Raw genomic sequence first — 72,089 nt, forward strand, 5'->3', positions numbered from 1 at the left:
CTTTGAAGGTTGTCATTAAGCTTTGACATCATCTACTACTATGTGGAGGCATGGTGTGTCGAGGCATTATTGTTGGTTGCAAGCGTTTGGAGCTACTACACTATTACTCAACCGATTGCATGCGTGATGAAATTGTGATGCCGTTTGTGAGCATTGAGGTTGAGGAGCTCGTTTGGCATTGTCAGAGCTTGTTGGAGTGCTTTGGTTGCACATTTGTTTATAGTTGGAGCTGGGCATCTCTTTGTGATAGTGGGTCTTGGAGCTGCTTGTTGTGGTTGTGGTGGCGGCGTTGTTTGCCTTTGGAGGGATTTGGATCTTGTTGGTTGACAGAGAGTCAATCGTAGGAGATGAGTCATAGGTTGTAGAGCTCATTGATGTCTGCTATACATTGTTGTAGAAATTGACGTCTGTTGTGCATCATTGTAGAAGTTGAAGCGGGTCCGCCGTTGAGAAGGCTCTTCCCTATGGGAGGCAAATATGGGCAGATCCATAAAGCTGGGGTAGTTCCGACAGTGGCTTGTCATGGAGCTTTGTTATTGAAGAGACGCTTGTTCAAGGAGTGGTTGTTGCAGGAGGGGGATACTTGTAGTAGAGGCTATGGCCAAGAGATCTCTACCGCTGGTTGTAGGGTTGCTTATAGCGTGGAGCTTGCTCTTTTCCCTTGCAAAGAGTCGCGAGTCATTTGTGATGAAGGACGAGGTCATTATCTTGCCATTTTGCATGGACTTGTAAGCTAGAGTTGCAAGAGCATTGCTGCAAAGGTCGGTTGATGGAGCAGCTAGGCTACTAGACACTTATGTGAAGGAGAAGGCACTGTTGTCAAAGGGCTACTTGTGGGAGCCCCCTTCTAGAGTAGTAGCTACTATAGGGGTCGAAGAGTTAATGAAGCTTGTTGGAGCTGTAGTTGAATACACCTTGCCTTATCTTTCCATGAGAGCACACATTTCTCTCACCATAGATCTCTCCAAACAATAGATAGGATTCCAGATCCTAAGGGGGACCTCATAGAACTAAACAAATCATCACATAAATCTCAACACTCATGAAATTTCTCAAAGAAATCCACCAAACTTCAAAACACAATAGCAGAGCTCTAGATATCAGATCTAGGAGCTTTCTAAGGCAAAATGGAGAGCAAAAAGAGCTCTAAATGAAGAGCTATAGCAGAGGCGAAGATGCCTCACAAGGGAGGGCTTATGTCTTGATGGAGCAAGGGGTTTTGCCTTGACAAGGGCAAGGGATTATACTCTCTCAAACGAAAAACTCTCTCAATGGAAGATGTCTTGCAAGGAGGGCTTGACACTCATGAAGGGAGTGGGAGCACCATTGGCTTTGATACCATGATAAAGTGGGGAATGAGAGAGAGAGAGAGAGGAGTGCACATAAACATGAATATATACATGTGAACCCCTTAGCGTTAGAGTGAGAGTTAGGGTTTGCCCCTAATGCCCTTTAGCTATGGTGCAATTTACACCATCCTCAACAGTTATTGCTACTACTAAGGATATTAGTCTTGATATATTTGTTCGGTTCACTGATGATTTTTTGAGGTTGCCAACATGATAACGTTGTTTTCACACCATTTTGGACCAAAAATGATGATTGTGAATGGCACATTAATGCAAATGTTTTCACATCAATAAAATCCTTGGGGGGGGGACATAGTGCCCTGTCTTTTTTTTCAATGGACAAGAAGTTAGTATTGGTCTATTGTGACACTTACTATTGTCTTGAGATAATCCCCACTTATGTGGGCCATCTTAGACTAGAGAATTATCATAGTTGGGGATCCTTGTCAGAATGGCGAACTACTATGAATGAAGAAATGGAAGATTTGTACAAAAACAATACTTGGGAATCATGTGACCTTCCACTAGAAAAGAAGGCCATAGCCAACAAATGGGTTCACAAAGTGAAGTACAATCCAGATGGAATCATTGAATGATACAAAGCCAAACTAGTTGCAAAAGGATTTGCATAGCAGTATGGTCAATGAGACTTATGCTTCAATAGCAAAGATTGATTCCATAGGTTCTTGATATCACTAGTGACATTCAACAGATGGAATGTGTACTAGTTAAATGTCAAGAATGCTTTTCTCAATGGTTACCTAGACGAGGAAGTCTACATGCAACAACCAGCAAGTTATGTTGAACCAGGGAAAGAGAAGCAGGTTTGCCATCTTAAAGCAAGCACCCAAAAGTTGATATAGAAGAATCGACAAGTATTTTACTAATTTGGGATACATGAAGTCCAATGCAGATCATAATCTCTACTCCAAAGTTGCACTTTTGTATGTAGATGATCTCATTGTGATTAAAAGCAATGATAGCTTCATCAAGAATTCGAAACAAGACTCATCTGCAAAGTTCGACATAAAAGATCTTGGACTTATGCACTATTGTCTTGGAATTGAGTTCTGGTCAGACTCAGACAGCACCTTCATGAGTCAGTTAAAATATGTTGACAGTCTCGTGAAGAAGTTTCATAATATGGTAGATTGCAAGATTGTAGCCACTCCCATGGAACATAGTATGAAACTTACAAAAGATTCAGAAAAGTCGATAGTCAATGACAACTACTAGTCGGATCTCCTATATATTTGACTATCACACGGCCAGATATTTATTATGCAGTAAGTTCACTAGCACAGTTTATGGCAAATCCAAATCAATCACACTGGAATGCAACCAAAAGAGTCTTGAGATACATCAAAGGTACAAATCAGTTTGGAATAGAATACAGAGGAAGTCATCCAAGGTTGCATGGATACTGTGACAGTGACTAAGTCGGAGATCATGAGACCAGGAGATCGACACAGGGATATGAATTTTCCTTGGTCAAGGTGCTATATCATGGTTGTCAAACAAATAACCAACTATTTCTTTTTATCTTCAACAGAAGCAGAATATAGGGCACTCACTACAAGTGCATGTTAGGCTATATGGCTCAGAAGACTATTGTCAAAAATAGATTACTTTGATAAATCAAAACCAATAACAATATACTGTGATAATCAATCAGCTCAAGAATCCAATATATCACTCCAAGACCAAGCGCATTGATGTCAGAGAGCACTTCATCAAAGAAAGAGAGTTACTTGGTGACATCACATTGTAACATTGTGATAGCAAAGAGAATGTTGCAGACATCTTTACCAAACCACTTGGGAAAGAGATTTTTGCTGACAAGCTCTTGGTTTAACGTAGAGGAAGGACATTACCATTAAAGGGGTATGATGGAATGTAATGCTCAGTCCTTCTTCAATTCCCCAGAATCATGATCTTGAAGAAAGGCCTACTTCATGATGTTAATCTTGAGGGAAGGTATTAAGAAACCATCTCAACATCATGTGTTCAATATTGTGCATAGTACTAACACATAGAATGCTATAAGGAAAGGGTTAGATGCCCTAACCCTAACCCTAAAGGGGTTTGTATATATTCTACATTTTCAACTAAATCTAGTGTAGAGTTAGTCATTTGTGGTGTGCTCTCTACTTGTGCCCTCTCTTATCATCTCCACTCTTCTCCTCTCCTCTCTCCATATTTGTTCAGTAGCTTGTATCTGAGATGGGCAAGGAGTATTAGGAGATAATACCTCGTATATAACTTTAAGAACATATAGTTCTTATAGTATTTTTACTAACAGACGTAAAGTCTCAAACTAAAATATCATGGTTTTGGAATTCATAGCATGGCTTCTTGGCTCCCACGATGTGACACCTTAGATGAATGATTTAGGGATCTATTTAAATCAAATTCATTATTATAAGGCCTTTCACATCCTACTCTTTTCGAAAGAAATTTTGGAATTAGAAATCTTGAAAATAGTCAAAAAAATCATCCATAAGATATCATTTCCATTAATTTGTAGTTAACCATGGGTTTCAAAAAGCCAAACCTGGAGCGTAGACTCATTTTGGCTCCATAATAAAGAGCATGTATTTTCAAAACTTAGAAAGTTTATTTCTATAAAATCCATTGTTATATACATTATTTAGTCAAAATGATTAGTTTAGGTGAGCTGATGGCTCTAAGACAATGCATCCCGAGCCTGGATTCTAGCCCTCAATACTAGTGTTGCAAGTATTGGGAACCAGGGATGTTTTTATCGCCAGCAAAGTAATATAGTTGTATAATATATTGGCAAAGATTTTCATAGATTATTTTTAAAAGCATTGACAAATTACATATTTTAGTACAATTCCAAATTTAGGCAAAAATATTCTTGATCATTTAAAAAAATTTCACAAACATTTAAAAAATCAATAATCGCAAAATCTACCACTTTTTATCATTTCATGGGAACAATCCAAAAATACATGAAATAGCTAACATTTAGGATGCTATAGAGTACACACCATAAAATGTTCAAGGGTAATGAACATCCTTCGAATCCATTGCAAGTTTTTTTCTCAAAGTCTAGTCAATACTCTAGAAAAGTTTAGTATAACCTTTTCTTTTACAACTTGAATTTCGAAGTGCTAATGCTCTATCATATGGAAAGTTACAACACAATAAGAACAAGGATACAATCTGCAGCTAAGATTTGTATCTTCCAACTTGCTACAAATCTTATTCTTCAAGTACTTTAAAGTACAAAACACCTTTCATCCTCTACTGAGCCACACATAAAAGTCTAATGTAAATTCACAAGCTTAAAGTACTTTGAAATGTTATCTTGTAGAATGCACTATGAGAAAGCTCACTCCAAAGACAAACCATTCAACCCTACTTTGAAGAATTTTCCATTGAACTACTTTGTTGATGCATGAGTTCTCTAGAAAAGAAAGACTTTGAATAAAGCTTTTTAAAATTCAACAAACCATTGTATTTTATATTTTTCATGCCAGTCTCATCTAAATTGCTTTTTGAGAGCATCCAAGATTCTTTAGGCATGCTTTAATACTTTAGAACACCTCGTGCCCAAAAAAAGTGGGAATATGACTGTAGACTCGTTGTTTTTCATTTTCTTTTAGAAAAGCCTTGTTATTCATATACTTGTAGTCTTTCCTCTAGTTTTTCATCCAAAGTGTTTTTTGAGAGCATTCAAATGATTCGTTAAGCATGTTTTAATTCCTTCACAACTCCTTGTGTCCAAAAAAAGTGAGAATACGACCATAAACTCCTTGTTTTTCACTTTCTTTAGAAAAGCCTTGTTTTCATATACTTGTAGTCTTTTGTGTAGTTTTATTTTCCCTCATCAACCTAAAAACCTGATTTTTGCATGAAGGCAAACATATCCTTCCTCATAACGTGTTAAAAGAGAGGAACCCCATCCACGTCTATTAAAGGTTACCGATCTTTAAACAATTGCATGTCTTGAAAACTAGAGCTTGATTGTTATCATGTACTATAGTTATACTCGAATTAGTGAGTTTTATTGCTTTGATATATTCCTTGATGTAAATATTCTTGCATTGTGAGAATGTAGTTAACATATTCACTTTGTATGAGGCTATAACCTTTTAGCTATCCTTTTAGTTGTATTGTTATAGACTCTATGTATGAATTTCCCCTAGACACGGGGGTTCCAACTCATAATAGGATGCAACTGTCACCTTTATTAAAAACTCTAGTATTTCGAAGATGGCCTACTCCTTTATTGTCGGAGAGATTGAAGAAGCTCAGATTTTGCAATCGCCTAAGAAAGGCTAGTACCTTAGTATAGGACCAAGCAAGTTGTTAACATAGAGGATATCCTCATAGGGTTGTCAAGTCCAACTGCAATGTCACCTATAAGCTACTTGTATGAACTAGGCATTGCAAAACATGAGTTGTGATTTATAGCAATGAGAGGTTGAGCTCCATGCTAGGTAGTAATTTTTCGTGATACAAAAGTAATAATTTCACTACTCTATAGAGAGATGAACATAGGCCTAGGATAAGTCCAAATAGCTTCAAGTAATAGAGGCTTCTGCTAAACAATGACCAAGCTCCTGAGGCTGCTATTGTTGCATCACAAAATAAATTCCCATCATATACTTACTCGAAACATAAACACAAACTGATCTTGAAAAAAAGCTTGAACTTTGAAGCTTATGCAAAATTAGAACGGTCAATAGCACCTACCTTGGAACTTGGAAGGTGGTAGGGAGGTTTAAACTTTGAATCTAAGACTCGATGTAGCTGCTCACAATGTACATTTGAGAAGAGGGCCATTGGGGGCCTCCAAGAGAGTAGCATCCATGGGGGGGAAAAGCAAGGTTGTAGTCCATAGCAGTCTCAATTTTCAATGCAAAGAATTTTGATATCTCAAGAGCATAAATTGAGCATTAGGAACAATAATGGTAGGGTTACCAGTCACATCTTATCCCTAAGATCAAGAGCTTCAATGCTTATCCACTGTTTATGGCTTTCAAATTTTCAATTGTAAATTACAATAGATTTACATATATCTTTACATTCATATTTATAAATCAGTAGTCTATAAATCCATACACCATTGCTAAGTGATCATTTGGAGGTGTATCTTTAAACTAGTAGGTTGTGAAAGGTGAATGTTTCACAAAACCTTAAAATCAATATTGCCAAAAAGTTTAGCCCTTGAATGTAAACTGCCCTTCACTATTCTTATCAAAATTTCCCAACTTTTATTGGTGCAAAACACACTCAAGTAAATTGGCCTTCACTACTCTTATCAAAATTTCCCAATTTTAATTCGTGCAAAACACACTAAAGGGTGGATTTTCTTTTCTAGCACTACTCAAGACAAACCAAAGGGCTATCTTCCATGAGAGTCATGTATTCCAAACTATGCCTACTTGGTTGGCATGAACTTATTAGTATGGCATGATGACAATAACTCATAATCTAACTAGAACCAAAACATGTCCTTGAATTATGCATACCAAATGCAACACTATTTCATAACAAAAACATGTCCTTAAATTATGCATAACAAACACAACACTATTTCATAACAAAAACATGTGGCAGTTTGGAGGCTTCAAATTCACAGAGTGTGGACGGCTAACTTGTCCTTCAAACTAAAATTTAGTCTCCGGAGATTACTATTATGCAAAATTTTGACTAGACATCGCCTCGCCAAATGGAAGCAAATATCTCCAATTTCTTCCTTTTGCCATGCAGCTCTAAAGAACCACTTCCTATTGTTTTGGAGCTGTCCGTTCACTCGATCGCTATGGCATGGTCTCATCCCCTTGTTTGCATAGGCTCAAATCCACGTTCCACCCATGGCAAAAAGTAGCTTGGTCGGAGATCGATCTTCTTTGACCATCGCACAATATATCATTTGGTAGTTTGTTCGTGTTGCAACAATACAGATTATTTGGCAACAAAGAAATGATATTATTTTTCAGCATAAAGGGCTCCGGTTGAATTTCATTACTAGCTCTCATATACAAATACTAAATTATCGATTTAGTCCTATAAATCAAGCATAGAGCTACATTGTGGCCTGCCAGCTTACAAGCTGCACTATAATTTTAGGATGTATTTTCATTTCTTTAATCAATTTTATTTCTCATGCAAAAAAAAAAACGCTATTTCATATGCATATCCTCCCTCTGAAAATGGAAAGGTGCATTAGATTTCTTATGCTCGTCTTTTGGTTCTTGTGGCTATACAAAGGCTTGTCATTGCTCATCTTCTTTTGCATGCTCCTCTCCTACATAGTGATATATAAAAACTTGGTCATGTTCTTTACACGTGCCACTAGAGCATTATGAAGATTGAAGGGCATTAATTTATAAGGTGTTGTGTCCAATTGGTAGCATGGGCAATCTCTAATGGCCCTTCCTCATGTGTTGTGTCTTATTGTTTAGCAACACTTGTAAGCAACATAACTTCATCTTGCTTCAACACATAGTTTTTAAATATGGTTCAAATATCTTCACGAGGAAATTACTCCACCGTATATTTATTTATGCATGGTAACTATTATCTCAATCTCTCAGGTAGTCCAATATGATACCCTCCTACTCTAAACTATCATGAATGAGTTCTTATGTTGAAATTTCCTCTTTGAATAGGGAATTAAATAGATATGAAGACTAATATCTCTCCCTTTGTATGGTAGTGTATGTGTGGGTCCACTACTCATTTATGATAAGAGTATGGGACTATTACTAAGTTTGTGTGGGACTATAACTAATTGATGAATACTATGTGGACATGTCATTGAAACCCCTTGCAAGAAGAGTACCAAATCCCTCCCCATGGCATATTTACGTGTGCTTGCTTGTGCACGTGCATGCATGCATGCATGTGCACGCGCATGCGCGCGCACACACACACACACACATATAGAGAGAGAGATGTATGAATGTCCGTGGAGGCCTCACGGGCCTATGGGACAAAATACACAAAAAAAGAAAACTCATACAAGCCTCAATGGGCTAGAGCAAAGGGTGCGCTAGGGCCCTTGTTGAGTAGTAATCCATGCTAGCAAAAAGATAATCAAGTACAAACTGAATCAAGTTAATCCCTCAAGTACAAACTGATTCAAATCTCAGAGCTGAGACTTAGAAACTAAAGCCCAACAAAGTGATGACTCTCTAGCGAGCTGTGAAGATATCTCATATTTGCATTGATCGAGCTGTATCGCACTGTGGCGAGGGACACGATCTCCTCGATCTCTAAACTCTCCATCTCCATCTCCAACAATACTCATGGGCACCCTCATATTGTGGACATTATGATTGATAATTGCTGAGTTAAGGGATCTTGTGCTTGTAGTGGAGCTATGTGCAATGTAATGGTACCTATGATAATGAAAAGACTAAACTTTTCTTGTACTAAAGAATTAGCTACTTATACCAAGGTAATTATAGTAATTAAAGATTGTCTACTATAGGGGTAATTAAGGATCTCCCAATCACGATAAATAGCATCACCACTTTACTAAATTTCCATGTGGTAGAGGTTGAGGATATAAAGAGGAACTATCGAGTGATCTAGAGCCATCCATGGCTCAAGAAAACTGATGTCATGAGTCAATGGAGGGCTATACTATGTCCTCTATGAACTTTAAGGAGATGATCCAAGTGCAACACTTAGAGTAGACGAGAAAGTTAATGGCCTTTAGATGTACACATCCATTGTACGCCTTCACAACTTTGCGTTTTATGATGGGGTACCTTTGCCTCAGTTCATGCCATTAACACATTGGCGTGGTTCATAAAATTCGTATTTGCCACATATTTAGTAAATCTCATTGAGGTATTCCTAGCAGACTTTTGCATTCACATCTAGGAGCCTCAATTCAAAATGTTGACCCAAACAAGGCTACTTTGCCATATAGTCTTAATGGAAGGCATATGCTTTGACCCAAAGTAATTTTGAGGCTTTCCCCCTCCAATACAAAAAGGAAGTCCACTCATTTATAAATCTTGTTGATTATTATTGTTACTTCATGTTAGGATATGTTGCTATGCTATGACTGCTCTTTTTAAAGGAGGGAATGCTTGTGGCAAGACAACTATGATTGTGGGTTTAGACATATCAACAATTCACTGGCTACAATGGGTTTAAGTAGGTAAAAAAGGCACTATCATCTGCATCTAGTCTTGACGATGTCGATTGGACGAAGACATTTTTTTATGAATCCTAGTTTGGTACTCACACAATTGTAGGCATACTCCTTCAATAGGGAGAGGATTGATTCAAGTATCCCATTCACTTTGCACTACTGATAGATGCTTAAGACAGAGTCCCATTACTAAAATGACACGCAAGCATACCCTTTTAATTTGCATTTTGTGTTGAGAAGATGAAGGACCTAATGGGGTGAAGACTAAGCTAAGGAAGTACTTGAATCTCCCATTCCTTTGGGATAACTAACAAAGTGGTCGGGAATGCTATAAGAATTTGGCTTTTCCTTCAAATTTTTAAAAGACGAATGCTCAAATCGTAAAAATGCCTTGATTGACTTTGCAAAGGGCTCGAGATGAATCTCATTCTTGCCATAGCCATGGAAGATCATTGGTATGGTGGGATACTCTAGTTCTTGACTAGTTATTGCCGGGGCCAAGATAAAAAGAACAACAAAAGGACGATAGGAAATCTGCCATAACGGAGGGAGAAATGAGAGGTGCACACATGTAGCCTCTAGGAAAAGCCAGGAGAAAGAACTTGAGCATCAAACTAGAGTCCTTCGTGAAAAATTCCAGTGAAGTGCAAATACTCTTTTAAGTGCTTGCATTTCCATTATCAACGCCTATATGGCGGTTTTGAAAGCCCTCGGTCTCACCTCTGCTGCAGCTGCCATCGCCACCGCCTCCGTCACCATTTCTGCTTCCTTCTCCCCCGCATCTAACCATCCATCTTCTGCTACCCTCCTTCGCAAGCCCAATTCGCAATCAGAACCTTCCTCTGACCACCTTTCTCCTTCAGTCCCTCGTAGATCTAGTTTGCTTCGAAGTAGCAATCCGTTCCAAAGTATCGTTGGACAAGCAATGGCTTTAAATGGCACTGTCACTGAGGAGAAGCCTTCTGTCCAAGAAACGATCTCTAAGGATCAGCCTCAAGTAAGTTTGGGTTTATTGCCAGTGAATCAGTGCTAAGCGAGGGAATGCTCGTAGACAAAATGAGAACCGAAAGATTGTCTTTTTTATGAGCGCTTATGACTGTAAACTATACGATTGTACTTCATTTTATTGAATCTAATAGAAAGAGCTGGTAAGTGCAGGATCAAGAGAGCGCGCTTCCAGAAATTATGGTAAAAAACCTCGTATTTCACTAAGGCGTTTCTGTGCGGTTGTTGATACGTTACGTATCAATCGAATTGTGTGTCACTGTATTGCTATACTGTTCTCGGTACTTGCAGACGGAGTTCATGGTGGACATGAAATGTGAAGGATGTGCCTCCTCTGTCCGTAGCAAGTTGGATCCACTTGAGGGTATGCTATTAATTCTGAGGTGGCAGCTTTTATTCTCTGACAGCCTTGATCATATTCTAACGTTGTTCCTCTTAATTTGTCTTTAGGTGTCAGAAAAGTCGATGTTGACTTACGAAATCAAGTCGTACGAGTGCAAGGGTCAGCAAGTTTAAAAGCTTTGAATGCGGCTTTGGAGCAGACTGGTCGGAAAGCCAGACTAATCGGTCAAGGTTCACTTACTGGTAGGTCACGCTTCACGATCAGTCTGATTCTGTCTTCTTGGTAAATATGAAAGGCTTGCCAGGGTTTAGGGCCTGTAGTGCAAATGCTCAGAATAATAAAACAACCAGAACAAATGATTAAAAAAAACAGAAAACATTGCATTGTCATTTATTGATTTTCGTCAAATGACGCTCAAATAGGCAGACAACAGTCTTCTTTGAAAAGACAATTATCATACAACGTGTTATTATTCTTTGTTCTGTCTTGGGATTCATACTAAATCGCTTGAATGTCACGGCTCTTCCATTAGCACCCTTGTTTACATCCACTACTTTGGCAAATCAAAACTGCATTCATCATCTGAGGGTCAAATTGCAACAAAATCATTTAAGTTGTATGAAAATCTCTGGTACAAACTCTATTTTCTGTTTGCACGGTCTACAATCAGTGGGCCTCACCTGCTGAAGGGCTCTAGTCGTTTCTTGCTCTAAAGATGGCATTTTTTTCTGACATCACATCAGGTATATCAATCGACCTCATACCTTTTTATGAAGTAGCTACTTCAGAAGCTGAGGTTACAAGGCTTTACTGGTTGAAAGCAGCATTTTACAGACTAGTTCAACTATACAGGAGGACTAGGAGACCTTAATCATGTCTTTCTGCTGAACCACGCGTATGCTAGAAAAAAAGTTTGCAAACGTGAAGATGTTCAAGGAAAGGATATAGGGTCAATCCAATATGTTTTTGACCCATTCAAGGCCATGTTCACCTTGGGAGATCATTGGGAACTATGAACGTTCTAAATATGCATAAGTGGAAGATAACGCTAATCATTTGCTTCAGCACCTACTAGTGATGAATATGTTGTCCATGGGTGCAGAATTTCTAATTTCAGCAACAGTAGCAGAGTTCAAAGGCCCACAGATATATGGTGTCGTTCGTTTTGCTCAAGTCAGCATGGAACAAGCTCGTATTGAGGCTAATTTCAGTGGTTTGTCAGAAGGGCCTCATGGATGGTCAATCAATGATTATGGTGATTTAACACGAGGTGCTGCTAGTACTGGTGGAATTTACAAGCCCTCCAGTGCTGATATACCACTTAGCAAAGTATGAACTCATTCTTCATTTGCCTTGGTTCTTGACAGACCTTTTGTCAGATAACTGATGTGTTTTCTCATACTGTGTACAGCCTCTTGGTGACCTGGGAACTCTTGTTGCGAACAGTAATGGTGAGGCTGAGTACTCAGGGTCCAAGCCTATGTTGAAAGTAGCAGACTTAGTTGGAAGGGCCTTAGTAGTGTATGCAACGGAAGACAAATCTGAACCTGGGATTGCAGCAGCTGTCATTGCACGGAGTGCAGGTGTTGGAGAGAACTACAAAAAGTTGTGTACTTGCGATGGCACAGTGATTTGGGATGCCACAAACAATGATTTTGTGAAAGTTTAAGACCTCGAGAGTACCAAATCTTCATTCTTCTCATCCCACCTGTTCTTTTGCAATGTATTTTAAATGAATTCAGTAGCAAGTGAACAGTAAGATAAAAGTTGGACAAATTTTCTTTGGAATGAAAGGTAGATTTGCATCTAGTTTCATTATCCATGGCATTTGTAAGACCAAAAGAACCGCAGAAGAACATATATTCACCTTTGTATACTCTTCCATGATGTTTCAGTTTCCATACCAGTCTTACTGAACTTGGTGGAGAACTTGTCTTTCACAGTAGGACAATTGTTGTACAGTTTGCAGATACTGGGGTTTAATGATGTAAGAAACTGGAAGAGTTTAGAGTCATTCAATTCAGAACTTGCAATTGAAGCTCTTCCATGTTTTCAGGCGAAATTCTCAACTTTCCATTCGGACATCTAGGTTGTTTTGTATTGTCACTGGTGGTGTTGGAATCTCCTTAGAAGATCAATTTATTTATCATTCCTTTGTGTCTCGAGTGTGTTTTAACAGAAAGACAGAATACTAAAGTGGGCATTTTTCAAGAGTTAATGATGTGAGCTAAAAATTAAAGGGTCCTGTGACAAGCCTGCTGTGTACTACGTTTAAGTAACATGTTTGAGAAATTCAGGGTGTTCAATTAGGATGTAGTCTGCAATGACACATGAACTCTTACTTGAATTGTGTGTGTGTGTGTGTGTGTGTGTGTGTGTGTGTGTGTGTGTGAGAGAGAGAGAGAGAGAGAGAGAGAGAGAGAGAGAGAGAGGTTGATTTATTAAGGTCTATCGAAGGCCAAGAAAGCCTTTGTAACCAAAGAAATCTGAATCCAATATGAGAGTACACCTCTGGGGGAATCGGAGTGCCCACCCTCATCAAAGACAACTGATAGTGAGATGAAAACTGGACCAACATGAACAAGAAGCAGCTTGGAGTGTTGAGAGACGCTCATGTCATATCTTGTCTTGATCATGAGTGTCTAGACTAAGCTCCTCATGGAGCGACTAGGGTCCCATAATGAGCCCTGGTGTCTCTGGAACATGTCCAAGGTCTGTTGCTGATGTCCTCAGTGTGTCAACATTGCCTAAGCATTCCGCACTCCACATCATACCAACTATTCTGAGTTATAGACTCTTGAAGTGACTTTCTTGTGTTTCTGAGTCTGCATGGAAAGGAGTGTTGTGCTACAATGTGGATTACATTAGTGAGGAGGAGAGCTTTGCCACATCAATGTTTGGCTGTTCATCTATGTGCTCTAAGAACGCGGAGAGATAACTATCAAACATGTGGTCTAGGGAGTGTGATCAAACCTTGTATTGGTAGTATGTGGAGGAGGTCGGCCTACAGATATCCTACACGCGTTGGTAGATTGAAGGCAAATTGTAAGTGGTTTTCTGAACATAAGGGGGTTGCATGTGAGATCAAGGTAGAGAATCCATGACATAGTCCACTACCCCCATGTGGACCACATGTCTAAAGTTGGACACCTTTATATACCTAGATGAGTCCAGCCCAAACTCATCCTCTAAAAACACAACATAGTGCAGTGTCAATCTCATGATAGATACTCATAAGGTTGAAAATGATAAACTCCATCACGCATAGCAGGGACTAGCTACTATGACATCCCCACTAACGTCGTCAGCGTCCAACAGTATAGTATAAACATATGCTCTTACACATACAAATCCACACACCCACACATACTTGAGCATCGATTTATACAAAGTCTTCGTAGTGGGTTTCTGTCGGCACTCCGAAGGTGAAGGGCAGACTCAGCCATGACAAAGGCTAGCACTAAAGGAGAAGGCTAATCAAAAGGTAGTCCAAAATCTCTTCATTCAAGCTACAACTGCTAGTGAAGACTAAACGAATTCATTTTAGTCTCTCCCAAACAAGCATCTAAATCTAGTTGATAGGGCAACGCATCACTTAAGATAGAGAGAAATATCGAAACCAGCAAGCCGCAACATGGACAAAAACTTCACAAGGTGAAATTTGCATGTCCGCTTATACATCATAAGTATATACCTAGATGAGTCCAGAAACATGCATAGCAAGGACTAGCTACTATGACATCTCCACTCACGTCATCAGTGCCCAACAGTGGGTGTAGACCATAGTATAAACATATGCTCTCAATACACACCCACACATACTTGAGCTTCCATTTATACACAGTCTTCGTACTGAGTTTCTGTCGGCACTCTGGAGATGAGGACACCTCTATAGTCTACTATATATGATGGGTGTACATATCTAGCAAATGTATTCCATGTTGCATGATGGGATTTGTGCCCCTCTAGTCTGGAGGCCTGGTGGTGCTAAGGCATCCCATTGTAAGGTCAATATCTCTATTTGTGCATCCATTGTTTGGGCATTGAAGTCCCCCATGAATAGGACTTTAACCAACTACGTGTATCTCTAAATGTCCTCATAAAGTACCACAAAAGGTGTGGTTTGTCCTCTCCTTGATGTTGTCTTGGCATAATTGGATGTTTGCAGAGAAAAGTAACAACACAGTGCAATGTACAAGTTTGTAATCTATGGTCTCTCGAATTGGATCCATGTATAGCAAGCATACTCATTTCTACCGGTGAGATGTGATCTGTGCGTCTAAGTGGGATAGGAAGAGACCACTCCTCTTGAACCCCACACCTCTCCGTCCGTGTGGGTCTCTGAGCTGTGCGGATTTCCATGTGTACCCCCTATAGTATGGTAACCTCTCTGTAAGCTCTGGTGCATCTCAATGAATACGATGAGATCTTTCCCCTCGAAAGCCCCATCAAAGTTGTATGGTGAGGATCATGTTGGAAAGGTCACCTCCCCATCTGTAAGCCCCCAAATGAGGAGAGCGTGGGGGAGGGAGACCTAGGGCAGAAGATGCCCAGAGAAGAAAGAGAGAGGGGGCTGCCACATGGGCAGCACCTCACAAGAGAAGAAGGCTGCAAAGGATGGAACTTGTGGAAGGAGCAGAAGGCGAGGACAGCAAGCCCTAGATCTGACCTGGCAGGGCGCGATGACATCAGCAGTGTACGGCACTGCACACGTGGCTGGAGAGAACTTGGCAGAGGGCAGAACCAGCAGGCCTGGTGGAGCAGCAAATGGGGCTGACAGTGGGCAGTGGCATGCCTTATATAGGCTGGGCTCCTGCCTAGATTGGAGGGCTAAAAGCCCTAGAAGTGTGGGCCAAAGGGCCCTAGTTTTGTGAGCCCTTAAAGGGCTGTTTTGGGGCAGACTGGTCGGCCCAAACAGACCAGCCAGTCGGCCCATTTAGGGCTGGCTGGTTGGTTATTTCAAGGGGCCCTTGGGGCCTATATAAGGAGAGGCTCTTGGCCTCATTTCATCATCCAGCAAGTCAGCAAACAGAGGAGCAGCAGGAGCAGCAGAAGCCTGATCTTTGGGCCTACATCCAGGAGGCAAAGCAGGGCCAGAGTTGCTGCAGACTGAGCTCACTTGGGGCTGAGCCTAGGCTGTCTACTAGGGCAGCAAGGTGCTGAGATCTTTGGACGGAAAGTCTACTTACACTCGAGGTGGAGCACGCGGGCTCGAGTCTAGAGATATCCAGCAGATAGGAAAGGACCTTGTGGTAAGATCAGAGGACCACACCATTGGTGGGACTCTGGATCTATCTCTTTTGTATTGTGTCCATAGTTTTTTGGACGGAAATATATATTTTGGTGGTTTCTCTATCTGGCTGGTTCATTGTCTATTGATGAGTCTGCACATCTATTGAATGCACATAAGTAAAGAAGTTTGTGATTCCACACCCGCACCACACTGTGTGAGCTCCTGGGCATTACTATAAGTCTTCCGCTGCGTGTACCCTCTGTTGGGTAAATTCTAACAGATCACAACTCCCATCTCCCATTCTAGAAAGCAAGTGACAAAGCATTGGATTGCCATGGAGGCAAAGCTGAGAAGAAAAGCAGGGCTGCCACGTGGGCAGCATTACCAGGCTGCTATTGATGGGCTAAGTAAGCTATGTTCAGTGGGCAGAAGGGCCCACACCAAGGGCAAAAGCTTGGACCTGGACCAGCAGCAAGTCAGATATGGGTGGGATTGGACCTGCAATGGAGGTTGCAACAGTAGCTACAGACTGCGAAACACCCAAGGACCATCTGGAGCAGTGCACGAGCTGGTCGGAGCAGCGCGAAACAGAGGCGCAAGTGTCGGGGCTGCTATGCGCAGTCAGGTGCGGGCCATTTATAGGCCAGATGCAGGTCGGGGGTCTGCAGAAGATGCACAGACTGGGTCAGCCCAGTATGTGGGAAAGTTGGGTGATTTTGAAGGGCTACCAAAGGGCCGCAATGGGGGCATCCTCAATTCCATCAAGCAGGGTTCCTGGTGCCTCAACTTGGACTACCAACATTGCAAAGGGAGGTCCGGAACAACAGCAAGAGGTCTTCGCATTGGTCTCCTACACAGCAGCAAGGGAGCCTGGAGGACAGAATCACAGGAATCTTGTGTGTCGCCAGTGGCTGTCTACACAGCAGCAAGGAGGTCAAGGTTCACAGGAGCAGACTTGGCCTTATGTTGGCTGTTCACTGGAGCAGAAAGAAGGCATGTTTGCGGGGTACCATTATGGAACCACAGAAGCTCTAGGAGAGCAATGCAGGCTGGAGTGTTCTGAAGGTGCCACAAGGTGTAGAAGAACAGTTATGGGTCTCACAGGGGTCCACATCTAGTCAGACCCTGCTGATAGAAGGTGGCACACTGCACATATTTCGCATATGATTTGGTCCATCCTTGGACAATGCTGTTTCTACTTTCTTTCTCTCTGTCTTCAGCATTGTTCAATTACTGTCTGCACATCTCACGCTCTCTACCGTAATACACACTATGGAAAGACGTATGATTTGATTTTACCACTGTGATTCCTGGGCACTATCTCTTTGTTTAGCTTCAGCTGTGGGAGCTTTGGCTGTAGCAAGCAACCTCCACTCTTTTCTAACAAATTTTACCTCCGTTTTCTTGGATTCCTCCATGACTTGCCCGTGGTTAGTTCTAAGCTCCCCCAAGCATGCAGCATTCTCATCTTTCAGAAATTCCAGTGTCTTAGAGCCTATTCCCACGCGCAAAGGTTGGTTGGAAATTGGAGGCTTTGGGTTCAAACCAGGTTGCAAATTCATTTGGGTTCACACATAGGCAGTTTCCAAGCAGTTTCAGACATTTTCAGCCAGATGTTCAGACTCTGCAGCTTCAAAATCTGATGTGGCAGCACCCACTAGCATTTATTACCCCTGGTTTTCTCTTGAGCCCCTCTTTTTTTCTTGCTTGCAACCAGGATCTGAAAATCCTGCTCCAGGTGAACGTGTAGATTGCAAACTCCACATTTTGGTTTCAAAACCAAGGGACACGTGTGAAGAGGCTCTTAGCATCCACTCTACCAGGGCTTTTAGAGCTGAGGTTTGGTCCCCTACCGTCTTTTTCAGGTCCCGCAAACCTTGCTAGATTAAGTCCACTAATCCGAGAATTAGTGTCTAGGTACATGGCAGGAAACCTGTACCCTTGCATTGCTTGAGGTGAGGATGTCCAACTGTAATATACAAGTTGACAGCTCACATAAGTTGCCACCAGCCATCATCACCCCTCTCCTATTGAAACCAGTAGCAGCTTGAAACTAATGAAGGCAACCTGTGACCTATGCAGGCGAATAGGTGACTGCTTGGCTACAAACTGCCGAGCAGGCTGTGCGGTGGCCACACGAGTTGCCAGACAAGCAACCTATGTGACACTGCCAGGCAATCAACTCAAAAATCAAGCAAGCAGCCCATAATGGCTCTCGTACAAGCAAGCCACACGATCCGCCTTGCAGCCAGCTGCCTACGCTTGCACTTGCCAGACAACAATGCAGTGAAGTGTTGCAACTCAAACTTGACTCGGATGTATCATGTGAGCCCAAAATCTTGAAAAGCAGATATGATGGCCAAGTTATTCAAGCCCAAGTACAAAAGCCAAATACCACTGGTAATACAGGTCAATATGAGACAGGCTAGGATTTAGAAAACACCAAGACTCTAGGTGTATTCATTGCTTGGAGCACATCTTGGAAAATCTTCCCATCTCTTCTTGCTAGAATGGCATAACAAGTCAACACCAGACTTTCCAAGGTTTCCCACAGTGATGCTCAGCATAAAGCCTACAACGCAAAGAATGCCAGCTCAGATAAGAGTTTGAAATATCTTACAACACACAAACATGATCACGCGTATTGCCATCTCAGTCAAAAGTAATTTTGTTTCTAGTCAGGCTTTCAACCTTGCTTTTTGGGAGTCCTGTGTGTCCTGAGTGTACATTATTTAACCTCATCCTCATGCTTTTCTGCCATGTCTAGATTATATTCAGCTCTGCTGTCCCTACGTCTCATATTGCACGGTGCCTCGTGTCTAAGGGATCATTTCTGTTTAAAACCTCGATTGATCGTCTTCCTCCCTGCTGCATTTATGATTTCTCTACTGCATTCCCACCTTTTGTGCTATAGTTTGCATTCAGCCCCCTACTTTGCTTCCAAGCAACCAGAACAGATTTCACGGCTGAATTTTTGGGGCATATTCAAACTCCTATCTGAGGGAACGCATATTATGCTTGCATTCAACAACAGATTTTGGGGCATATTCAACTCTTATCTGAGCTTGCATTCAGCCCCCTACTTTGCTTCTAGGCAATCCATAACAGATTTCACGGCTAAATTTGTGGGGCATATTCAAACTCTTATCTAAGCGAACTCATATAATGCTTGCATTCAACAACAGATTTTGGGGCATATTCAACTCTTATCCGAGCTTGCATTCAGCCCCCTACTTTGCTTCCAGGCAATCCATAACAGATTTCACGGCTAAATTTGTGGGGCATATATCTGAGCGAACACATATTATGCTTGCATTCAACAACAGATTTTGGGGCTAAACTTGTGCGCAGATGATGCCATGTGGTTCTATCCACTGGGTCATGCTGAGGTTAATCTCCATATGAGAACCAATAGGTACACTTGGATGAACAAACTGAGATATATTCCAAGAAATGGCCAGACTCAAGCTTAATGAGCATGAAAATGGTTTTCCTTTTGGCTGCCCTACTAGATACTGATTCCCGGTTTAATCATTAAGGGCAATACGCCTGCTGCTAAAGGTGCTGAGGGCTGAATGGCTAATATTCCATGCTTGATGCCTTTAACTGCCATGGTGAAGACGAGCTTTCGTAGGCTGGCAGCTGCCACTTTCTCGCCAACTGCTGGATGGCTAATAACCAGCTGACTGGTAGGCCAGATCTAGTTGGCTCACCAGCCCTGGTTGGCCCAGCGGCCAGACTTTACCAGGCCAGGGATTTCCTAAGGATTACTGATGGGTGCCTAGTGTTCCCTTAAAAGCTGACTGATTAGACTATCCAGCCAGCCTCCTGGTTGCTCCGCTAACCCTGGTCGACACTGTAGGCTTTGGATGGTTTGATCTTCAACTGCAATCATTATCGGCAAAACAGAACATTGTGGAACACTCTGCCTGGCGTAAAAGGCGAACTAACCGAACATATATAGCAAACGTTTAGCTTGAGAACTGAAAGCCAGCATGATTTTTTTCGCAATCAGCAACTTGCAACAATTCAGCATGCCGAGCCCAGGGTATGAAAATGGAATAGAAACCCTCCGATAGAGGAGCGGTGTCCGGAGTCCAAACACTTTTGTAGTCCGTGCTAGACATCTTGTGGAATCGCATATTAAAAATAGTATTTCTTAATCGTCGCATTGTACAGTTCGTGAATAACGAGTCTTGTCTCGGAGGAGATACGGCTTCTCATCTGGCGTTAACCGTTCATGTTTGAAAGTTATAAATGCATCATCTTCGTGTAATGCAATCGTTCAATCTTTCCGCAACTAGATTTTCACCTCCGGCATACGCCATGGTATAGTATACCTGCTTTGCAGCATGATCACCATTATATTTGGCCTCTCCATGTCATGGAATATACCTTCTAACGATTACCCATCGTAGAACGAAGATCGCTGGAAAGCAAATCTCAGGTTAATTCTTTTCCTGAACGGTGCATTCGGAGGGAAGAGACGCTGCGAATGAGGTGGCGAATCCCTACCAGCTTTGATTTCGTATGAGGTGTCTGGCCAACGAAGAGGAAAGTGCAAGCAGCTGGAGAGAGCTAGGAAATGCTGCACACCAGGCGTACATCGCACAGCACCTCCGATTCTAGAAAAACGGTATTGAAGGATGCGCCGGCTCTGCTCGTCGTGTCTCACATGCCGTAGGCGATATCCGCCATCACCTTAGCGGATCTTCGCGCCTTGATTAAGAGCTTCTTCGCGCTTTGAATAATAAGCCGAGGTGTGTTTCTTCTCTTCAAGGATAGGGAGAAGCTTGGCAGCAAGCTGAGAAAATTTAACCACGGTCTCAAAAAATGAGGATGGATGATGCGCCAAGCAGTCAATGGCGTTCAAGGGAAAGTGTCTTCAGCGCGATGGTAATGCAAACGACAACCAGTGCGATGAAGGTAGTACAGAGTTGCAGTACCATGGGAAGTACAATTTCACCGATTCAGTGCAGTACAGGTGTAGTACCGTAGGTAGGAGCGAATTTGTGTAGTACAATGTCGTCATTTTTGAGAAAAGGTGTCGATGTGATTCGTGAACCATCATTCATCCATCTAAGTTGTGAAGCAATCTGTGATCACGGAATGACAATGTCGACATTATATCTTCTCTCGAACGACAGAATCGAAGACGATTTCTTCACTTACCTGTGTCCATTTTGCCAATTGGTGCTCCTGCTGCTCACCGAAATTTCATCACATTTCCGTTGTCGTAGCAAGAACGCAAAGCAAACCTTAAGCCATCGAACTTTAGGGCGGGTTCAGACCACGCCGGCGGACACGGGTGCTCTCAAGAAAATCCAAGACAAGTTCACACCACCCGGCAGACAATATCTATAAAAAGTAAGTGACTTTAATTGCAAGCAGTGTTGATTGGCTTAGTGGAGAAGCTCTCAGGTTTGGGTCCATCAATGTGGATTCAAGTCCCCACTCATAGTCTTTCGTGCCATTTTTTTTCCCCTCCCCACAAGATGGGCGACCTTCGCCCCACAGACAACCTCTCCTCCTTCAAATGTTCGGGCCAGCGATTGTGATTGGGTTGTGGAGCATGTCCACCGGCTTACTCTGAACCCGGCCTTACCTGCCAAGCACGTCCACCTCACATCTGCTTCTTTCTCAGACTCTACCACACCCCCTCCTTAAGCCCTTCAAACGCTTTCTCGCTCATCTGCTTGCATCACTTTACAACCTTCAAATTTCTTTCCTTTTTCCTATCTTTCTCCGGCAACTCCAACCTCGGACACCTTGAATTTGTTTCTCGCTTCAACACCTTCAAATTGCCTCCACACTCCTCTTTACGGCCTGCAACAGTGCATACGCTTTCTCCTTCCACTTCACCCCGTATTGCATATTTCTTTCCTTTGCCGTTCGTTTTCGGGCATCTCCAATTTTTATTGTCCTTCAACCATCGTTAAATCGTCTAGCCAACAGAAGTGAGTGGAATTCAACGGCAAATAGATCCCCAAAAAGTTGGGAAATTTTATTACTAATCAAACAAGGTGAATGATATTTAATCATTCAAAATGCATGCCCCAGATTTAAACAAGATGAATGATATGTATCATTCAATAGGCCTGCCCAAGAGGAGGAAGAAAGAGAGAAAAGAAGAGAGGGAGTCCGAACTCGGAGGGAGGGGCGGAGAGAGAGAGAGGAGAGGAGGGGGCTAAAAATGTGGAGAGAGAGGAGACTCTAGATTTCTACCAAGGGAGGGGCGGAGAGAGAGAGAGAGAGAGAGAGAGAAGAGGAGAGGAGGGGGCTAAAAATGTGGAGAGAGAGGAGACTCTATATTTCCACCAAGTGGCACAAATCCCTAAAAAAAATGAGCTTCTCAATGCCATCGGCGTTACTTAGGCCTCCATATATGGCAGCCCAAAAGGTGAAAAAGAAGACGAATTGGATGCGCTTGGAGGTGGTGCATTGACAAGGGGGTGGAGATTGTGGGAGATAATGAATAGAGAGCGCAAGAGAGAGAGAGAGAGAAAGAGAGAGAGAGAGAGAGAGAGAGAGAGAGAGAGAGTAAAGAAAAAGATGGAGGATTTCCAAACTTCGATCAATCATAAAAAGGCAAAGAATTTTGGAAATTGAAATCCCAATTTCTCTTCTTACAGGTCGAAATCTCCAATATTGCAAGCCAAAAAGAAGTACAATAGCCCGAAAAAGGAAGACTATCACATAACATAGCACAAAGCCAGAACGGTTGTATGATCACATAGTAGCAAGTCACAAGTTTGACAAAATGTCAATTGCAACGACAAATGAAACTCAAAAGAGCAACCATTGAAATCAACAACTCAAAGCTATTGACAACCACTGGATCAAAGCATGTCAATACAATCATCAATTGCACAAACACTTAGCACATAGAAGCGAGGGACGGGTAACACTCAACCACAACAAACTACAATGTAAAGTAGCTAACAAACAACATTACACAAAGGCAAAGCTATAGTAGCCTTAAAGTGATAGGTAGCAGTGGGCAAAAATGACCAAGCAGACTTACTTGATGCAACATAGTTGATGTATAACAACAAGCATTTTCTTCATTCTCTTGTAGAATAACCATGTGCCGTCATCGCATTCATCTTTTTCTCTTGTAGAATAACCACGCACCATCATCGCCTCCATTTCCAGAGCCGCCTCTCTTTTAAAGTTTCTCCAAAGTGCAAACCTATATCCACATGGCAGGTTACGTTCAGATACAGCGTGTAGGTCAAGATTTTGACACATGGCATCTTGCCATGTCAGAAAGCCACTCAACATGGTCAACATGCTGTCATACACATAGTCACTGTGCACAATGATAGACATAGTCATTAATGCAGTCATCTTTTGATCGAGACTAGATTTTGATCCAGGTGGGCCTCATTCTTAGCATTCTACCCTCATCTCCTCGACCTATTCTTTAGGTTTGTTCTAAAAGGCGAAGGATGACTTATAAAACAAGATGGAAAATGCACATTATGTGTTGGATCTACTAAGTTGTACTCATTGTACATACTTTTGCTAGTTGTCACTATGCTACTACATGCACATACTACTCTGAATATTTTCAAGTTTTCATTTTTTAGTTTTGGTTGCTATCATATGCACCAAACAAAATTTAAAAGAATATCACATGCACACCCTCTATTTTCACAGTGCAACTTAAGAGGGGATGTTAAGGATGGTGTAAATTGCATCTTACCATCTGGGGTATAGGTCAAATCCTAACCCTAACTCTAACCCTACTAAGGGTTCATTTCAAGTATAAATTCATGCTTATGATCAATGCAACATAGAGTATAGTTACCTATCTTGTGCACTCCACTCCCTCCCACTGTTCCTCTAACATGCTCTACTTTTTATAGTCAATGCTATTTTTTACACTACCGTTTGTTGTTGTTAAGTCATATTGCATTGCCTATTGTACTTTGCTAGTTGTTGTTTTGTTGAATGCTTGAGTTGATTGGTTCTGTCGATGCTTTTTGCTTCCTTGATGTGTCAATCGATAGCCCACATGTCTATTGATTGTTGACTTAGTGCATCTAGTCTATCATAGATGTCGCTAAGTTTGTCATTGGTTCGTTGCTTGCCTCATGTTGTGTTGTTTTGTTTGTTGCCCTTGACATTGTAGTGCCTTTTCTGCAGCGTTGTTGTTGTGTGGTCTCTTAATGTGTAGTATTATCCATCTAGCACTGTCACTAAGTTGGCAGTTGCTTTCTATTGTTACACATCTTATTTACCTCGAGGTTTGGTTGTTCTTGTAAATAAGACTATAGAGTAGGAGGTAGCATTGGCACTAGGAAATATAGCATAGGCACTGGGAAACTATGTACAGCTTGGAAAATATAAAGTAGTACATTAAAAAGGCCTCTCAAAAATATATCAGTACAAAATGGACAATGGAGGCAACCCTTGAGTCTAAGAAACAAGATGAAGTATCTTCATTGGGTCTGCCCAGATAGGACATTAGGGGAGAATTGGGGTCTCAAAAGGGCCTCCAATTAGTGTTTCCTAATTTCAAGGGATTAGAGAGTGATTTGAGGTGTACCAATGAGAGTGCTAGAAGGTGTGGGGCAACGGTATGTTGAGGTGGAGGGTGGGCAGGCCTGTAGAGAGCCCCTATTGGTTGCTCCCCTTACACTAGGGACCACCCAAACCATCCCCCCCCTCCTAACCCATGTTTGACCCTCCTACTAGGTGCACCTCCCCCACATGAGCCCAAAACTGCCTTCAATGGGATGGTAGGGCCCTTGTGGCAAATTTTTCTTCTCCCCTTCCTCTTTCTAAGACCTCTGCCCCCCACTGTTCTAGTCCAGCCTGCCAAATCACTCAGATTTGAACCAAATCCCACACATATTCCCTCTCCCCCCTCTTTCTCTGCTCCCTCCTACTCTGTGGCCTACTTGCTGCAGCTCCTCTCTCTCTCTCTCTCTCTCTCTCTCTCTCTCTCTCTCTCTCTCTCCTCTCCCTCTCCTGTGCCTCTGTTGGAGCTGCTTTGTCCCTCTTCTTCTCCCTCTCCTGTGCCTCTATTGCTGTTGCTCTGTCCCTCTCCTTCTCCCTCTCCTGTGCCTCTGTTGCTGCTGCTCTATCCCTCTCCTTCTCCCTCTCCTATGCCTCTGTTGTTGCTGCTCTGTCCCTCTCCTTCTCCCTCTTTTGTGCCTCTGTTGGAGCTGCATTGCCTTGTGTAGGAGTCCTATTCTTACTGTTGCAACCTCTGCAAGCATGGTGAGGAGAAAGGCTACAAGACCATGCAATGCTGTGTCCTCTTGTGTCTTCCACAATACCAGAATTGCATTGGATGAGTGGATCCCTTGCACCTACAGCTTCAATGACTGGATAGTGATGAAATGATCAGCCAAAGGTCCACATAAGCTTCCCAAGAGCAAGAGAGGTGACATCTTGCATGAGTGGAAGGGCCACATCTTGAAGTTCAAGTTTGGGAAGAAAGGATGGCTCGCAAAAGTGCAACATGTTTACATGGGAAAAGATATGCAGCTTCCTCCATCATTCAATCAATCTAGGATACCATCACACTGTGAGCCTTTCTATCTATGTACCTTTTTCACCTGTAAGTGTAATGAGTCCATTTGGAAATTTTGTATTTGGTTTCTAAGAGCTCTTATTCATGGTGGCAGATGTCTTCCCTTTGGACCTCGAGGAGTGGGAACCAGTTGAATCATTCATAGGCAAGTTCACTGCGATTCATGAGGATTTAGGTAAGCAAATGCATGCTGGGGAGAAGTTGGCCTCCTTGCGAATGAAGAATGTGTCTTGGTATAATGCAACATACATCACTCCAACGACATCATCGAGCTATGGCCGTTTGCAAACCATTGCACCACCACAACTTCAAGACATGGATTGCAGCAATGTGGACTCGAGGACATTGCAATCGTACAAGGACAAGATTGCAAAGGATGTGGGCATGGCCATGAAGTTTACATTTGGATCCAAATGGGCAAGGTTATCTTGGTTTATGCCTCTGCACATTTTTGCTTCTTTATTTTAGAATATAAATATGCATAGAACAAAAACTATGTCCTGCAAGCGTGTATATGAAAATGCTCTTGAAGATTTACCTTAAATGGTGGTAAGATCAGCCGCCGTGTGGAGAAGTGCATGCATAGTGCCACTTTCATTCCTCCTGCAACTTTGAAGATTGCTAACAATGTGTTTGACTAGTGCAACATTTAATTTTTTGTCTATCAAATCCTAGTTATTGCTTCAAAAGATGATGGACAATTAAATTAAAAAGTTATTTCTTTTAATGTTTTCTCCTTTCAGTTGGTGGTAAATGCTTTTCAAAAAATTTGGGGATTTTATGATTAATTTTAATTTTTAGGGTTTGATATATATTAAGGGGTACCAGCCCTTTTTACATCACATTCTCACTTTCACATTTAGAGAGCCATAGAAACTCCCATCCTCAGAAGTTACTCCCTGCATCAACTGCTATTTGCCATGGATTCAGCTAGAACTGCACTCCATGACTTCATCTCACGAACTGCATTTGCAGATCATGAGGAAGAGCTATTTTTAGTGTTTGATAGAGAATGTCGATATATTTTATTTAAAAAAATCGACCCTTGGGCCTTAGATACAAGATAGTGCCTTCAAGGGCAATGGGTGGTCTAAGTCCTAAGAGTGGGATGTAAGAGAATCTAGGGCTTCAAACTTGGGTCACTTTGTAGCCGCTTCACCAGAGCCATATCCTTGTCCATGACCGTGACGCGCTTTGCATGGATGGCACACAAGTTGGCATCCTCGAACAGAGCGGTGGTCACTTGCTCTGTAGCCTTTTGTAGCGCCCCCATAGCTCTTATGCTGAAGCACACGTCATTCTTGTATCCGTGTGCGATCTCCCATACCACATGTTGGAAGGGAGCACGCGGGATCAAGTTGTTGGTGGTCTTCTGCATTTGCTTGATCTCCCTTAGGGCCCGCGCTCCTGGTTTTGCTCGGTACGGCTTCCTGACTCTTGATGGGGGCCTTACAGGTAGCCGAACACCTTCCCACAACCTCCTGTCTGCCTTGAACTTCTTCCACTACTCCTGTGTGCATTGGTCCTCCTTCGAGTCCTCCTCTCATTGACGTCTGGAGCTTAGGCCTTCTTTGGGATAGGGCTTCCTCGGAGTGTGCTTTACCCTCCTCATGGGAATAGGGGTCATCTTTGCCATGGGCTGTATCTCTGGGAGAGGGAAGATAGTGCTCTTCCTGGCAGTCTGTTGACCCTCAGGAAGCCTCTCTATATCCAGGAGGTTATTGAACACATTTTGTTCGATCGGGGGAGAGGGATCTCATGAGGAGGGAAAAGCCGAGGGGAAGGCTGAGGGGAAGGTTGAGGGGAAGATTGAGGGTCAGGCTGAGGCTAAGGCTGAGGGGAAGGCTGAGGCTAAGGGGAAGGTTGAGGAGAAGGTTGAGGGTCATGTTGAGGTTGAGGTTGAGGGGAAGGCTGAGGGGAAGGCTGGGGAGAAGGTTGAGGGAAAGGCTCATGCTCTTAGGGTTGGGGAGTGGGCTCACAGGACTTGGGAGGAGAAGAAGGCTTAGGAGACTGGGGAGTGGGCTCACAGGACTTGGGGGAGTTGGGGAGGGCTCACGAGAGTCGGGGGAGGCACCACCGGACCCATATAGGTTCGTGTTCGTGGATACCATGGAGGTGGTGGAGCTAGAGGAGGAAGAGTGGAGGTGGCATCCAGTGGGTCTCGCAGTGTTCTTCACTCTTGCCATTGAATAATGAGAGTTAGGGCTTTTTTTTACTTTTTATAAGGGCCCATCATGTTTTGACATCCCTTTTAATTACATTTAAAGTTTCATCGTGCCCCCGCCCTAACCCCTCCACCCCCCCACCCTCATCGCCCTCCCCTCCCCTTGCCCTCCCCCTACTTGCCCTGGCCACACCTGTCGCCCTCCTCCATACCCCCATCCCCCCCTCTCCCCACCCTTGCTACCACTCCACCCCTCCCCTTGCCTCGCCCCACACCCCTCCCTTCTCTTCCCCCTCCTTCACCATGTCCCCACTTTCCCAAGGTTGTGTGAGTACAAAAATTGTGGTCAAAATAAGCAAGATATTAAAGAGTGAGTACACAAATTGTGGTTAAAATAAGCACTATATTTATTTCATATTTGTATACAATTACACCATAGCTTCTGTTGGTGGTTGGACCCATCTGCTCCCTTCTCTCACTCTAGCTTGCAACCAACGTCGTGCGACTCCTTGACTCCCTATGGATGCTTTCCAAGCACTATGCCTTCTAATTTTGATACAATTTGAACTGCTTTTGCAAGTTTTGATGCCTTTGCCTTTTCAGACTTCAAAGTCCTTCCTAGTAAACATCTAAAAAATGAGTCGAACATCTCATGCAATGCATTGCTGTGAGTGACACCACCACCATGCCTTGAGTTCTTGAAGTAGGCTGCCTTGGCTCTATAGTGCGACTTCTCCATGCCTTGTGTATTCCAAATTGACAAAGGACCCCAATTTTGTACAGACCATGGTCCGTGTGCATAGAGAATATGCTGCAAACAGGATGAGAATCAAATTAGCAACAAAAACTATTTATAAAGCAAGTGCTAAATATTATGATGGTGCCAAGATTACCACGTAACGCGTAATGTGCGACTCCCCCCATGCTTTTACCATTAATTGCATAAACTCTTTCACAGCCATCCTGAACCTTTCATAATACATCTCATCGATTTGAACCTGGCGAAGCAATTTAACCAATGCATCTACCTTTGTCCATACTTTAGCTCTCAAAGTTGCTACTTGAGGATGAGAAGCCTTATTGGTCGTGCATTCACACAATACTTTCCAGTATTCCCAACCCAGACTACTTTGAGACAATGTATGTTTGTCTTTGTCGAGATTGTGGTTTGACAGGAATCTCCTTGCCTCCCTCCACCCATGGACACTTTTGCAGGAAGATTCTGTGTTGCCCTAGACATTTTCTTATCCTCCTTAAGTTTGACATGTCCTCCATGGAATCCCATCTCTAACAACAACTTCTTAGCTTCTGCAATGCACCGTGCGGATACTTCTTACGGAATTAAATTCCAAGCATAAAAAAGATGCAAATACAACTTCTTATCGGATCTCCAAGAAGCCCTTATTCGTTTGGTGCATTGGCTCCGACATCTCGTAGTATTGTATGTGTGATAACCGAGCATTGATGTCATTGTTGACTGTGAATTGAAGATCCAAGAGTCTTTGACGGGGCTAGCTTGGCAAAGGTCCCCACAGAGTATAACATCAACGCCGCCAAATGGTTGATGGTGGTTTTGTTTTATTTCTTGCATTCACACGTTTGTTGCAAGGAAAGCATTAATTCCTACCAATGAAATCTCGTCGATCAAAACTAGTTGCACATCTTGGTACTAGGCCGCGAGGATTTGTTGTTTTTTTGTTGAAAGCCCTATAAATGTGCTTGTCAACAAAGGCAAATGTAGGGCTCATGTAGGGCTACATATATCGTGCTTCTGCCAATTGTTCTCGCTTCCTTCCCAGTATATGCTAGTGACAATGCCTTTGGGAGATCGATGTCTATTGTGCTTTTATGTGAGTAGTAACATCGGAGTCCCTTTGTTGCTACTATCGCAACAAATGTTTTCCCCGCTCCTGCATTACCTGATATGAACAAGTAGAGTTGTTTGGTTGGTTCCATTCTCTTTTTGAGCATAATGTCTTAAAAAATGAGACGCTGTTGTGGATTCATCCCCCTCACAGTGGAGTAATATTTTTTATTGGACAGCGTTGTTTGTTTACATTGTTGGAGGTTGTTTTGGTATTATGGGTTCATTTGTGGATTCATTTTGCGTGCAAGATCATATTTTTCTATAGAGACATTACTGACGTTCGAAGCTTGTGCAGATGGTGTTGTTACTAGTGGTGGTTGATGTTGCAAGACACAAAATGAATTTGTTGAGGGATGCTTGTTGCTCGTCAATACTATGCTATTTGTACATGTCTTTCCAAGTTTTGAAATTCTTCGTTAGGACTGTGTTCTTCAAAATGGAAAGGCAAGTACAAACACATTTCCCTATAATGGCTTTCTGGTTCTTTTTGCTTGTTGTAGTTGTTAAATCGTGTTATTCTCCCTCGTTTTCTTTTCTTTGTTCTCCCAGCTTTGACTGTGTAGTTTGCTGTGAAGGATGCGAGGCAATGGCTTTGCAAATCCTAGTCTCTTCTAGCGTACTCTGTGATTATGTCATCAAAGAAGATGTCGGTGCTTTTTCGATGGAGTTTCTCAGAGCTGCACTCTACATTTCAAAAGTAATGTTCGTTGCTTAGGAGGGCTTGTGTTTGTGTAAATGAATTCTCTTGTTGCACTTGTGAGGGGTAGTGAAAGGCATAGGTATACAGCTTGTTGCACGCTAATGTATTGCGTATTGAGTATTACATTGCCTACCTTTCAAACACGCTCACCTATGCATGCATTTTGTTGGAAGCTTTGAATAATTGCATCCTTTATGGCATTGCTGGTCTCTTTGTCTATTTTTGTTATGTATGACATGTAGTAAGAGGACGCAACATGAGGGTTTAGGATGAATTGGATGTCGGTGTTTGCTTCCCAGAGGTCCGTTAAAGTTGCATTGAAGTTATCGGTGTAGATGTCTTTTGGGTCTCTTCTCATAAAGATTTTTGGCTGCGATACACCGCTTCTTAATGTGAGCTTGTACTCATCATTAGTCAAAGCTACTAAAATCAAGAAATGTTTGGAATGTGAAAGTTGTAATATCTTCCTCCCACATTGTTTTTGTTACTTTCTTGTAGTTTTCTCGATGGTTTTGTGTATTGGCTCGATCCGATAGTGGTGTCAAAATGCTTGTGGTTCACATAGGTGGTCTGGGGAATTTAAATCGGCATTGATTTTTTTGTTTCCTACATGTTTGCATAAATGTCTATGGGTTTGCAAATCTTCTTTGTTATGGTGTGGCTTTGTGCTATCAGTTGTGATGTACTTGTTAATAAATTCTTCAATGGAACTATTTGCATGAGGTATTATAGATAGGTACTGCATTTATCCAAATCAGGCCGTGGTCATGCTAGCTAAATTTGTTTTGAAATTCAATGGCGAAGAAAAAATCCTCCACCATGCCCAAAATAGTATCATCTTGTCGCAGTAATGTTTTCAAGGCTTTGAACTTGCACACACTGCACATAGTATTGAGCCGTTGTTATAGGATTTGATTTGACGAGTTCTTGAATAGTGCATTGAGCTTCGCCCTCAGTTTGGTTTACACCATCTTTTCTAAGCTCACGAAGGCATGCGACCAATGGCTTCCATCTTTTCTCAGTCGCAAACAACGTGACGAAGAATGTCGGGGGGCCAAGTTGTCTCACCATCGCAAATACATTTCGTTTTAATCGTTGCTTATAATCAGCTGATGTTCGCAAGCAAACGAAGTCCCAAAATCCAATTTTTGATTGTAGTAGTTTTTCAACTTTGGTGTCTAAAGTCATTGTCTTAGCTACGAGAGTTGTTCCTCATAGTTGGCCTTTTATCATGCGCACCCAAGTTGATGATAGTACTTGGCATACCAATATTTTCATTGTTTTGAAAAAAAAATCTCTAAAGATAATGCAAACCTCTGGTCTTCATTCCTTACTTCCCAGTTCACTATGTCTTGGTAGCTGGATTGATTCGGAAGTTGGTATGCACAACCATGGCCATAAAATAAGGTTGGGAATGCCAACTCTTCACATTGTTTGTCTTTAAAAAGACTAAGGGGAGAAAAACCCACTGAAGGCGCAACAATTATGGGGTTACTCTCAAAGTCAACAACTTGTTGGCTTGCATAAAGGCCATGAACCAACGTGTATGTGTCAAGATTACTTTGTGTTTGATATTGTTTTGTCAGTCCTGGTGTTTGGTGTGGGTCTTGCTCATTGTGAGAAGTCCACCAATGTGTTGGAGCCATTCATGGTTTATCTTGACATTGTTCTTCAAGTAAAGAGGTGTGTTCAGTAGTTCGTGCAAGGCACACATTGTTTCAAAGTGGGGCAAACCAAACCATTGATGTAAGTATGGTTGTAAATATTGCATTCATCTTTTAATTACAACCATCATAGTTGCACTATTATTGATAAATCTTGGGAGTAATTGTTGTGCGATGTCAAGGTCTACAAAAACAGTGATCACGCTACCATGGAGCCCAAGTTGCCCTTCATATGTTAACTGTCTGATTTGTGCAAAGGGAATTCTTATAGAAACAAGATGTTCTTCGATTCTATTAAGGGCGAATGTGTTTTCTAAGGTTCTGGACATCTTCATGTGTGTCTTGGAGAACCTCGGTATTTTGTTGGCTTGAATTTGGGCATGGCACAACAAGCAAACGTAGTTCCTGTCTTTTGCTCAGTGTGCAATCATGTTTGCATCTACCATGAGGAGCAGGGGGTCTGTGTCAATTTTCTTCAATTTTGATTTGAAAGTGAGGCACCTACAGGAAGAGCAAGCACAGTTTGGTGTCTCTTTGACTTTTGATAGGTACGTTCTTCATGGCTTTGAGATGCCTCACTTTTGCTTTAAGAGGTTATCGTCACCAAAGTTCTTGTGGTGATGTATTTCTTCCATGGTATCATTATTGTGGAGGAAGTTTGTCTTTGAAAAGACTAGGGGGAGAAAAACGTACTAAAGGCGCAACAATTATGGGGTTACTCTCAAAGTCGACAACTTGCTGGCTTGCATAAAGGCCATGAACCAACGTGTATGTGTCAAGATTATTTTGTGTTTGATATTGTTCTATCGGTCCTGGTGTTTGTTGTGGGTCTTGCTCATTGTGAAGAAGTCCACTAATGTGCTGCAGCCATTCATGGTTTATCTTGACGTTGTTCTTCAGGTAAAGAGGTGTGTTCAGTAGTTCGTGCAAGGCACGCATTGTTTCAAAGTGGGACAGACCAAACCACTGATGTAAGTATGGCTATATTGCATTCGTCTTTTAATTGCAACCATCACAGTTGCGCTATCATTGATAAATCTTGGGAGTAATTGTTGTGTGATGTCAAGGTTTGCAAAAACATTGATCAGGCTACCATGGAGCCCAAGTTGCCCTTCATATGTTAACTGTCTGATTTGTGCAAAGGGAATTCTTATAGAAACAAGATGTTCTTCGATTCTATTAAGGGCGAATGTGTTTTCTAAGGTTCTAGACATCTTCATGTGTGTCTTGGAGAACCTCGGTATTTTGTTGTCTTGAATTTGGGCATGGCAAAACATAGTTCCTGTTTTTTGCTTAGTGTGCAATCATGTTTGCATGGGGTTTGCATCTACCATGAGGAGTAGGGGGTTTGTGTCAATTTTCTTCAATTTTGATTTGAAAGTGAGGCATCTTCAGGAAGAGCAAGCATAGTTTGGCGTCTCTTTGATTTTTGATAGGTACATTCTTCATGGCTTTGAGATGCCTTGCTTTTACTTTAGGCAGTTATCATCACCAAAGTTCTTGTGGTGATGTATTTCTTCTGTGGTATCATTATTGTGGAGGAAGTGTTCCGTTGTTGAAGTGAATTCATGATGAACCGGACTTGAAATGTTTGGCTGAGAGGTTGTCGAACTCATTTTATAAATCTTATTGCATACTGCCGCAACAGTGTGGTTGTCGGTTTGATGGTTGTTCTTATAAATATCGACTGTAGCTCTCACTGGCAGTTCCAAGTTTTGTTGTAGGAGTTCCATCAATTGTGCCTCGTCCTGTCTTGCCCAAATATTGTATGTCCTTTTCTTCTTTTTGGGGAGGAATGGCCAAATTGTTGCGGGACAGGTTGATTGATTTATTAGCAACATGTTTCTTTGTTTTCTCGATCGATTGTTGAGTTCCATTATTTGCACTAGTGATTAACCATCATATAATAGGACGGAGAAGGTCATGCAAGGTGTTGTGGATGGTTCTGATGTAGTTAAAAATCAATGGTGGGCATCCGGCACAATGTTGGATTGCTTATAAGAAGTCAACATTTGGCGTTACCTCCTTGCTGACATTTTCTTGCCTTTCCGTGGTTATATAGGGCATGGCCTTGTGAGTGTAGTCAAAGGTGATAGCATTGCTTTGGAGCATATCGAAGATCATGTTGTAACTGTATCCAGGATAGAGAGCCAGCAAGCAAAGGATCAAGTTAGTGTTTTGCGGGTTTGTTCTATTGAATGTTTCATTCCACAAGGCATTACAGAAATCCAAATTGATTCTTGGGTCCATTTTCAAGTGAGGAAAATATATGTATTGGATTCTAAGGTTTGTGAATGCCTTTGTGTAATGGAGGTTTCTTGCTTGTATTGACAATCTAGTGAATTTAAATGTCATATGTTTCAATGGAAAAAGTATTGAAGTTGATATGCAGAAGTGCGAAGCCAGGAATTTATATTGTCCAGGTGAAGTTATTGTGTGCAAGAACGAGTAAAGGCATTGAGAAAATGCATTGGATGCATGAGAACTTTTGAAAGCAAAGTTGTTGTTTGAACTAACTACATATGGACAATGCTCCTTCATTTTGGACAAGGAAAAGTACGGGAATAAAAACACATGTAAAAGCCAGTGTATCACACAATGTATCCATACAAGGATTTCAAAGCTGGAATTTTTTACAATGGCTGTAAATATGTTGGACTGTGCCAGTCTGTACAGTATGTCGGTGAGGGCAAGGACATACATATGGAAAGGAAGGGGCAAAGCATGAGCTGAACATAAGAGAAGCACACAGAAACGAGAAGGAAATCTGAAGAGTAGAGCAAGTATTTACAACAGGGATGATTTTTTCGCGTTAGTTTCGTTAATAAGCGAAAGTTTTATATGCTTTGTGAAAGTTTATATGCTTTTATAAAATAAAAGCTTAGTATATTCGCCACATTTTGAAACTAAAATTAAAAGAAGAGCTAGGTTTAGCCTTTAAGATTATAAAATTATAAATAAAGTCCATGAAAATTAGCCAAAGTTTTATATAATAAATAAATATATTTGGAAACTTTCGCCAACATATTATATATACAATTTAAAATTTTGGCTAGATCTATATAATTAAGCACCAAAAGAAGACTTGTGCCCTTATATCCAATGCACATTTGGCTAACTTAAGCCTATGGTAGGCCCATCATTAGCAGTATGTCTACCCCTCATCAAGTCATATAGTAGGGATATATCTCTTCATGCTTCTATCTTCAACAAGAACATGGAAGGACACTACATACATAGGTAAATAGAAACAACAAGTAGATTCTTAGCAAGAAGAATCAAATGATTAAATTGACACAAAATTAAAGAATGAAATTTTCTATAATGGCCTGGTAGAAGGTGTCTTGTTAGATATATAAAGTATTTCTTTAGTCTTAGTTTATGATCACGAAAAGTAGGTAAAAATTCAACTAAATTAATGAATAGAGCTAGAGTAGTGAATACGCAGTAAGTCACATATTTAGTTTTGTGTGTGTGTGTGTGTGTGTGAAAATCTAACTTTAATTTCATCATGTACTTCTATACATTTATATATTTAGAAATTTATCACAATGCAAAGAACTTGCCAGTCAATAGAGGCTTTAAATATAAATCTACCCCTCAAGCATTCTCATACATTTAACACACTATTCAAAATTTTTGGACTTTCTCTCTTGGTTTGGACTTTTTTTTGGAGCATATCCTCTCCACTCAACTTCACTTAGTGAGCTAAAAAATTGGGTTTTTTTAAGCATTAAATGGGTCACTTAGATACAAATATGGCCTTATTAAGCTAAAAAGTCAAGTGGTAACCTCTAATTTTAAAAAAAATGGCTCAGTGAAGCTATGATTCCCAAACTCATGTATGGTGCCCCCATCCAATAACTATAATAATAATAATAGTAGTCTCCTAACTCAAGTTCAATTTTAACACTATGAAGTGAAAATATGACACCATATGAAAAGAGTTTGTTGAATTCAACATATAAGTGGTGTATAGATACACCATTAAAAAAAAAAAAAAGAGTTTGTTGAATTCAATATATAAGTGGTGTATAGATACACCCTTTTTTTTTAAAACAAACCATACAATAAATTATCTTATTGCTGGTGTATAGATACACCATTTGTATGGAAAAAAGCATACAAAACATTATCTTATGCATCTGAATCTCGTTTAGAGTCATCAGATTCATGTAATGTATTTGAGCTTGATGGGTCAAGTCTTGCCAAATGATGTTTAATATGGACACGACTTGGATCAGGGATTGTGATACATTTTTCAACATTGTATCCATGCTTCTTTTTAAAACTTCGTGTCCTTGATTTCCAGCAATGAATAATGCTACTGACTTCCACCTCTGTTAATCCCTCATTATTTGGAACCCTTCACGTTTCTTTTGCAAGCATCCCTCATAGAGTTGTTTTATTGTATATCTTCTCGGGAGATTTTTCAATGGCTTTGGTTCATACCATAAAGCTATAAATGTTATAGGAGTTCCCTTGTCATCCCTTTCTATCTTAGCAACCTTTGCAACCCAAATTGGGCCACCTTGGTCATCCAACTCTGAACCTGGATCAGATGCCCAAACTACAACAAATAGACCCTCTTCAATCTCATTAGATGGTATAAAATCTGGTAAGGGTTTTTCTCCCTTCCTGCCATAATATTTTTGAGGTAAAAGGCATTCCTCTGCTTCCTCCATATCTACTAACATATTTATATCCAAAGGAAAACTTGGTGACCTAGCTTGTTCCAGCCAAAAAGATTCAGAGTATTCAATGCTCATTAAGTTTTCTTGTCTTTCTAAAGATTGGATAAGTGCTTCAGTTGATTTAATTGTCTCCAAATTCTTAGTTGATTGCTCAGGATATTTCTACATCATACTTTGAAGATGTTTAATGAAGGCTTTCAAGCCTTTCATTTCATCTATGTCAAGTGATTTGTTTTTTGCAAGAACAAATCTAGTTTCCTCCAATGGAATTATTCGTTGTAATAAAGCATATGACTCACTCTATAAATGATCTCCATCTACTGAGTAGTGCTTCCATTGCATCACTGGAATATTGTTATGCATGTGAAACTGAAAGTAGTGTGGATTTGTGTGTCCTATTAGGGCATCATCTCCTGTTTGTAAATGTGGCTCTATGAATGCTCTCCAATCTACCATCCTCTCTAAGATAGCCACTTCTGATTCTTCCTTGCGAGAACCTCCAATTTTTTTCCCAATTCGAAATAACATATCCTCCATTGTCAAAACATCCATTGCCTTCAACTCACCAGAGATAACACTGAAGATTTGATCTATGTCTTCATGTGTATGGCCGACAAGAAGAAAGCCAACTTCCACTTCTTCAAATATTTTCAAACCAAACAGCATAGAGCATAAAGCAAATATATATTTATTCTTGTTCTCTCTCCAACAATTATCAGCTTGTATTCGCAATGTGTTGGGCAAACATCCGTCTCTGACCTTTCTTATTGCTTTCATGATTGATGTAACAACCTGGTTACTATCATGGTCATGCAAACTATCAATCCATACATCACAAAAGATTCGGTATCCATGTACTAATACTCCACACAAGTGTGTTTTTAGTCCACGTTTGCCCTCCAATGCTGGTGGGATATGTCTATATTGTGGCAAAGTGGTTGTATTCTAGTCCATGCCATCAATGGTGATGCACATGGACTTATCGACATGTGAAATAGCTTCCTCTCTCCAAGAAGCATACAACTTTCAAGCATCTTGCACATGATGTAAATGGATTGATCACCATTTAATATATCTTCCTCGTTGCTGCTCACATTTACTATGTTCAATGGCATTTTTTAATTCATCACATGTCTTACATTTTGACATCCTTTGCTTTAATGGTGTCTTGACATGGCAAAAATCTCTACGCCAAATTTTGTACAAGGTTGATCGTGAAATCATGCTCTCGTCTCTGTCTTGTAAAGTTTTATTGACAGTTTCTAGGACGACCTTCTTTGTCATTCCCAAAGGAAGATGTTGGCATTCGACATGTGCATCTAGCATTGTTTGTTGAAGATGAGGCTGCGGTAATGCATGGTCTTCGAGAACTTGCTTTAATGTTGCGGTTGCATTTATAGTGCTTCCATGGCATTTAAGCTTGTAGGTATTTCCATGAATTGTATGAATAACTTTTTCTTTCACCTCTGCCTAGATGGTCCAGTATGTGCCATGTGATAGTCCAGTTAACCATTGATATCCTCGATTGCAAATGGGTCTCCCATTAACCATGGGTTTCAATCTAGGTTTACAGTGTCTTGTGCTCAAATCTTGATTAGTGCCTTGATGAAGAAAGCATGAAAACTCTTGAAGAAGATAGTTATGTCTATTAGGCACTGTCTTACTCTAAATACCAAGGCGTATGGCTGCACAATCATCTTTCCCAACTTTTCTAATGCAAAGTCTCTTGCAATAAACTCACATAAGCATCCTTTCCATATTCTCCTCGGATAGCATCACATGTCTCTTTGGTTCTGGAATTGATGCCATGATTCTTCGCCTCTTCACACTCACATACTTTCTTTTTGTAAATAGTGTCTTGCGTTTTCTAGTTGTAAGACCATCAAACCTCGAATCCATTTCCCTTGAATCTTCATCTTTATAATCAAATGCTGTGTGGACTTGAGAATTATTTGATACCTTATAATATCTTGGAAATGGCAATCTGGTCGACATGTTCATTGATGTCAATTTGTTGCCAATGCCTCTTGAATTTTGTGGTTGAACTGTTTCTCCTTCGTAACTCAAGATTCTCCCATCTATATTCTTTGGCATGCTAGCAACAATATTACGAACAACATGACAAGTCTTAGATTCTCTGCCCCTTTTGCCTTGTATTCAAGTGGTAACATCATGATCATTGTCACTAATATCATCAATTCTTGTTATTGCATCACTTATCCCGTCGATCTTTGCATGTATTTTTCTTTGTGGTCCCATCTTATTATTCTCAACACAAGACAAGTCTTTTATATCAATAAGCATGTTTGAGTCACTTGCAGCACAAGATAAGTCTTCTATACCAATGAGCCTGTTCGAGTCACTTGCAACACAGGACAAGTCTTCTATACCAGTGAGCTTGTTCGAGTCACTTGCAACACATGACAAGTCTTCTATACCAGTGAGCTTGTTCGAGTCACTTGCAACACAAGACAAGTCTTCTATACCAGTGAGTATATTTGAGTCACTTGCAACACAAGAAACCTTTTCTACATCAACATCTGTTACTATAATGTCCTCAATACCTGTGAGCATGCCACTATGATACTCTTGATTACTACTATGGCTTCTTATCGATTTGGATCCCATTTGTGTTATAGTCTTTTTCTTCTGATAATATTCCGTTGTGTCTTCCATGACATTGAAGGAAACTGTCTTGGGCAAACTTGATTTCAAGAAAGCTAACCCCCATTTACAAGTACTATGAACTTGTAGTTGAGACGTAGTATTATGGACATCTAATTGTGAAGTACTATCCATTGCATTTTGAATGACACCTACACTAGTCAACTTAATTATCTCCACTATACAGAGAAAACTCTGAGCATAGCCCTTAAAGTTGCCAATTGCTAAAACTTCTCCGGCGCAAGATAACATCTCTACTTTTTTCCCTTAAAAATAAGTTTTCTTGATATCTTGAAAGTATGTCTTTGGAACAATTTTGTCTTGGTCCTAGAGTGTTCTGTGTGCTTGCATATCAAATATGTCACATTGTAAGATATCTCCCAATGTTTCAAAGTCTCCATGTGGATATTTTAAATATACTTCAGGATTTACAATGTTGGTGATTATCACTACACATTTTCTCTCACCACAATGTTGGAAATGACACACATTCATAGGATCAAGACTATGAATTCGTCCAAAAGCCACCACTTCATTCTTCTTATATAACACCACATCCATACCCTCTGTTAGGGTGAATACCTGTTTTATGTATAAAAGTAGATTAGCAACTCAAAATGAACATAATAAATAATCATTGAGCTTATTATTACTTAATAACTTCTATATCAAAAACATGCAGAGAAGGCATTAAACCTAAACCCTACATCCTAAACTTTAAATAATTAATACCAAAACATCTTAACCACCGTAAATCCTAAACTTTAAACATTTAATTCCTAAACCCTAAATCCTAAACTCCTAAACAATAAATCCTAAACCTTAAACCCTAAACTCTAAATCCTAAACCCTAAATCTTAAATCCTAAACCCTAAATCTTAAATCTTAAACCCTAAACCTTAACCCTAAAATACAACCAAAATTTAATGAATTTTTTTAATTTGTGCAATAGGTTGGATATATCCCCCAACCTGTTGCTTGAGCAACAAGTTGGATATATCAAGCAACAGGTTGGGGGATATATCCAATTTGTTGCACAAATCAAGAATTTTTCTTATTTGTGCAACAATTTGATATACAATTGGGGAATATATCCAATCTACAACTGAAAAATTTTCTTGATTTGTGCAAGGTTGAGCAACAAGTTGGAGGCCTATTGTTAGATATATCCCCCAAGCAACAGGTTGGAGGCCTGTTGTTGGATATATCTCCCAACCTGTTGCTTGAGCAACAGGTTGGGGGGTATATCCAATCTGTTGCACAAATTAAGAAAATTCTCGATTTGTGCAACAGGTTGGATATACCCCCCAACCTGGAGGCCTCTTGTTGGATATATCCCCCAAGCAACAGGTTGGAGGCCTGTTGTTGGCTATATCTCCCAACCTGTAACAGGTTGGGGGGTGTATCCAATCTGTTGCACAAATCAGGAAAATTCTCGATTTGTGCAACAAGTTGGATATACCCCCAACCTGTTGCACAAATCGAGAATTTTCTTGATTTGTGCAACAGATTGGATATACCTCCCAACCTGTTGCTTGATTGCACAAATCAAGAAAATTCTCGATTTGTGCAACATGTTGGATGTACCCCCCAACCTGTTGCTTGAGCAACAGGTTGGAGAGTATATCCAATCTGTTGCACAAATCAAGAAAATTCATGTTGGATATACCCCCCAACCTATGTTGCTTGATTGCACAAATCAAGAAAATTCTCGATTTGTGCAACATGTTGGATGTACCCCCCAACCTGTTGCTTGAGCAACAGGTTGGAGAGTATATCCAATCTGTTGCACAAATCAAGAAAATTCATGTTGGATATACCCCCCAACCTATTGCTTGAGCAACAGGTTGGGGGTATATCCAACTTGTTGCACAAATCAAGAAAATTCCTTGATATTTACAATACGTTGAGTGCACCATTAACCTATTCGACTTGCAACAGTTTGGAGGATATATCAAACCTATTGCACAAATTGAAAAAAATCATAAAATTTTGATTGTATTTTAGGGTTAGGGTTTAGGGTTTAGTATTTAGGGTTAAGGATTTAGGGCTTAGGATTTAAGATTTAGTGTTTAGGGTTTTGTGTTTATGATTATGTTTTTAGGGTTTAGGGTTTAAGATTTAGGGTTTAGGGTTTAGGGTTAAAAATCTAAGGTTTAGGGTTTAAAATCTAGGGTTTAGGGTTTAGCATTTAGGGTTTATGATTATTGTTTTAGGGTTTAGGATTTAGGTTTTAGGGTTTAGTATATAAGATCATGAGCTTAGAGTGTAGAATCTAGGGTTTAGAATGGAAAATTAGATTTTAGAATTTAAGTTATAGGGGTTAGGGTTTAAGGTTTAGGGATTATAACTATTATATAAGTTTAAGAGCTTAGATTGTATAACCTAAGATTTAGGGAACTTTAGGATTTAAGATTTAGGGTGTAAGATTTAAGATATATAGACTATATAAAATATGCATTCTAAAGTATTTAGTTTAGATATATATAGATTATATGTTATATGCTTTCCAAAGTGTTTTGTTTATAGGTACGATACATTACAAAGGCTTTATTTTAAGTAAGTATAAGTCTACCTAGTCAAAGTATCCTACTGATTAGAGACAAGCACATAGGTTAAAAGCACACCGATTCATATTTTTTTACATTCATGCTGCATGGTGTATCAGAAGGTACGATCCTTTGCAAAGGCTTTACTTTAAGTAGTTACAAGCCTACCTAGTCAAAGTATCCTATTGATTAGGGACAAGTACATAAGCTAAAAGCACACCGATTCATATTTTCTTACATTCATGCTGCATGGTGTATGAGAAGAAATGAAAAAGTATGTGATAAGAAATATTCGAAGAAATATGTATTCCATATCATGGATACCATGGATATCTGGTGGTTGCTAAAGTAAAAAAATGATATGGATGCAATGATATTGTAGTCTTCTAGATTCTATGGTTTTAAATACCTACCTTACAAATACATTATCTAATTTTGCATTCTTCGACTAACTAACAAGTATTATACACATGGAATCATGGATATCTGATGGTTGCTAAAGTAAAAAAATGATATGGATGCAATGATACTGTAGTCTTCTAGATTCTATGGTTTTAAATACCCACCTTACAAATACATTATCTAATTTTTCATTCTTTGACTAACTAACAAGTATTATACACATGGAATAAAAGCATACATGCTAAAAGTAAGTGTAAATTTTAATATTTTCTTATTTTTTAAATTAATTTAATTCTTTTATTGACTACTTTTTAAAATTGAAAGATTATTAGTATATAATCTACATAATTTTAAATGTTATTAATGTATAATATTAATTATTTATATATTTATTTAAATTTATATAATAATTAATTTATATTTATATTAGTTTTTAAGTTAATAATGTATAGAATAGCAATATATTCACTGATTCTTCATTGTTTTAAGAGTAAGTATTATATAAAGCACATATGCCAGAAGACCTCCCTTTCAAGTTATATTTTTTTAATTAATGTATTTATATATTTATTTATATAATAATTATATAATATTTATATTAATTTATAGATTAATAATATATATTTTTAGCAAAATTATATTTTAACATTAGTTAATAAAAATTTATTATATTATGGAGTAAATATATTATAAATAGATTTCTTATATTAATAAAGTGTCATGAGAAGAGTTTTTTGGAAAGATTTATGATTAAATTTTGTTTTGAAGTTGTTGCGTACGCAATAGGTAGGGACATTTGAGTGGTTTTGAGGTTGATAGAGAAATTTGTAATAAGGTGTCATGAGAAGATAGGTAGGGACATTTGAGTGGTTTTGAGGTTGATAGAGAAATTTATAATAAAGTGTCGTGAGAAGAGTTTTTTGGAGAGATTTATGATTAATTTTTGTCTTGAAGTTGTTACGTACGCAATAGGTAGGGAGGTTTGAGTGGTTTTGAGGTTGAGAGAGAAATGTGTAATAGATTGTTTTTTTTTAAAGGAGTTTTTTGGAGAGATTTATGATTAAATTTTGTTTTGAAGTTGTTGCGTACGCAATAGGTAGGGAGGTTTGAGTGGCTTTGAGGTTGAGAGAGAAATTTGTAATAGATTGTTTTTTTTTGTTGATGAGTTTTTTTGAGAGATTTATGATTAAATTTTGTTTTGAAGTTGTTGCGTACGCAATAGGTAGGGTTTGAGTGGTTTTGAGGTGGAGAGAGAAATTTGTAATAGATTTTTTTTTTTTGAGGAGTTTTTTGGAGAGATTTATGATTAAATTTTGTTTTGAAGTTGTTGCGTACGCAATAGATAGGGAGGGGTTGTGAGAGTTTGAGGTAAAGAGGAAAATTTGTGGGAAAAAAGATTTAATGCAAAAATGGTTTTTTAACTTGTTGCGTACACACAAGTTTTTGAGAAAAGGATCGGATTTGAAAAAAAATTCAAATTTATAAAAACTTGATTCTTAGAAGTTCTTGCGTACGCAATAGGTTAGAAATGAACTCACCTCTTGCAACATTTTGAAAATTTTTGAGAATCCTGCACCAGGTTAATGAGAGGAGAGAAGCGTGGAGTGTAAACGAATGATCTTTGAATGAAAGAGAGAATGAAGAATGTTCTACTTATAGTGAACCTAAAAGAACTTAAAAAACCTTAAAAACTAAAAAAAGCTGACTTGACCTAAAAGCTATCCATTTCCTATAAAACTCTACTTCTCCTCATTCTGTCTCACAACTCTCTTATTCTCTCTCACAACTTTCCTGGAGCTCCACCACCTCTCCACTCAGGTACTCCCTCCCTCCCTCTTCTCCAGCTTCCTCTCTCCCCTCCCTTTCCCTCCCCTCCCTCTCCCTTCCCCTCTCCTCCCGCTTCTCCCCTCCCTTCCCCTCTCTTCCCTTCCCCCTTCCGCTCTCCTCCCTGCCTTCCCTTCCGCTTCCCCTCCTCTCCCTCCCCACGGGCCCTTCCCCTCCCTTCTCCCTCTACCGTTCATCCCTACCCCCTCTACCGTCCCTTCCTTCCCCCCGTCCCCCGCCCCTTCCCCTCCCCCTTGCCCCCCCTCCCCCGCCCCCGCCCCGCTCCCTTCCCCTCCCCCTTGACCCTCCCCCTTCCCCTCCGCCCGCCCCGCCCCCTTCCCCTCCCCCTTGCCCCCCCCGCCCCGCCCCCTTCCCCTCCCCCGCGCCCGCCCCCTTCCCCTGCCCCTTCCGCCTCCTTCCCGTCGAGCCGACAGGGAGGGGGGGGAAGGGGCAGGGGAAGGGGGCGGGCGCGGGGGAGGGGGGCTCGACGGGGAGGGGGGGGAAGGGGGCGGGCGTGGGGGAGGGGGCGGGGCGGCGGGCGGGGAAGGGGGCAGGCGCGGGGGAGGGGAGCTCGACGGGGAGGGGGGGGAAGAGCAGACGGGGAGGGGGGAAGGGGGAGGGGAAGGGGGCGGCCACGGGGGAGGGGAAGGGGGCGGGGGGGCAAGGGGGAGGGGAAGGGGGGGGGGGCGAGGGGAGGGGGAGGGGGCGGGGAGGGGACGGGGGTGGGGAGGGGGAGGGGGGGCGATGCCCCCCTCCCCCTTGCCCCCCACCCGCCCCGTCCCCTTGCCCGCCCCGCCCTGCCCCGCCCCCTTCCCCTCCCCCTTCCCCCCCGTCCCCGTTGGCTTGACGGGGAGGTGGGGGAAGGGGGAGGGGAAGGGGGCAGGCGCGGGGGAGGGGGCTCGACTGAAAGGGGGGGAAAGGGGAGGGGAAGGGGGCGGGCGCAGGGGAGGGAAAGGGGGCGGGGCGGGCGTGGGGGAGGGGGGCTCAACGGGGAGGGGGGGAAAGAGTAGACGGGGAGGGGGGGGAGGGGGAGGGGAAGGGGGCGGGCGCGGGGGAGGGGAAGGGGGCAGGGCGGGCAAGGGGGCAAGGGGGAGGGGAAGGGGGAGGGGGGGCGAGGGGAGGAGACAGGGAGGGGGGGCGATGCCCCCCTCACCTGTTGCGCATGCAACAGGTGACAGATGACGGGGAGGGGAGGAAAGGGGAGGGGAAGGGGGCAGGGCGGGTGGGGGGGCAAGGGGGAGCGGAAGGGGGCAGGGGGAGGGGGAGCGACAACGGGGCGAGGGGAGGGGGCATGGCGGGGGAGGGGAGGGGCAGCGGAAGGGGAAGGGGAGGAGGCAGGGGCGGGGGCGGGGAGGGGAGGGGGATCCGCACCTGTTGCGTGCACTCAACAGGGGCCCCCTCCCCTGCCGTCGCCCCGTCCCCTCCCGCTCCCCCTTCCCCGCGCCCTCCCCCTCCCTCACCCCTTTCCCTCCCCGTGCCTGCCCCTCAAAATTAAAAAGTTAAAATAAATAAAACTTTAAAAAAATTAAAAAATTAAATTAAATTTTAAATATAAAAATAAACTAATTAATTAAAATAAAATAATTAAAAAAATTATTTTATTTTAAAAATTAAAAATAAATAAAACTTAAAATAATATTTAATTAAAAATTTATTTAATATTTTGAGTTTGAAAATCATTGTAATTCTCATTTTTTATTTTTGATTGTTTTTCAGAAAATTATGGCTTCCAGTTTTGGTTCCAAGGTGTCTTTCAAATACCTTGAACATGCTTGGTATTTTATGGAGCGCAAATCAAAGTATTTTTTGGTGATCACTGCAGAGAATATATCAAGCGCAAAATATTCTACAGAGGCAGTAAGAAATGGTGGCATGGTCTCAAACATCAACATTAAAGAAAACAATTTGATAGAAGTTGTGTGCAAAGGAAAGAATGACGAGGTGGTTTACAAGTTACGAGTTACTCACAAGTACTTCTTGAAGCCGTTACCAGATTCAATTGAGGGATCCCAAGAATTACTTAGTGCCTTAGAAGCATTGAAGAAAATGTGGGATGCATTTCCAAGTGGTGGTGTTGTACCTTCAGCAGCAGTAAGTACGCCATCTATAACATATAACCCTCAAGTACCATCAATATCTCTGGCGGTAACTCCGGTAACTCCGGCAAGTATAACTACAGTATCTCCAACTATACCTACACCATCGACTGCTGCAACTACAGGAACAAGAAGGAGTGATCGTGGAGCAGATTCAAGTTCTACAGCTATTCCCAGAAAGAGAGAAAAAATAACTCCTACTCCACGTGCAGGTCGTTCAAGTGCAGGCTATTTAAAACCACGCGAAAAATTGGATAGCGATGAAGAGGAGGATCCGCAAGAAGAAGATACAAGTCTCGAAGACTTTTCTATAAGTGTGGCAGACTTACATCCTCCAGAGGATGAGGGATACATTTGGGGATTTTCACAATTCAGCGTGGCCACAATGCTTATTGATCGAGCTTCATTATTCATAAATCAAAGAAAGCTAGATAAGATATTTGCACACAAATTGTATGAAGATACGAGGAAAACAAGAACTCCAGTTGCTACTAATATCACTCTTCATCCTATGGCATTTAAGAGACTTCAAGAAGATGATCCTACATTGCCTGATGTCACATTTTAAAAGCGCATGGACTTTCTTGATGCTTTTGAGAACTTTAGAAGGAGTGACTTTGTTCGTGGAGAGGCTTTGTACCAAAGCCGATATGGGAGTGACATCGAGAAGAGATACATGCTGGCAAAGAATAGATTCTTGGAAAGATGCAGGTTTGAGCCCATTGATGGGAAACACTTTTGTGAAGCTTGCAGGATTGCCCTTGATGAGGGAAGAAAAGGAAACTTGCCACAGATTGAGTGGATGGAAAAGTTTCAACGGGTCATTTGTCATATATGCATATTTAACGATGACTCAAAGTACATTCTAGAATCAGAAAGGCTGAATTATGCTCCATTAAGGTTGAAAAAAAGCTCTTCTCTTTCTGAGATCTTAATAAAGGCAAGGGAGTTATGGATGGGCTGTGGAAAGCCACAAATAGTGAAGGACAGGAGACCTACATCTGAGTACATGGTAAAGAGGACTCAGTTCTATAGATGCTTGAAAGGTGTTGTAAGCAATACGCAAGGCATACTAGGTAATAAGGTTGAGGCAAAGGATTTGAACACTGCTGTTGCAAGATATAGGGATGTTACTTGCATTGTCTTCCGCGAGGACTCAGTGTTTCAGAGCATCGTGGATGTTTGCCAAGCATATGAAACAGGGAAGATATCCTTTGAGGCACCATAGCACATTGCAACTCAGAGGAAAGAAATAAAGAAACCGATGTCTATTGTTTGGTGGAGAGCATTAAGGTTTGTTCCAGATGCAATAACAGAAGAAGTATGCAAGAAGATCCTAAGTGGTGACTGCTTCTTTGGAAAGAAGAGCAAGCATAGCAACTTAGATGAAGTGGTCACCCGAATGATTCAAAGTGAGGCTGCTCTCTCGGCACTATTATTTTTATTGAAATCTGATGATGAGTTAGCTGGCAAGTCAATTGATGTGGATAAGAAGAAAGCACTTAGCCTAGGTCAACTCCTTGATAAGACATGGGCTAGAAAGTGGTTGGCTTCAATGGATGCAGATGCCACACCAACAAAGGATCTAAGAGCTAAAATGCCAAAGGTTGTTGAGACAGAATATATGGACATCAAGAAAAAGGCCTTGCAATCCACTACCCAAGGTAGAGCAATTGGTGGTTTAGATGATGGTTCTCCATTCAGCTTCTCTTATGATATCCTGCTATCAGAGAATGATACAAAATTTGCACACATCAATGGCATTGATACAGAGCATTTCATAACAATGAGCGGTCATGCTTGGGAGAAGCCATGTGCATTTTTCATAGATAAATTGCAAGACCTTGCAGTGTCATGGATAGTTGAACTTGTGCGGTTTATCGTAGAAGGTCCTATGGCAGATAAGAAAAGATCAACGTTGGTCCTATTCGTGACAAAATCACAAAGGGATGCCTTATATGCGAGTTTGACATCTGCATTTGGGTATTTACTTTCAAAAGTATACCATGGTATAGTCCTACGTAATCATATGACTGTCTTGGAAGGCACTGCCATTCAAGTCTTGCAGCCTTTCTTGATGTGCTTCTTATCGAGGGGTGGTGGTAATCTAATCCAAATTCCTTTAAGGACTCTCGAGCTTCATTACTTTGAGGACAATAAGGTTAAGCTTGATGCAGCAATGGTGGATTATAAAAAGCCGATGGATCCTGATGTGATACTAGAGATGACAAAGAATTTATTGAATGATGGGTGGAAAGTAGCATTGTATCGAATGGGTTTTGCTGCTGAGAAATTTCTACGCCAAGGTAGAAATGTAAATGTCATTGATACCCCCCATCAAATTGAGTTCTTTGACACATATTACAGTTGCACTACCTTCTTTGAAGAGGAAAATGTCAAAGAAGAGGGTAGTGAGTCTGAGGGTGATGATTCTAGCTCAGGTGATGATGAGGATGAAAGCTCTGCATCCGATGACCTACGGCAAGAAGAAATCCACACAAAGAATAAGGGTGATCAATTGTCAACTAGAGTCAAGGAGGTTCCACTCATCATACGGGAAGGCTCGCGGTAGCAAGAAGTTATAGTAGTATAGCACGTCATAGGAAAAGGTAAGGCTAAAGAGGTGGAAGCACTTCCCTTAAAATTAAAAGTGAGGAAGGCACCCTTGATCTTGGATGAAGGACAGGCAAGTGGATCGATCTTGGGTGAAGGACAAGCAAGTGGATCAAGCAAGGAAGCCTTACTCAAAGAAGGTATGGACGAGGCAAATCATGACCAGGAGGAGTTACCAGGAGGCATAGATGGTTCTTCAACCATGACCTTACAGACTCCAGAGCAGCCTACTAGTTAGGAACCTAGTAGCCAGGTCCCTACTTACCAAGAACTTGGTCATGAGACTCTAGAGCAGCCTACTAGTCAGGTGCTTGGAACTGAAGAGCAAACTATTGAGGACCTTGCTACTGAGACTCCAGTCTTAGAGCAGCCTATTAGTCAGGACCCTGGTAGTCAAGGGCCTGGCATTGAGGACATTGGTACTGAGTAACATGATGGCTAACGGCTTTGTAATCACAAGTTTTGAACTTCTATGTAAAGCGAATATCTAATAAAGAGTTTACTACTTTTTTTATTTCTTTACTCTCATTATTATGTATAAAGATTGTTTATGAGGGCCATTTTATACTTAAGGGTGTTTTTTAATACCAAGTGTAGTGTATATGTACACTACTTACACATAAAAGGATTTATCTACACTACCTTTCTAAGGGCTTTATGTACACCACCTTTCTAAAAGAAATGGTCATAAAGGTGTGTGCACACCACTTATACATAAAGGTGTTTATTTACACCACCTTTCTAAGAGAATTGGTCATCTATTATTGGTCATCTATTATTGGTCATCTATTGATGTTCTTAGGTGATAGTAGCTCAATTCACAAGAAGTTATGAAGATGTTTATGTAGACCACTTTGTAAGAGATTTTTGTGAAGTTATGAAGATGTTTATGTAGACCACCTTTGTAAGAGATTTGGTTATGCATTGATGTTCTTAGTACTTAATCATTAAATCTTTTGTTTTGAGTTGGCAAATCTAGTTCAAAAAACAACATTACTAGTATATTCAAAATTTTTGGACTGTTTTTTAGTCCATTTCTCAAATTGGACTTTACACAAGTCCAAAAATTTTGAATAGTGTGTTATTTAGTACACTTAAGCCATCTATCTAGTCTCACAATCTTGTATAGTGGAAGATTCTATAGATTTATGACAACAAATAAGAAGAAATGAACTAAACTAAAATGCCACATGCAAATACTTAAATGTATGTATTAATGTATAGGGGGACATACTCTCTTTTTATTTTTTACACACACACACACATGTTGTTGGTCTTGGCATTAAAGTCCCATATGAGCAAGACCTCTCCTAGCTACTTGCACCTCTAGATGTCCTCGTGGAGTGCTAAGGAAGGTAAGATATGTCCCTAGAGATTGTCCTAATATAATCCAATGTCTATGGGGTTACATAACATGTTGTAATCCCCTCTCTCCCAGCTCATGTCTGGGATGCACATTGATGAATGAGCAAAGGGTGACAGTGGAAGAAAGGAAGAATCAAGAAACCCCCTCTTTTTCCATGTCTGTATTAGCCCACCCACGTTCCCAACCCAATCCCATACCCACATTAGCCATCCAGCCTCGCGTGGGCATCATTTTGTCCCATCAAGACGTGTGCTCTAGCTTTTTATTAGCCTTTCTCTCTTGATCTCTATATCTATAATCTTCATGGAAATGCCACCCTTTTGAACCCTTTGGATCATCAGTCATTGCTAATGCACCAATGTACATCGTTTTTGTTGATGGGTGAGGAAGCCTTTGCTAATGCACCAATGCACATTGTTTTTGTTCAATAGCTTTTGTAGTAGGTTACATTGACAACATTGATGCACAATGGGCAAAGGACATTAAGTAATCTCTTACAATACTGACCAACAGCGTCGTTTCTGTTCCTAGGTTTGTAGTAGGTTTGAGTCACAATATTGATATACAATGCTCAAAGGGTATTTACTTTGCCTTTAAACATGCCTCTATTCAATGTATGCCAAATGGCCATGTGCAGGCACTTGAGTTTAGGGGCCAACCAACTCCACATGTCTCTTATGCACATGGCAACATCATCCCTTACAATACTTGATTCCATTTGATTGGTTCCACTAGATGAGACCCCATTCCACAATTATCATGTAGCTAGTTAACTTTTAGGTCCTCTGAACTACATTTTAGGTTGGCTTCCATTCTATACCCACCAACTTTGTGGGTCTTCAAAACAAGGGCAACTGCCCTCCATACTCTTGCGAGGCCTGGCCCTTCCTGCCTTCCCTGATCCTAGCTCGGTAGGTTGTCTTTGATGTTGCTGCTCTCTAGTCACCTCTTGCTAGGCTAGATATAGGGCTTGATACCTCACCATCTTACACCCACAAAGTTGCCTTCAGATCCTAGCATTTAAAGGAGCATCTAGGTGGGTTTATGGTATGAGTTAGCGGTTGATTGGATTGATTTCCTATCATGTCTATCACCAATTTTACATTTAAGGTTATCTTGTCATAAGAACTCTCATGTATCACATTTGTCATAAAAGCTCGGTCCATGTGCTTTTACTCATCTAGAAATCCCATATTCATATCCCGTGCCTCTGGAACTAACTATCTCACCCCCCAACTTAACCCATGACCACTCCTCAAACTAACCCTAACCCTTATATGTACTCACTAAATTGATGTACTTATATTGCATGCCGACATCACCTCCTCCTTAGGAGGCTAAGAAGGGGCCCCATAGGTTGGTCAAGTTTTGTGTAGATGTGTTAGTGTTTAAGTTAGTGTTAGTTGTTAATGAGGGACCTTAGTTAACCTTATCTTCTTCTCTTGCATTCTACTCTATGCTTCCCCTCGCCAAGCTTCATGCCACCCCTCTCTCCTCTCAGCTCTCCCTCACTTTGAGACCAGTCTAGACTCTTGATTCACAAACTCTAGTGACCAGTCCAGACTCCAGAATCAAGATTTTGAACTCCAGGTACTTTGAGGTTGTCGCTTGCTCAGCGTTTGAAGTTTTGTAAAATGCTGAGGGATCTAGAATCCGCGTGCGCTTGAGTTTCATGCATTGTCTGAAGTTTCGTAAAGGTTGGCTACTTGTTTAAAGTTTTGCTTGAGTTGAGTTTCATGTTGGGCCATAGAAAAGAAGCTGCAAGCACTCTTTTCTCATAGCGTTGGAGATAAGAAGCACCTTGTTCGTATGCTAAGGCCTCCGCCAGCCCTCAAGGCTTGTACCTCCTGCACTCTTATCAATCCCCTCTGCTCACCTTCTTGCTCATTGAGCAATTCACGGCAACATGATAGGAGATCGCTTCGACGGAAGAGCAACTAATCACCCAAAGAGAAAGCACACAAATTATGATGCCGAAGTGAGCTGCGGAATGAGACTTCCAAGTGTAGCACAAGCATTGTCTTGTTGGATAGTGATCGTGTACAACCGCTATTATATTGTGGGTCAGGACTCAAGAACAGTAGTGAAGGGCACCGAATGGCAAAGAGAATCGACGTTTCTGAGGGCTACAGCCTCAAAGACAATTCAATTACAAAATCCTTGCACATGTTTCACTTTTCTGTACATAGACGAGAATAGGCTGGCTACAATGAACGAAATAATCAAAATTTCATCCGTTCAACACATAGCGTAGCCGTGGAAATCCTTACTTAACTTGCTGTGGCTGATCGATTTCCCCCTTTTTTGCATCCTTTTACGTCCTTTGCAACCTCCTGATTCATTTTCTTTGACAGACCTACGCGCTGAGCCAAGCAACCTGAGTATTCCAATTTGGGCAAATTTAGTCCCCTATTTTCCATAGTGCAATCTTCCACAGTAAAAGTATACCAATTTGGGCAAATGATGGATAGGAAAGGGCATAGATGAGGTCCTATCTAGGTGGAAGCATAAGGAGACAGAAGGATGGAGATAGCCAAGGAAGACAACTTAGATGTATGGAAAGGAAACTGATAAGGTAGTTGAAAGGGGAAAGCAAACAGGTCTGCTTAACGTCCACACATGCTTGGAACATTTTCTTGAAAGTGACATGATGAGACAAGATTTTAACTTTGGAGCTTCTGTGAATTTGATATGCAAGAGAGTAGGAAGGTGAATTTGATATGCAAGAGAGTAGGAAGGTCCTTCAGAAGCTTGGAGGGCCTCCTCCAAGCCCCTCCCTCTTTTCAAATGCAATGATGACTTAAGCTACCACCTCATCTTTTGAAAGATGAGGATGATTGTTGGAGCATATAGCATGCAACAAATAATTTCATGTAGCTAGTTGTGTTAATAGCATCGTATGACTCCAATCGATCATGATTCTCAATTGGGGACCATGCCTATTTGATAGATACGATGAGTGGAGAGCAAATCTCTTCCTTGAAAAAATGTCTTGTGGTGACGAAGTAGAGCTCATAGCCTATTTTAGGGCCCTCCATTGGCTATAATGTTTACACTATAAACAAGACAATTCCACATCCTCCATGTTACCTAGCTAAGGTCATTCAAGGATCCATCAATGAGGAGGAGAAGTCAATGCAAGTGTGATATGGATCTCATCGAAGCTTGAAACATCCCAAACCTCTAACTAAACCTTCGTGTGCACCGTGACCTAGGACCAAGTTTCTTAGATCTAGTTGACAAGTTGAAGAAATGTATGCTTATTTATTTTGTAAAAGTTTCTGTTGTGAATATGCATATGCATCATTGTCTGTGACGTGCTCTTTCTTTTTTGATGTATTTTGTAAAAGAAGGGCTTAGTTTGGGAAGTGGTTCTGGTTCCTGCGCTCACAAGGCAGGGGGCTAAGAGGCACCATGACCTAGGACCAAGTTTCTTAGATCTAGTTGACAAGCTAAAGAAATGTATGCTTATTTATTTTGTAAAAGTTTCTGTTGTGAATATGCATATGCATCATTGTCTGTGATGTGCTCTTTCTTTGTTAATGTATTTATTGGTGCATTGTATAGAGTAAGTTGAAATTGGTTTGGCATGCTTTATGTAGTGTAGTATTATGATTTCAAACATAAAAGAAGGGCTTGGTTCGGGAAGTGGTGTCTGGTTCCTGCGCTCACAAGGCAGGGGGCTAAGAGGCACCATGACCTAGGACCAAGTTTCTTAGATCTAGTTCACAAGCTGAAGAAATGTATGCTTATTTATTTTATAAAAGTTTATGTTGTGAATATGCATATGCATCATTATCTGTGATGTGCTCTTTCTTTGTCAATGTATTTATTGGTGCATTGTATAGAGTAAGTTGAAATTGGTTTGGCATGCTTTATGTATAGTAGTGTAGTATTATGATTTCAAACATGAAAGAAGGGCTTGGTTCAAGAAGTGGTGTCTGGTTCTTGTGCTCACAAGGCAGGGGGCTAAGAGGCACCACGACCTAGGACCAAGTTTCTTGGATCTAGTTGACAAGCTGAAGAAAGGTATGCTTATTTATTTTGTAAATGTTTCTGTTGTGAATATGCATATGCATCATTGTCTGTGATGTGCTCTTTCTTTGTTAATGTATTTATTGGTGCATTGTATAGAGTAAGTTAAAATTGGTTTGGCATGCTTTATGTAGTGTAGTATTATGATTTCAAACATGAAAGAAGGGCTTAGTTCACGAAGTGGTGTTTGGTTCCTATGCTCACAAGGCAGGGGGCTAAGAGGCACCACGACCTAGGACCAAGTTTCTTAGATCTAGTTGACAAGCTGAAGAAATGTATGCTTATTTATTTTTTAAAAGTTTCTGTTGTGAATATGCATATGCATTATTGTTTGGTATGCATGATGTGATGTGATCTTTCTTTTTTTAATAAGCTGATACCAATTTCATGTATGTTGGGCGATGAAAAGTTGTTCCATTCCTTAGATTTAGAACTATTTTTGAATGCTCTTTTATTTTGATCCTACATATGGTTTAGGGATGGAAGGATCTAAGCGTAAGGCTATTGATTTTGAGTTATCTAAAGGACAACAGAAGTATGTCAATCAGGTCCTTCGAGATTAGCTTCTTGCAGAGATAAATAACATGAGTACAAAGGAGATGGAGATGACCATAGAAAGCGATTCTAGATTGCATACTCTAAAGAGCAAAGTTGTTTTGAATACAAGGCATCAAGTAGAACTGGAGCCTAATAGGAAACACCTTATAGGGATCACAAAATGGGACACTGATGTTATGCTATGGGTAGAGAGCAACATTGGAAATGTCTTGGATCGGTTTAATGAAGCATGCACAAGGAACCCAACATTTGCAAATGATATTAATGAGGAAAAGATGCATTTATGGAATTCCTTCTAGGCTAAAAATAAGACAAAGGTTATAAGGTCGGATGTGAAAACCATACTAGCTATAAGTTGCGAGAAAAAGTCAGCAATTGCTTTTGGAAGGGTAGAGGAAGTAGCAAAAGGAGAAGAAAGTGCAAGGATTTTGAATGGAAAAATGCGAGAAGCGCAAGGTAGTGATTCTCAAAAGCTACAGATCAGGGCAAGTCATATAAGCAATGTGTCCTTCATGATGTACATAACTTAAAATGAGATCCAAGTTGGTGAAAAGATAGGTTCTGGCACATATGGATTTGTCTACAAAGTACAACTCACAGGTGCTCCAGGATTATTACAGCATATATGCTATGCTAGAAAGCAATATAAGGGTGACATAGGGGATCATACACGAGAGGCAAGGAAGGAAGGACAAATGCAAATTCGGCATCCTGTGCTTGTTCGTGTTATTGCAGTAACTCCAGAAGAGCCCTTGTGGACTATTACACCATATTTTAACAGTGGTAGCTTGATGCACTTCATGAGAAATTTACCATATGAGCAAGGCAGGTTTAGGCGCTATGTTGACATAGTCCTAAAAAGAGGCAAAGAAATGAAGGCAAGGGCACAAGGAACATTGGAAGATGTATGCACGAGGGAGCAAATAGAGAAAATTAACTACTTTAGTTCAAATGTGCACCACATTATACATGCACTCATTGCTGGATTAGCAAGGTTACATAAGGGTCAATGGATTCATACAGACTTACATCCTAGTAACATTCTATTAGATTTCATAGCAAATGGTGCATGTAGAGTTGGCATAATTGATTGGGGGATGGCAGTAGTTTCTTCAGAGACTAGAAAAGCTTTTAAGGATATGAAGAAGACATCTCCAGAGACTGACTAATAATTTACACAAAGGAAGCATAAGAAAGAGCGAGAGCATGCACGAAAGAAGTGGTTTGCAGCTTCAATGTTTTTCTAGGAGAGGTGTGTATAGCCCTCAGTCAGACATATATGCATTAGGATGGATAATTACAAAGATTATACAGTTTTGGGAAGATGCAGTTGGGTATTTTGAACAGTCTCGCCACATGCCTGATAGTGCACTATTAAAGTGTATTAAAAAACATGCCTTTGAAAAGATGATGACTGAGAATTCTATAGAGAGAATAGCACTTATGGATACCTATAGTATCCTATCAACATTTGGATGTAATGCAAGTCTAGCAATGCTTCCCCTTGATGAGATCAATGTTGCTTTGAAGCTAGCAACATAGAAAATATACTTAGTCTACCTTTGAATGTTGCTTTGGATGTAATGCAAGTCTAGTAATGGCCCCTTGATGAGATGAATGTTGCTTTGAAGCTAGCAATATCTTGTTGTTGTATTCATGTGGTGGACTTGTATTCATTTTGTATTCATATAGTAGATTTGTATGAAAATAAATTAAAGTATTTCTTCTCTTGGAAGATGTGTTATACTTGATTTGCAACGCACTTAAAGTGCACATAATTTTATAAGGATAAGAATTATTATGCTATTTTGCCAGCATGTGTTTAGAGAAAAGAAATTATGTTCTATTTTATGCTCAACTAATAAAGACATAGTTTTTTAAACAGGTACTTATCATGGGAAGAAAGAAGAAAGTTCAAGCTCTGGAGAAAAATACAAAAATGACATCTTTCTTATTACCTTCTACATCATTGGGCACTAATGTAAACATGTTTACAACATCAAGTACACCAGAGAATTTACTCTCAAGTTCATCATCCATGAATCATGAAGCAATTTATGGGACTCCTGAACATGCTTTGGGCACAGTGCATCATGCTAGAAATCAATGTTCTAGATCACTGCTTAACGATGATAGTTTTAACAGGGATTTGGGTTTTCAAGACTTGGAAGCAGGGAAGACATGATCACAAAACTGTAATCAAGGGAATGCAATTGGAATTGAAAATTCATCAAATGGCACATCATTGACAAATAATGAGGTAGTGGATTTAACTGGATTGGAAAGTGAAAAAATGTCAGAAACAGTATCATCAATGTCAACACCAACTGAAGAAGCCATTGAGAATGCATCACAAAATTGTAACTCTTGAAGTAAGCAGAAGAGAAAGAGAGCTTGGGATATTCGTAGGAATTTTCAAGAAGATTGGGTGGCCAAATATCCTTGGTTAGATGTAGAACAAGTGGACACTGGGGATGCACCAAAGTGGGCCATTTGTAAAATATGCACATGGGCAAGGAAAAAGGAGGCACGGTTACAATTGAAGATTGATACGATTGAGAAGCATTGTGGGAAGGTTTACAAGACTGTAGAAGGTACAACTAATGAAAAGAAAGTGATCAAAGAATGGGACAAGGAAAATAACCGCCACTTAAAAAATGAGATTGAGTACAATAAGTTCTAGCTTGCACAAGAGTCTAGCAGAAATAAAAGTGAAGGATCATTGAAAAAGCATAGGGAATGTATCGATGATCAGGTTGATAGAGAAAAGATAGTACAATTCTCAACTATCATGCAAATATTGAAGCAAGGCCCCACTCACTGATAGACTTCTCGGGTTACCAATCATATCTTCAATTTTTGGATGTTCCTAATTTGGCAAGTATGCATTGGTTAAGGAGTAGTGCAATAGATATGGCTAACCACATGAACCAAGTCATAATTGATGATTTAAAGGAGACTTTAAAACTTGCATACTTTTTCCTGTGTCATTGGATGAGTACACAGCTGTGGATACTACATCGTGATTGGGAATGCATTTGTACGTGGTAGAAAACAATAAGAGAAAACCATATTTTTTACATGTACACAAACTTAATTCAGAATCCAATGCTAATAACCTAGTGCAAGTTTTGATCCAAGCTTTGAAAGAGTATGGAGGCGTGACAGAGTTTGAGATGGTCAAGAAACTTGTTTGTTTTGCATGTGATGGTGCTTCAGTCTTGCAAGGTTGTCGGAATGGTGTCTCTGTACAAATAGAAACAAAATATGCTCCTTACTATGTTGGGATACATTGTATGGCTCATCGCACAAATCTTACAAAGTTGTGTCCACATTTCCATCAATACAACGAATCGAGACGGTTAAAAAAAGCTACTCTTACTTTTGCAAGAGTCCAAAAAGAAACGATCAATTTAGAGTTATTGCAGAAGCACTGGGTACAAAAGGGAGGAAGATTTTGAAGAATGTGGATACTAGATGAATATCTTTGGCTCAACTAGTGAAAAGATTATGGGATGAATACAAGACTTTGGTCTATTTAATGCACATGGAAGCACAAGAAGAGGTTGAAAAGGCATATATTTTGTATCATAAACTTACCAACATAGATTCGATATTGGGATTGTGTCGAATTATTCCACTTTTAGACAAAATGAATATGTTGAGTAAAATGTCACAATCGAAGGATATTTATATCAATGAATATGTCAAGGCAATAAAACTCACAAATTTGAGTATAACAACAACATACGATAAGAAGTCAAGCTCCAGTTGTCAAGACGAGAAATTGTTTAAAGATTGGAAAAGTTTAATAGACCTAGATGGGGATTCCTCACTTTTAACATGTGACTAGGAAGGATATGTTTGCTTTCGTGCAAACAATTAGGTTTTCAGGATGACAAGAGAAAACAAACGACACAAAAGACTACAATACATTAAAAAAGAGGCTTTTTTAAAGAAAGTACAAATAGTGAAAAATGCCCTTAGTGAAGTTGCAAGTGCAGTGGTAGATGAGATCAGAAGTAGGTTTCCACGAAATGACCTAATGGAAGCATTTACCATTATATTTCCACATTTTTGGATCAATGGATCTTATGAAAGTATCAAAGTAGGTCTAAAGAATCATTTGAATGCTCTCAAAAAACACTTTGAATGGGACATTCACATGGACAATATATAGTACAATGGTTTGTTGGATTTTGGAAACCTTAGTCACAGTCTTTCCTTTTTGGAGAAGTCATGCACCAGCAAAGTAATTTAATGAAAAATATTCAAATGTAAGGTTTCAAACTAGTTAGATTCAAATGTAAAACGGATAATTCAAATCTGCCACTAGCCGAGATAGCCATATAGCCTCCTTGCACGCCTCAGTGGCTGTAATATATTCAGCTTCTGTAGTAGACAAGGCAATGCATTGCTGCATTCTAGATACCCACGACACTGCACCTCCAGTGAAAGTGAAAACATATCCGGTAGTAGACTTCCGGGTATCAGGGTGACCGGCATAATCAGAGTCTGTATAACCCTGCACTTTTGCATCTTGACTGCCGAAACATATACACAAGTCCTGTGTACCCTTCAGGTATCTCATGACACCTTTCACTGCATCCCAATGCTTCTTGCCAGGTTTAGCCATGTATCTGCTAACCACTCCCACTGCAAACACAATATCGGGCCTGGTTGCAACCATAGCATACATGAGACTGCCACACGCTGATGCATACGGAATCTTTGACATCTCAGCTCTCTCAGCATCTGTCTGAGGGCTGTCCAAAGCACTGATTTTCACATAAGGAGGCAATGGAGTACCAATACTCTTTCCCCCCTCCATGTGAAATCTCTGCAAGACCTTGCCAATGTATTCCTTCTGAGACAAGTATAGCAACCGCTTTTCCCTATCCCGAAGTATCCGCATACCCAATATATGGTTGGCATCACCAAGATCCTTCATATCAAAGGTCTGGTGCAATCTCTTTTTCAAGACATTCATCTCCTTATGAGATTTTCCAGCAATTAACATGTCATCCACATACAAAATGAGGATCAGTAAACTGCCATCTGAAGCTTTCTTGGTATACAAGCAGTGATCAATGTCACTTCTCCTATAACCTTGGATTCGCATGAATGTATCAAACTTATGATACCATTCTCTGGGTGCCTGCTTAAGACCATAAAGACTTTTCTTCAGTCTGCACACAAGCTTCTCCTTTCCCTTCACTGTAAAACCTTCTGGCTGCTGCATAAAAATCTCTTCATGTAAATCACCATGAAGAAATGCCGTCTTGACATCCATTTGGACCAAGTCCATATCTGCATGTGCAACCAATGCTAATACAGTTCTGAGAGTTGTCATCTTAACGACAGGAGAGAATATCTCATCAAAGTCAACACCATATTCCTGCTTGAACCCCTTGGCAACCAGTCTGGTTTTATGCCTTGGCTTTTCACCAGGTGTGACCTTAAGTCGATAAACCCATTTGCATGGCAGTACCTTCTTACCAATAGGCAAGGATACCAATTCCCAAGTGCCATTCTTGTGAAGACTGTCCATTTCAGACTTCATAGCAAGATCCCATTGAACCTTGTCTGCCCTCTGCCTAGCCTCTCTGTAGCATGAAGGCTCTCCACAATCAGTGAGCATCAAATAATCAATGCCTGGAACAAATCTTTCTGGCTGCCGCGTCGGTCTGGTTGACCTTCTAACCCAATGACCATCGTCTTGAGCTGGCTGTCCAGCCTGTTCATCACCCAGATAAGGTGGCTGTCCCATGTCTCCTGGCTGCATTTGCATGTCAGGAAGATCACCTAACTGTGCCTCATCCATTGGGATGTCTTCTGCCATACCTGGCTGTCCATTAGGACCTGCTGCAGCATCATTTAATGGCTGGTTATGCTGCTGTTGTGGCTGATTTACAGCCTGTCTGTGTTGCCCATGATGCCTGTCATCATCAATAGTTACTTTTAAAGGTCCCTGCTGTACAACAGGTTCCTTGAACATGATGGTTTCATCAAACACGACATCATTGCTGCGTATAAGCTTTCTGTTCTTGGGATCCCAAATCCTGTAGCCCATCTCACCTTTGTCACCGTAACCTAGGAATATGCATTTAAGAGACTTAGGATCCAGTTTAGTTCTGTCCTCCCTGCGTACATGCACATACGCGACACAACCAAAGACCCGTAGGTGTTTGTAAGACGGAGGCTTACCCGTCCATGCCTGTTCAGGCACACCGCCGCATAGTCTCTTGTTTGGTGACCTATTAATAAGGTGCACAGCTGTCTTTACAGCTTCAGCCCAAAATGTGTGGGGCAGTGCAGCATGTGACAACATGGATCTGACTTTCTCTTGAATGGTCGTGAACATTTTTTCAGCGGTACCATTCTGTGGAGGATCATATGGTGCAGACAACACCCTTTGAATACCCTTTGCCTCACAGAATTCTTGAAACTCTTTGGACAAATACTCTCCACCATTGTCAGATCGTAAAGCTTTCAGTTTATTGCCTGTCTCATTTTCGACCAGTGCAACAAACTTAGTGAAAGCCTTGAACGTATCACTCTTCTTTTTGAGAGTGTAAATCCACACTTTGCGGGTGGCGTCATCTATGAATGACAGTATGTACTTAGAACCTCCTAAAGAGAGTGTAGGCATCTCACACACATCTGTATGTACAAGCTCCAAGAGCTGTAATTTCTGATCTGACCTTCTCTTATGAGGTATTTGTACTTGACGACCGTAGAGACAAAATTCACATTTCTTTAAATCTGAAAATTTTAGACTCGGCAAGTAACCAAAATGAGCCAATTGCTCCATTCCCTTAATACTCAAATGGCCAAGCCGGCTATGCCACAATGAAATCTTTGGCAGCTCGGCGGCATTTACATCGGAATATGGACAATGTCCAGCATGAAGTGAATACAAAGTATCAACCTTAGGACCCCTGGCAATAGCCATTGCCCCTTTGCTGATTTTCCATTTCTGACTGCCAAAGGTGGTTTGATAAGCATCGTCATCCAATAAACCTGTGGAAATCAAGTTCTTTTTCACTTCAGGGACATGCCTGACTCCTTTGAGCATTAACTGTTGGCCATTTTCAAGAACAAGCCTGACATCACCTATGCCAATGATCGAACATGCATGGTTATCACCAAGAAAGACAACTCCCTTCTGCCCTCCTGCATATCTGACAAACAGATCTCTGTAGGGTGTAACATGAAAGGAAGCACCTGAATCTATAATCTAGGAAAGCATATCTGATCCATCACCAGCATGAAGTGTATGAGCCTCCAGTGAAGAGGTGAAACATATCTCACGTCCACTGTCACTGTCACTAACATAAGTAACATGCAGCTCCTCTTTTTCCTTGCCCTTAGACTTGCCTTGAGTCTTGCCTTCTTTGGCTCTCAGGTCGTTCTTCTTTTGAAAACACTTTTTCTCAATATGTCCCTTCTTGCCGCAATAGTTGCATACAAGATCACTTTTAGAGCGGGACTTGCTTCTCTCTCTTTCTTTGTAGTTTCCACGTGTCTTGGACCTGCTGCGTGCATTCAAAGCATTCGACTTCCCAACAACATTGTTCTTTCTATTCATCTCTTCCTGTAGAAGAGCACTCTCCACATCTGCAAATAACAGAATGGCATTTGAGTTGCTGGTAGAAGTCCTGAATGTGTCCCATGACTCAGGTAGAGAACATAGGATGAGTGTAGCTTTCAGCTCATCATCGAGCTTCAACCCCTGGTTGATCACCTGGCTGAATATGCTGTTAAACTCAATAATATGAGTGGACATAGGTGTCCCCTCCTTCATTTGAAGACCAACAAGCTTTTTCAGCCAGTAAGCTTTTCCCGTGGCACTTTTCTTGGCATAAGTATCCTCAAGACGTTTCCACATCCTCCACGCAGTAGGTTAATCCCTGATGCCTACAACCAGTGAATCAACAACTGTAAGCATAATGGTCGACATGGCCAAGTTGTCCATCTTCTCCCACTGCTCATCAGTAACGTTGGAGGGCTTAACACCCTTCTCCTTTATAGGCTTGTATTGGTCCTTTTGCATCAGCACATTGTAGCATTGTGTCCTCCATATGTCGTAGTTTTTAGCTCCTTCGAGCTTCTTTATCTGGAACAAGGACGACACGTCGCTGCCGGAACTCATGGTAAAGAAAGTAGAGTTTGTTCCTCAATGGAACCGCCTGACTCCCTGTAGGCGTGCAATTAAGCACCAGTCACTCCAAGAAAATTCTCCCGCAGCGGAAGTACGATCAAAAGTGAACTTGGTACTGTTTCAGTGGCACAAAACCAACTGAATATTTTTCTCCCACTTGCTGCAGAAACAGTACAGCAAGCTGTTCCTGTCTTTTTCGCTGGCGAAAGTGCGGTACAGCTGCGTCAAATCGCTCCAGAAAAATCCCAGAACTGATATAATAAAAAACAGCAGTACTTTTTGACTTTTCTGATAGTCAAATATGGTCAAACCTGCTGTTTGACAGTCCCCGACTGTCAAAAAACAGTAAATCTCTTATTTTTGATGAAAATCCCTGATTTTAGACCTCCATATGCTCCAGAAACTTCCCCCCCAACTGAATTTACAGTTTGGAAGTGAGGTGGCTCAAAAGCCCTTTGAATGCACGAAGAAAATCAGAGATTTGACCTCCAATCTAGAAAAGATTGACCTTTGACTAAACACTGTAAGTCAAATTTGCACTTTCAAAGCATAGTAGTGCTCCACGAGATAGTCTGATGCATGTAGAGTGCTCCCACTTGACAGATTGCTGGTCAGGCAACAAAAGCCCCAAATTTGACGAAAGTCAAACTTGGTCAAAATCGACCAAATCTGTACCAAATGTGGTTGTACTTTCAGCAACAAGTTAAAGCATATGTCCCACCCACAATAGCATCAAAAGCCCCTTGAATTGACGGCACATTCCGTGCATTAACACAGTATATGGCATCAAGTGCTACTGCTCACAAGGCATGTGACTGCACGTCCATTGACTTGCATTCAAAAAAGCATACGCTGCATATGTCAACACAGATCTGACCAATGCATATACCAGTGCCAACACTGTATACAATCACTGGCCAAGTGATAAGACCTGTCTCAACACTGTTTGCGGCATAAGCTAAGCCTCAGTGCGAGTGTAAGCCCTGCCCCAAGTAGAACACCTGTACGTGCATATGTGCAGTACAAGGTACGTAAAGGAAATGGCAGAAAATGAAAGTACGATGTAAATCACAAAGTACCTGGCTCAAATGCCAATGGCAAAATACAATGTTGTCCCATAGACAACGAATAAACAGGAAAATCCCTCCTCGGTGTATGAGCCCAGATGGGACTCAAAGATCCTCCACGAAGAACAAGAAAACGCAGAAAAAGCGTGCGCCCGAGAAACACAGGAAAGCGTGCCCTTAGACACTCGATGCCCTTGCACCGCTGCGTTTGTACCCTTGTGCACGTACCCGCGCTACAAGCGTCTGCCCGTCGGCTGCCTGCTGTACTCTTTCGATCACGCGATGTACCTTTCTCGATTTACGTGCATGCTGCCCGGAGAGCTCGTAGAACCACACGTATGTGCAGCTTTCTTTATCAGAGAGCAGCCACGGGGAGACACGCGCTGAATGCAGCCTATGCTGCTATTTCTGTCGAAGAGCAGCGTAGAAGAGGTCGGGGGCACGCGGGGCAGAGAAGGAAGAGGCTGGCGGGGCTCGGTAGTACGGCCGACCCCAATCGGCCAGCTTGGCCTTGGCCGACCTGCTGGTCGTCGCGCGCGCAGCCGCGCGCAGATGCCCGCCTCGCTTGCAGCCACTCCCGCCTTGCTTGCAGCCGCTCCCGCTTGTGTGTAGCTGCTCAATGCTCGCACACAGCTCGTGCCTTCTCGCCTGCTGCTCGCACACCTTGCTCACGTGCCTTTGCCATCGCGATGAAAGTGTTGTGTGCAGCCGCCTCGAGTTGATTTCGAGCAACAGCCCGTTGGCTGAGTGAGAGAGAACTCGCGACGGAAGTCACATGAGAGGAGAGCCCATGAGGATGGAGGGGATGAGGGGAGGAGTAAGAGAGCCTTAGCTCTGATACCAGTTGAGAGATGGAGAGGGAGATAGAGTAGGGAGTAGAAGTTGACTCACTACTGCACACACACAATAGTGGGGATAATCACAATGAGTGAGTGGTACCTCCCCAAGCACACACTTTATATATTATGGATAAGGTAGTAACCCTTAAGTACAGCTAAGTACAAATGTGTACTTATCGTACTTAAGTGTCCTACACTAAAGTACAACATAAAGTACTGTTTACATAGGGTGGCCAGTGCCTTTACCCCAACATATAATACTATATTTCTATACCTTCGATAAAAACATCCCTGATTTACAACCACCAAGAACGAACAGAAAGCATCCTCTCTACAGACTCTCAGTGAAGTTTGACACAAAGACTGAACTGTTGATAGTGAACTCCCCGTGGGCCTTTTCTCAAGCAACATCGAACGTGTTGCAACAACGCTCCGGTTGTGGAATTCCAGAAAGGATAGTGAAGGCCAAGGACCTCATCAACATGGGGTCCGCAAACCTGCACAACAACCTGAGTGGCGTCGCATAGGATGACATAGCCTTTCAGACAAGGGATTTGGGAAATGATATGGACACCATCACAAGTGTAGCAATATGGATGCACAGGATCTCGACTAACTCAGGCGCCATCACGTGTATCACAATGGTACTCAACAAGGAGGTTGTTGAGACTGATGAAGTGCAAGACACCAACTACTTGCCAAGCAAAGCGTTGTCAAATTCACGTTTTAAAATGGTTTTCAACAGGAGGGCAAACGAGATGGTAAGGGTTGTATACCTTCTTTCTGTAACCGAGTTGAGATACTTGCCATATGAAAGCCTCGTGTAGCGTTATCCAAAGACATATGTAAAGTAAGAAAGGACAAGACAAATTCTAGGTGTCCACTCTGCTCCTCGGGAATCAGCGGTCTAACATTAATAATTATTTGGCCCTTCAATTTGATGTCACACCCTTTGTCGCATATGACTTGTCGAACAACAAATACCAATTGTAAAGATCTTTGCACTACAAAAGCCAAAGAAAAATAAGCCACAATAGAACCTTAATTTTTACCTTCAACAGTGCAAGTAGATAGAGAGGAAATGGTTTCTTCAACACTCTGAAAGCGTCAGCCTGTAAGTTGTGACCGCCTCGTGAAGATGCCTTCTAAATTCCATACAGGACTTTCTGATCGCTATCAAACAGGAAGACCCTCATATTTCGACGGAGCTTCTCTACCAAATCTTTCTTAGGTCAGGAAGGCCGAAGACCCTGTACTTGAAACAGTCTTGCTTAGTGGAAGAGTTGCACGTAAATATAAGTCCATCAAACTCAGATGGGTCTGTAATCCCACGAAACATAATTTAGGATTGAAGTTGTGCTCAAAGAATACGCTGTAGTAGACATAGAGGACACTGGAGAGGAGGTGGCTAAACCGTAAAGGGTAGCTACGATTACACAACTCCATCTACACTTAGATAATTCGATACCTTGATTTGATTGTATGTCTTTGGGATACTGCTCTGCCGCCGCAGGCAACCGCTTCTTCTGATCCGTCTTTTGATCCGGATGAATATCAGGACAGTCTTGGTCCTCTGGCACACATAGACGCTACTAACTTTTCTCATTCAATTAATTCATCCTCCTCCTCTGCAGTGAAACAACAGTAGGATATGAATTTACGTGATGCCCAAGAGGCTCCATTAGAAAGACATAATCCGAGCGAATAGAAATGATCAAACCTTGGTACTCGTTTGAATGCTTACCTCCAGGGAGCAAATGTAAATCCTCCTTGCATGGCTTCTTTGATTCCGCCATGTTCATACGGCCTGCAAAGGTAATCAAAACCTTAGAATGGAACCAGAAGATCGATTAAAAATTAGAAAGGAATCCCGAAAACCAAACGAATCGAGACCTCTTTCAAACTCCCAACTGCTAGTATCCATCGAGTCTCCTGACCCCTGCGATTAATTTTCAGAAGCAAACTTGTGTGCGACTGACATGACGAACAACTACTTGGAGGCCAACAAAGAAACGCAGGGATGCAGAGAGGAAGCAAGAAGGAACGCAAAGACGGAGAGAGGCAGCAAGAACCGGCAAAGCACCCACAACAACAGTCCATCAAACACCACTTTTATAACACAACCTCACAACTCCTGTTTTGGAAAGGAAATGGTTCTGGCCATCCCTTTCGACATTCTTCTCCCAACGTGATCGAGTGCCTGCCTTATCGAGCAAGCAGGGCTCTGTCATCGACAAAAGTCTTGCACGAGTACCTGAGACAATCTTCCATGCATAGAGGTAAGAAAGAATACCAAAAATGGTGAATCCAAACCAGAGACTTGGTCTGCACATGCAACCAACTCATGCCGCTTGCCATGAACCCGTCATCGACTACGGAGCTACGAAATAGAGATCGGCCACCTCGCTAGCGCTGGACCCTCCTCGACTACTACCTCTTGCAGTGAAGCTCTTTGCACTCGAAGTCTGATTTTCGTCCAGCCTCAGAAAACCTTGGTACGCCTTCGTCTATCGCTCGGCCCGTAAGTCTTAACACAACGTACAAATGTGAACTCCCGCACAGAATCGCGATCGTCTTTGTCCCGACGAATGAGACATATGCTGCCAAATCCAAAGACCCCAGAGGTAGAGATGCCCCTCCAGATTGTTCGCCTCCAAGAGAGCGAACAAATCAACAATGGATTCGGAGAGACTTGAAAAAGAAGAAAGAATGAGGGAAAAACAAGGGGCATGGGTATGGAGAGATGGAATAAACATGGATAAATGAACGCGAGCAGGAGAAACAATCGGCATCAAGGGAGAACTCTGCATGCAACGGCGCATGGCGGAAATGACGAGCTGGCGGCAAATGCGGGAAGTCAATGCATGTGGGCATCCAAAGAGAACATGCCACGTGTAGGGACCCCGAACATGCTGCGTGTTAAATGACCAACGGTTGCTCAAAATTCAGAGTAATTGCTTTTGCGCTTCTGCTGACGTCGTCTTCACTTCGTGGCAGGCCAAAAACTCACAATGTCGTCTCTCATAAAACAAACTTTCATTCAATCCATGCACACTCCCCCTCCCTCCCACAAGAAAGCTCACAATCTCTCCCCCTCTCGCCGGAAAGTCACTCAATCACCTTAGACACCTATTGGACTTGTGTGCTCTCCAAATTCAATTTTATATGTATTTTTGAATAGAATTTGAAAAAGAATAGAATTCTTGAAAAAGAAAATTAAAACAAAAAGCCTCTTGAAAATAAGCTAATTTTGTAGGTTTTTTAAAGCGAATAAAAGTAAATTTTATAAAATTTAATATAACATCTTATAGAGACTTTCAAAGGTAATAAGTTCTCTTATAGAGACTATCAAAAGCTAGAATTCCTTCATAAGGAAACTTTAAAAAGAGCATTATGAGACACGTAATATAATGAAAAAGAATGATAAAAGTCCAAGAGAGGACATTTAATATAATTAAGAAGATCATGAGACATTAAAGAACCATGGGATATTCAATAAAATTTAAAAAGACATAAGGGAATTATAAAAATCCATGAGTAGACATTTAATAATTAGAAAGAGCATGAGACATTAAAGAAACATGAAATATTTAATAAATTAGAAAAGATACATGACACATTTAGTATAATGAAACTTCATATAACTAGAAAAAAACAACATTGAGACATTTAATATAATTAAAGAACAACATCATGAGACATTCACATAATTTTTTAAAAACACATTGAGTAAACATTATGAGAAAATGATCCTCAAGAATTCAGACATTTAGTATAATTTAAAAACATCATGAGACATATCATACAATTGAAGAGGAGCACATGAAAGACATCATGGGCACATGAAAGATAGTTATATTTACATTAAATATATTTTTGTTACCCACATGCTCCACAAGGGTAAATTTTTTTTTTCGGAGAATGTGGAATAGACTCGTGTGATGATTCCTTTGGAGGCTATTAGTGATGGAAGTAATGAGGACTGCTTTTGGAGCCGTGGCATTCATTGGTGTGATAGCAACGGAAGAAGCAAGGATTGCTTATGGAGCTGTAGCCTTCACTAATTCTCCTTGCTCAAAATGCTCACTCTGTTGTGACAATAACATTACATGCTTAAGGCTCGAGTGTTCGAGAAAAAATCATCACATATGCCACGTCAAAGCAATTTAATGCTTACCATTTGTGGAGGAGACTGCATTTGTGATGCTTCATTTGAGCTGGTCATAAGGCTCTCTTTTGCTTCTTCCAAAGTATACCTGCACTCTATCTAATCTCTGAAATCAAAGGCCTTGACTCTTATAAGTATTCAAAAGAAAATCTTGCATATTTAGCTAAGGCTCCTTAGGAAAGGCACCTTCACCTTGAATTGGAGACGCCTTAAAGGCAGACCAATGATGAGCAGCTTGTTTGGCTGAACATCAATAATACTAAAATCATTAACAACTAGTGTATCCAACCAGGGAACAATGAAATTTATCACTTCCATCCTAAGACTGCAAATATTTGGAACTTTGTCATTGAGTTTAATAATGACATAATCGAGTATGGAGACTGCCACGATTTTGGAAGGAGCTTGTTGAAATCCAGAAGTGGAAAGAAAGACTTGAAGCGTAAGACAGGACAGCATTGCCGCAATCGGAAGCCCGACCCAGCTTTTATGGAGCTTCAACTTCGCAGCCATGTGGGAGGAGCAGTGGAATCCCATTCTTTTCTATTTGATGATGAGAGATCAGATGTCCAGGATGATGGATGAGTGGTTGGGGAAGCAGCAGGAGTTGTGGATCACGAAGACATGGCTACTTCCAGCTAGCTTTTGACGTTGATAGGAGAAGTCTGGGCCAGTAGTAGTGGTAATTTGTTTAGAGCCGAGCGTGCAGCTCAAATAGATGGTACACTGGCTGCTGAACCAGTGCGCTAGTTGGCTTGGTGTGCAAACCTCTTGGTTGATGCAGCGCGAGCTACACTAAATCTAATCTCAAACCTGGGAGGTATGGGGCCACCAATGCTCTGTCCTGTAGAAACTGAATTGCAATCTGCACCTGCTGCTTTATCCTTAGGGGAGAGGAAAATCCAAACGGCTTGGGGAGGCGAGGGAGCTGCCATGAGAGCCCCTCTGGCCAAACCAAGAGGTCACCCCCAGGTTTAAACCCCAAAAGACAAGACAGAAAAGCTAAGGAAGGTGACGGGAGGAAGAGGGGAAGAAGGACAGGAATGAGGGAAGGGCGGAAACAGGGGGGGGGGGGGGGGGGGAACTGCTGCGACTTACAGCCACACAAAAAACTGGCTCGCTGCCAATGAAGACCATCAGACATAAATACAAAAGCCTACGGGGCTAAAAGGAGACCAAAAGCACTTCGGGTGAAGCTGAGGCCTGACAAAAAGGCTCCTAGGCTGTTCGAACCAGTCCCAAGGGAGAGAAGAAAAGAAAAAAAGCGGAATGGGCCCTTAGTCTGTTCGCGGGGGGGAAATGGCTGAAGGTGGCGAAACAGGCACAAAGAATGAGCCAGGAAATGTACAGGCGGCAGGGGGAAATGGTGGGGGGGAGAGGCGGGTGAAAAGGCAGGCAAGAATGGCGCAAAGGGGGAGGGGCGGGAGAAAAGGGGAAAGGTGAGGGAGGGGTGGTGCAACAGCCCTGGGAGAGGCAGAACAGGCGAGGCGGCTGGGCAGGGGGGAGGAAGGCGAAGAGGACTAAATCAGGTCTGTTGAGGGTGTCTAGGAGCAGCAGCCATGGAGCACTGCAGCAGATCAATCCTCTTTTGACAATGTATTTCTTCTCAAAAGAACTACAACCTTGGCAAATCAAGAAGCATACAACCAATGTCACCGCAGAAAAGAAGAGCAGGGGAAGCTGCAACAAAACATGCTTCACTAGCTTGGAATTGTGAAGGGGTCACTTTCTGTGGCCTACAACTCGAGTCCATCAAACCATACAACCATAGGCATTCCTATATTAGCTCAAAAAGTTATTGCTATACTTGGTGAGCCTGCAGGCCTACAGACATTGTGTGGTTATATTTCAAAGCTCTCAACCCCTAATTGACAGAGAATCAAATGATCCAAGGTGGTGTACCACTGAATCTTGGGGAAGTTACACTACGACAAGTTTATACCAATACAATGTGGATAAAGATATCCAGGATGTCTATTGTGGAGATTAAAGCTAAAGTAAGACTTGCTGAGAATCTGTGTCGGATTGGATTTGCAAACAGTACTTCTTGCAAAGAAAAGGATGGTGTGGCTTCTTGTGGCTCGGCATATTGCAAACATAGTGTTTGCAAAAGAGAGATCCTAGGAGATCCCTGAAGTCCATACTTTTCCAATCAATAAGTCTGGTTGGATCCAGCAACTCCGAGATGGCCATGACCTAGTGTGCTTCATGTTTACTTAGTCTGCAGCTTCAAATAGAAAAACTCTATCTCACAGCCAATTGAAATAGCAAACTGTGAATATTACCGCTATAAAATTAACAGAAAATACTGAGAATGCACCATTGAAGGCTTTTCTACTGCAGAACTACAGGCTCTTCTGCGAAATTTATTTGTGAGGTATGGAACTTCTGTGCTCTGTATCCGTAGCTGATTGAGTCATTTAAGACATACTGAGAAATGGTACGATTCTGCAGATTCAAATATGTGTTTACTTAATAAAAGGACGCAAGATGGCCATGACCTAATAGTGTGCTTCATGTTTACTTAGTTTGCAGCATGAAATAGAAAAAACCTACCTCACAGCCACTTGAATTAGCAATCTGTAAACATTATGGATGTAATACTCTAGAAAATACTGGGAGGGTACCCAAAGGAGGCTTTTTACTGCAGAACTAGAGGCTCCTCTGTGAAATTCATTTGTGAGATATGGACACTTCTGTGCACTGTATCCATAACTGCTTGACTCATTTAAAGCATACTGACAATGGTAAGATTCTGCAGATTCAGAAAGGTGTCTCCTTGATAAAAGGACAGCCCCCAGGTATTTAGATATTTGAAGACCTATGAGAAAAGAAATGTAAAAGGGGCTAGAAAAAAACAATACAAATAGACAAAAATCTCAGAGAAGATTCGTGAGTCTGTCCTTCCAGCCACAAAAAACCGATAAAATAGTACTGTGTATGAATGACTTTGAGGACAAGGTATCATGAAGGTGCACACTGGATCCTAAAAATATTTCACTGATGTGGTTATTAGACATCCAGTGTGCACC

The 72,089-nt window shown here is 41.4% G+C and overlaps 1 protein-coding gene and 1 long non-coding RNA gene across 3 annotated transcripts; one reads left to right on the top strand and one right to left on the bottom strand.

Annotated features, from left to right (window-relative positions):
- The first annotated feature begins 9,505 nt into the window (after positions 1–9,505).
- CCS (copper chaperone for SOD1) lies at positions 9,506–12,937 on the top strand. Its single transcript, XM_087384979.1, has 6 exons — positions 9,506–10,492; positions 10,654–10,683; positions 10,792–10,864; positions 10,951–11,085; positions 11,946–12,172; positions 12,255–12,937. The coding sequence occupies exons 1-6, from the start codon at positions 10,187–10,189 to the stop codon at positions 12,510–12,512; spliced, it is 1,029 nt and encodes a 342-aa protein (XP_087241105.1). The 5' UTR covers positions 9,506–10,186; the 3' UTR covers positions 12,513–12,937.
- On the bottom strand, positions 10,342–21,154 carry LOC147894735 (uncharacterized). Of its 2 annotated transcripts, XR_015542121.1 has the most exons (4): positions 21,070–21,154; positions 20,592–20,880; positions 11,084–11,157; positions 10,342–10,457 (listed from the first exon to the last, which is right to left on the bottom strand). It is a non-coding gene; the product is annotated as an uncharacterized LOC147894735 (long non-coding RNA). The 2 variants fall into 2 exon arrangements; XR_015542120.1 differs by lacking the exon at positions 21,070–21,154 and having other exon boundaries at positions 20,592–20,927.
- Between the last annotated feature and the right edge of the window lie 50,935 nt (positions 21,155–72,089).

Source organism: Dipteris shenzhenensis, chromosome 14 (genome assembly GCF_047967505.1).
Source record: "Dipteris shenzhenensis isolate YYH24624 ecotype China chromosome 14, Dip_SZ_1.0, whole genome shotgun sequence".
Taxonomy (NCBI): Eukaryota; Viridiplantae; Streptophyta; class Polypodiopsida; order Gleicheniales; family Dipteridaceae; genus Dipteris; species Dipteris shenzhenensis.

Bases quoted from the DNA above. Each gene is read 5' to 3' on its own strand.
- CCS (XM_087384979.1), top strand. From the start codon at position 10,187: ATGGCGGTTTTGAAAGCCCTCGGTCTCACCTCTGCTGCAGCTGCCATC. The intron at 10,684-10,791 runs GTAAAAAACCTC...CGGTACTTGCAG, and splicing joins GCGCGCTTCCAGAAATTATG to ACGGAGTTCATGGTGGACAT. The intron at 11,086-11,945 runs GTAGGTCACGCT...CCATGGGTGCAG, and splicing joins CGGTCAAGGTTCACTTACTG to AATTTCTAATTTCAGCAACA.